Source organism: Catharus ustulatus, chromosome 9, assembly GCF_009819885.2.
Source record: "Catharus ustulatus isolate bCatUst1 chromosome 9, bCatUst1.pri.v2, whole genome shotgun sequence".
NCBI classification, from domain to species: Eukaryota; Metazoa; Chordata; class Aves; order Passeriformes; family Turdidae; genus Catharus; species Catharus ustulatus.
In genome coordinates this window covers 21,535,096-21,607,184 of record NC_046229.1, presented here as the reverse complement: position 1 = coordinate 21,607,184, position 72,089 = coordinate 21,535,096, and positions in this window count along the sequence as shown.

Sequence of the window (72,089 nt, the reverse complement as noted above, 5' to 3'; positions counted from 1 at the left end):
GAAACAAAATTAAAGGACATATTTGCTTTTAGATTAGCTACCGATTCAAAAAGAGCTGAAAATAAATAATTGGAGTCTCAACTTAGGAACAGGTGGTGTATTATAAGTGGGGAAAAAAGCTTTCCCATTGGAACAGTCACGTGGGAATTCAGGTGAGCAGCACTTGGTCAAATAATAATGATATATATAATCCTTATTATTCCCACTTTAGAATGAGTACTGTTATTGCCAGTGTCAACATCCAAATTTCCTGTGACTTCACTTTCAGTGTCAAGTTTCTAGAGTAAATCCACAGCTAAAAATTGCCAGCAGTAGATACAAACAATTTAACAAACATATCAAATGTCCTTCACAGTCTGAGCAAATTTTAAGAGCATGATGCTCAAATATTTGATTAGATAGCACTGTGGGATGTTCATGTGCTGAGCCTGCTGACTGAGATCCTTTTGACTGCTTACCCTTTGCTTTGTAAGGGAGGGGGACAGGGGAGCCCCCAAGGTGGGAGTAAATGGTTATTACAGCTTTTCATGGCATTTCCAAGTGAAATTGGAGTCAACTCTTGTGTGATTTTATGATCCATAGCTTCAAAATCTGCTAATTAACACCTCAAACAATGAGTAAAGTTACAGCTGAATGACATTTGATCAGATGTGGTGCATAGCCATAGGGCAGTCCTAATTATTGTGGTGTTTTCTGCAGTCTCCCATTATTTTTCAATGATGTTAGGACATGGCCATCTTTTCTTCCCTTCCCTCAGGCTTCCATCAGCCACTCCTTAAGTCCTCTAGCAGTTATGCAGGATGAATCTCTTTCATTGCCTGAAAGGCTTTATCATGTCTGCATATGATGTTGCGTGTCTGCAGATTGAGTTAATCCTCGCTTTGATTTTCTTCCCACACCCTGCAGTTTTCAAAATGCCTCAGTGGCACCGCATGCAGGTAACAAATCTTTTGTTATCAGGTCAGCTTTGCCTCAATTCCTAGGCTGGCAATGGTCTGGCTGCAGAGTTTTGGACAGTAAATCTCCAAAACAGTAAAACTCACAATGTTGCCTGTGAATTATGTGGAATGCACTGTAATTTTTAATGAACCGCTAAAGCCCGTCCAAGGCTCTCTTTTACAGAGAGGACTACACAGCCAGTGTACCCACACATACTCTACATCTCCTCTGGCTCAGTTTGGGGACACCTGAGCATAGATCATATGGCAAATGTCCATCTGAGTGGATGCTTGGAAAGATCTTTTAATGTCCCTTGGAAGAAAGCAGCAATGAAAATATCCCGAACTCCAGAAAACCTCAAACATCTCATAACCACCTTGCAGCCCCACAACGAGGCAGTAACAGAGAGTAGGATTTAGTCAGATGAATGGTTTCTCAGCCTGGATTCAGGATGATTAATGGCAGTCCTTCTTGCCTCACAAGAACAACTTACAAAGCACAGCTCAGTCCCCACTGAATCACCAAGCTGTCCCTTCTCAATTACTGTCTGGGTGTCACTCAATCCTACCTACTTATTTCCACTATAATTTTATTTTTGTCGTTGGTTGCTACAACACTCAGTGTGCGTGCACACACTGTTGCTAAGAGCTCTGCTATGTGACACTTGCCAGCATTCTGCAAGGAAGAAATTAAGGTGTTCATCAGAAAATATATATTTGGTAAGTCATTGACGTAGGCTGAAAACACAGAGCCCCAAACACAGCTTGTCTATTACAGTCAAATAAGGCATAACTGATGGTTTGGAGAACCTGTTATGAGTGGTGCACTGATGAAATGTGAAAATCTCTCAAGAAGTTAATTACATCACTCTCTGTGCCCTGATTTTGTAGCTACATGAATCTGGACTATTTGTGAACTTGTATGCACATTCTGGTCAGAATGACAACTTCTATTAATTCCCTCCAAGATTTTAAGTTGTTAGGTATGAAAATAATTTGCACATTATAACACACAAGAAACTCTTTAAAGAACTTTAATTAAATGTTCAACATAAAAGGGTCTTGCCTTCCCTGAATGTACAGGCTAAACTCTCATTAGTATTAATAGAACTTAATGTGTTCCATGAAGAGAAAATGGGACCACATTTTGTAGGGGAAAAACTTGAAAGAAAATAAAATTCTTAATTATAAATTAATAAATATTACAGATATGCCAAGAAAAAAACCTGAAGCCCACAGTTTGTGTAAGTAAGCAAATTATTTTAAATTAAGTACTTAGATAGTAGTAGCTTGTTTCTAATGTCTTGTTTTTCATATATTCAAGTATTTCATAGCACTCACAGACCTAGATGGACTCCTTGTTGTATTTAGTGCTGTATAAATATGTAATGAAATTACTTACCCAATAATATTGAAATATAAATTTTATTTATAGCCCAAGCCAATCCTATTGTCTACAACATTGAGTTCTTACATAAGTAAAATATTTGCTATTGATTACTTATAAGCTTCAGTGAAACATTAAATAAACTATAATTTTCCTTACGGGGTCTGGTTATATGAGTTAGCCACTAACATTTGTCCCTGTTTATTAATTAGTGTCTCTAATGTGCCCTTGGATAATCATGTATAGAGGAAACAGCATCTGTCACTTAGCTCAAGTCAAAGTTGACAGAGCAAATCTAGTTATTATAATTGTTAGGTAAATAAACATTTTATTCTTGCAATTTTTCAATTCTGTCCTACCAGAAAATAGGCATTTTTAAAAATCTAACTGAAAACTAGCTGAGCAGAACTAATTCACAACTGATTTCAAGAGTAAAGAAATTGTATAGTATATTTTCCAGGATGTAATAAAATTCTGGCCTGAATCAGGAATTTCTGTAATTTGAAAAGATTCTTCCATTATTGTTATCAATCATGTAATGATTGAGTATTTCTGTATATTCATGTAATGATGGAATATTTCTGAACAGTAAAGAATAATTTTCAATAGGGTTGATGAACAAAATGACAGTTTATTACTATAGTAAGGGATCCCTTTACTTTTTAACATCTTATAAAACAGCAATTCTTTAATGCTTCAAATGCAGTTTTATTGCTGCTATGGTTACTGTTGTCACTTTTGTATCTATGCTGATTAGTATAATCCATGAAAGGACAGCAATCCTGGATTTGTAATCTATATGAAATAATGTATCAGTTAGCCACAAAATTTACCACAATGGAAATAAGTGTGTGATTCCCCTTTGACTCTTGTATAAAAGAACTGTGGGATGGGGTGATTCCCTTGGTGTGGCTTATTGGTAATATCAAGTGTGTGAAATGCAAAAATGCCAAAAAAAGTGTGGATTTTTGAGCAGGGAGCTTTGACTCTCTAGACATCCTTAGGGGCACTGGAGCTCTTGGGGAGAACTTGGGGACAGCCTGTGTGCCAGACCAAAGGCTGTGTAGAGGCTGGGAGCAGCAGCAGCAAAGGGGAAGCTTTATCACTTTTTCTCCAGAAATGATGTCCTATTGCAAGGTTGAACTCACCTGCCTGACTGCTGGACTAGATCCAAAGGAAGAAGAAGCTTTCACAGGCCATATGTTCTGTTTTAAAAAATACCAGGTCAACAATTGCTAAGTTATTCCTGTTTGTGTCTCAGGGCCTTCTAAAGAGTTTGACATGTCTGGGTGACTCTTGCATGACTTCAGCTATCACATTTGATAAGCCAAGCAGAACCTCATAGTTAAAATTTCCCTTCCTACACTGCTGCTGTGTTGTGCTTTTTGTTGGAAATCTGTTGGGATGCCATTTCCTTTAAGCTCTTTTGTATCCCCTAAACCTGTCTGACAAGAGGGTTGCACTAGGGTGGTGCTGGTGGCACATACCATCTGTTGGATCCCTCCACTTATCCTTTACATCCTTCCCTGTTTCCACTTGATCCCTACAGCAAGAGGTTGTAAAAGTAGCAACAGAGGGACATTTTAGCAATTTTGCTCTGCCATGCAAGCCCTGCTAAACCAGCAATACGATATGCTTTAAACTCTCTTGCTTCTTTATGTATTACAGAGCTGGGACAGAACACCAGAACAACAGAAAGATGATTTCCTCACAGCCAGCCACCAGCTCAGTTGGTAGCTGAGATGTGTTTCACTTGATCATTGAAGCCAACAGTGACTGGGGTCCATTTCTGAACAGCTTTGTCCTGCATAAAACCCGTTTCTGGTTTTCAAAAGGTTTCAATATTAGACATGAAGAGATGGTAAGATAGAAAAATAAAGGAGTTCTCATTAAAAGTGTTCATAGAACTGAAGTTCTAAAGTATTTGTACTCATGCCCTGCCTGCTGCTGGTTGTTCTCGAGAATCAGGACAAGCTAATTTGCTCACTGTTTGCTGGGGACAGAAGGTAATAGAAGTAAAATTGGAAGTTCCAAAGCACATCTGTGGCTTACAACCAGTTCAGAGACTTTTTGCAATTTTTTTATGCTATTATTCCCAATTCCAGTTAATTGAACTGCATAATTCTTATTAATGCTGGTGTAACTAATGTTTTTCCTTCCAGGTGTGTGTCTGTTGGTGTTGTGAGCCTTGGCCATTACTTTTCTGGGTCTTATTTCTTTGGATGAGTTGCATGTTTATTTGACATCCTTTTGGATTTTTTTTCTCAAACTGAGTAAGTTTGGTTTAAACAGGTATGTAGATGGTGAAGTGCAAGTTAAAGTTATAGTTGCTGGCCTTTATTTTAATAAATTTTTCCTAAATACTTGGGATTTAAAGATTTCCTTTCAATACCATGTAGTTAATGAACCTATATAAATGTCAATATTCAGTATATCTATTGAAATCAAGCTGACTTGCTTGTAAAAGAGAAAATTTGAAGTAATGAATCAGAGGATGAACAAATAAGAAGAATTTTGAAGCATTTTTCTGGGAAATGGGTTCTTGAACAGAGAGAACTTTTATACTTTTACAAAAAACAGTATTAAAAGTATAGTTATAAGCAAAACAAGTTGAAATTAGAAAAAAATGAAAGAAAAAGGAATGGGGGGATCAGTTGAGATAAAGTATTATCTAATCCAGTTGATTTTCTAGGATAGCTGCTGTACAGGCAAGTGTGATTTTTACCCTCTTTGGTAAGCAGTGATTGCAGAGTTAATTAGTCTCCAGTGCTAGCAAGTGGGTGGCATTTACTTTTATAATAATAGGTCTGTCTCTAAAGTGGAGATAGCACAGGTCATGATAGTGTACCTTATCTTTTGAGGCAGGAACTGTAAAGACTCTGTAAATGGGTTTAAGCAGAAAGTTAACTAAAAGCATTTTGGTGTGTCCCAAGAATGTCCTTTGTTCTAATTATAGAATGGCAAATATCAAGTAGAAAGGATGCTGTACTGGGGTGGTGTTGGTGACTCAGTGCTCACTATTCACTGCAGAGCAGGCTGTCAGAAAGTGCTACTTTTCTGACTCACTGCATCTTGTAAATGAAGAAAGAATCATGAGCTATATTCATTTTATATTCATCAGTACCATGTTACTTAATTCCAACAGTGTTTGGAGGATTTGCTCAGCTACTGAGCCCTCTGAAGTGTTAGACCCCTGCTTAGTAGTAACAGTAGTAATGACTAACAGAGTTACTAGCATTTCAGATATAACTGTGGGCTTAAGTGCCATGCTTAAGCAATAGGAACAATAATGGCAAAGGTAGTGTCTTATTATAACAGACACGAAATCTCATTTTTGGCTCTGTTACATGAGTTCCAAACAAACAGAGATGCACATACACAAGGTTTAAAATGAGATTAATAGGGGATTTGCCATAAAAATAACTTTAATCTGACCCCATTCTGAATGCTTGGCTAATTAAACAAAAAAAAACCCAAACTAGCCACCCAGTGAAAAAAAGCAGTAAATGTTATTCTTCCTGAGGAATATTTTTTTCCCAAAGAAACATAGTTGTTATCTCATTTCCTTTGTGCATCAAAAAAGTCTTGTAATTCTGTAAAAGTAATTTTTATGTAATGTGAACTGTTAGCATGTATTTTAGGCTTTATATTAAAAAAATATTAAAATTGTGGATATTTCAGTGTTTGCTCCTATCTAGGGGATGTTGAGCAAAACAAGACTCATCACCGACCTGAAATAATGGATAATTCTGAACTTCTTCCAAGGGAGATCCGAGCCTTTTAAAATCAACTTCTGAACTGTTTTGCTGAGTCATGCCTATAGTAACGGAACTTTTCCCTCTGATTTCAGAAACTATGGATGATTTTACCATAAAATTATTATAGATAATGTGTGGAATTGAAATTAATTCTGCTTTTGAATACTGGCTAGTTTTTTTCCATTGGGGTTTTAAACAAAGCAGCTTTAACTGATTGTACATTATGTTGAAGAAGCAGTCCGTGGCTTAGTTGTTAGTGATCTATATTTCTTTAAAATTTTCCTTTGAAAACCCTATCAGCTCCTCTTAATTTTTTTTTCCTATGCAATGCTCTATTATTTTCATCTGAATTTTACAGTATTGTCCACAATAGCCAGTATGCTGAAAGACCTCTTTGCAAGAGGACTTTGGAACAAATCTGTAAGCAATTTATATCATTTTGAAAATGGAATGTATAGAGGGAAACTGCAGAACAGATGGAAGAAACGATGTTACAGATTTGCAAACAGTGCAATCAAAGACATAGCTAGTTAGTGCCTGGCAAGATTTTGGCTGTGTATTTTTGAAATTTGAGAGATCTCTTGCTAAGAATGGATGAAGCACTTTTAAAAGTGAGATTAGCACCAGCACATATAAATAAATTTTTTGTTTTGTTGTTTATTGTCCATTACATCCCACTGAAGTTGAGCGTATTGGTTTGGTAACAGCATTTTTAAAATACAGACAACTCAGTGAATGGAGCTATTCAGTGGACTCTGTTTGCCACTACTGAAGATGGAGCTATAAGTACCTTTGGTCTGGTTTCTCTTCACTTGATTATTCCTCTGGTTGCAAATTGGGCTCAACACTTGACATTTCAGAGGCTGATCTTGAGAGCCTTCCTTTCCAAACTATGGATGGTTGGATTTAAATGTGGGCAATGCAAATGTGTATATGCATATATCCATAGCTACTTATACTTACGAAATAAAGGGGAGAGCTGTATTTTAGGCTAAGACAAGACTAACATGCTGAAAAGAACTTGTAAGATACTATAACTTCATCTAAAATTTGTTTTGATCTCATTAAGATTAAATTCACATTTTTAAAAGTGCTGTTGAACTTTCAAAACTGACTCTGCTCAATTCCTAGTCAGTACCTAGTCAGTAACTTTCATATACAAGACTTAGTCTACAACTGAGGCATAGTTTTACTTTCTAGTCTCCAGGTTCTTTAGGACCACTTTAGAACAATAAATTTAGTTGCATTATTTTGTTTTTATTAATTATTATCTGTAATAATAATGTGCCTGTTTATCTGTGGAGCTACATTGTCTTATGGTTCCAGTCACCTTTTATCAGTCCATTCTCCTTAATGAAGAAACTCAGATGTAATTAACAGGGACTTAGGAAGAATAATTATACAGATCACGTATGCAGACACACACACACACAGAAGCTAACTCCCAGCAACACTGGTTCTACAGACACAAAGGCAATAATGCATAGCAACAATCAGCAATTTCAGGCTTACCAAGCAAATACGACACATAAGTTGATCCCAATTTCTAACAAACCCAGGGAAAGGTTAATAAGCATTTTGATGGTGTTGGATCAAAGCAGAGAGAAAATTCTCACTATGTGAGCAGTTAACTTCTGTGTATTTTGATTGTCAGTGATTCGGTCATGAATCATACAGTAATTTAATGTTTAGAAATAATGTACTGTGTGCTATCACCTTAACAAGCATAGCATTCCATGGTGCTCGGCAGTATTTTGTCGAAGATAAAGTTATGGTTTATTTGTTGGGTATTTTGATGTTGCAATGAAGTGTGGTTAACACTGAGGTTTGAGTGTATAATAGCATAAATAGGCTTTATTTTCCTTTTTAGCAGTAATTTCAGTTCCTTTTTCTCTGCTGTGCTTATGGTTATTCTGCTGAAAGGAATGACAAAATGGTGGCACCACAGTACGATTATAGACTGGAGGCTGCTAATGTAAGGTGTCTGAAGAGCTGCACTGGGTTGTGGTAGCCAAAAAATTTCAGAAATTCTCTGCTGGCCAAGGACATTTATGGATGTGCAACCTGTGAGTCTGATTTTTTCAAAATGAATTGTGACTATGGTGTAAGTTAAGTGAGTATGTACTTGTGGATGAAAACTGTTCCTACACAACTAGAAAAGAAAGGCTGAAATTCAGTTCATAGAAATTGATTATTATATATAGCTCCCAGACCACTGAGCCATGGAAATTTTGCACTGATTGTTAGCTACACTTCAATATACATAAGATGCAGAGTGATGTTTTTCTTCTGAACTCTGCTCTGAGCTCTTAACCATAGTCTGTAGGTTTACTGCAAACTTAAAACCTTTTCCAATTTGGAATGGAGTTTCTTCGTGTAGAAATGAAGAAGTTATGGCAAATTGAGAAAAAAATCCACATCTGGAGAATGGTTGTTCTTTTCAGTTTGCCTTTATGGGTTATTTTTACTATGTTAATAACTATAAATTGAATATGGGCTCAGAGCTAGTTCTAGATCTTATGCTATTGAAAAGTTTTTGTTTTGGTTATGCCCTTGTTCAGGATGGAGACTAACATTGCATTGATGTACTAGTAGGTTTATTTTCTCAGGAAAGAATTTTGATTCTGAGCTTGGCATTCCCTGCAGTGGATAGAGAAGGCGCTTAGAGCACCAGTGGTCAAGGAATTCAGGTAGGATAAAGTCTTCCTCTCACTTGAGGGTCTCTGTGCAGCTCTGTCTGCAGAGCTCTAACATGGACACACCTCTGTCCACCTTCAGTTTATCTTTCCACAAAACTGCAAAATCATTTTTGACTTGAACAGGAAGTAGCACTGTGCACTTAAGAGTTTCTCCATTGTTCACTCTTCCTAATCTCCAGTGTATATTTTAGTTACTTCTTGTTTCATGTCTAGTTTATGAAAGAGCTGCTCTGTTTATATGCTGTTCCAAAACACCAGAAATGCAGCATTATCTGTTATATGTAGCATAAATTATTATTTTTTTTAAATTGCAGTGCCTCAGGTGGTTCTTCTTAGAGACACATTCCCTTCTCATCTCATGTCCAATCCCCTCATAATAAAAACGTGCTAGCAAGAGCCTACTCCCTCAGAGAAGAGAAAATAGAAGCAGTTCTGTGGATTTACCTTTAGTTTTGGGGTTTGGCTGTTCTTGTCAGTGTTAAGATATGAGGATAACTGGATAAATCCCTAAAAGATGTTAAAATTATATGAAATTGATGGAAAAGTTTTGTACAACGTGTATTTCCAAAATGTCCCTCATATCAGCTTTTTCCCTTGTTCATGGTTTCCTTGCAGATGAGGCATGTTCCTGTCTCAGCTCTGTGCTGCTTAGCCAGGAGTGGCACTTAACCACGCTCACCCAGAGCCTGCCTGGGCTTCACCTCTGAGCAACTTCCCTCCCAAGGCAGCGGGGCCAGGGCCTGCCTCACCACCTCTCATAACTTTATTGCACATGGGGGCTTGGTGCCAACTCTCACCTGTTAAACTCAGGCTGAAGCAGTCCCTCGTGCCTAGAAAAACCTGCAAAACAATTTGCCCAAACAACGAGAGCTCTCCTCCTTCCTCCCCCTCCCTTTTTACATGGAAGAGAAACATTTACATAATAAGTATGCTTTTTAAAAACATTAGAAGTATAAATCACATGGATATGCTGACTGATTCTATTACCTCATTTTCAATACAAACCTCTTAAACAGAATCCCAGAGGATGCATATCTACTTTAATCTCGCAGTAATCAAGCAAAAATATGTATTTTACAAGCTTTCTCAGACAAATGCTTAGATTGAACTGTAATTTGCATATTAGTATCTGAATGTGTTGTTTCTGACTTAGATTTATACCATTATTCTAATTGTGTTTGGAATATTTTTATCAATCATTTTCCACCAATATCTTTATCAATATTTTTTATCAACATTATATTAAAATTGATAGGATCTTGCTGATACCTAGTACTTTGTCAATGGAACCTTTCCACTTTATGGTAATAACCATTGACCTGTGAATTCCTGAGAGTAAAAAAAATATAGACTTTACTAGACTTTTGTCAACAGTTCCTGTAAGAGTTTTGGGCTAGATCATCTTGTCTGACCATTATAACTCCACTGATTTTAACTGTGCTGCTTTGACCTGGACGGTCTGGGAATTTTTGATATTTTTAACCTGGATAAAAATACTGCAGTGATATCTTAAGCAGGTGGGTTTTGCTTACCCTTCTGGTGCTGCTAACAGCCTGCAGGAGGTGGCTGTCAGAGCAGTGGACTGCTCAGTTAGAGGTAGCAGAATTCACTTCCACAGCTGTTTGCAGCTAGCAGGGAGAAATAAATTATTTTAGCCAAAGGTAATGCAAGGCAGAAGGCTAATGGCTATCTATTCCTCACCACGAGTACTGAAGGTATTACTGAGCTGATTGCTAAAAAAAATTCCCTTGCTCAAGTAAAACAATGCAAATTTTTTGAATTAACTTCAGTGGAGTTTGGTTTATTGACCTATGGCTTTGGAAACTTTTTCTGCCTTTTCCGTCTTTTTAGAAATTCTCGGAGGAAAAGTCTATATCTGCAGCAGATATAATATAAATTTTAAATAACTATTACAACACAATTCTATGTAACTGCAGACATGAATTTTGATGCTGCTCTCTGAATATAATGAACTTTTGTCTGTTACTTTGCTCTCAGATTGATGCTTAGTTCCAGCATCCAGTAGGGCAGAAAAATAACTTATCAGCATTCATTAGATACATGAAACTCAGGGAATATTTCCTGTTGCCTATGAAAGTTGCTTTCTAAACTAGGAAAGGATGTATGAAAGTAGAGAAGGCAAAACAGAATTGAAATTGGATAAGGAGCCTTTCACATAGGGGCTATTAGTTATCAAAAGCTATTCTTACATGATGGCTCACTGCTCTTCTAAATTTAATACCATATGTGGGTGATCTCATTGCTTCTTACTTAATAATTTAACATCTCTTATTTTTGCTGCTGGGAGCTGGATTTCTTAGTTGTAGCAGGTTTTTGGGGTGCCTTTGTCCAATTTTTCACCAAAAATAGGAGACACTTTTTTGAGGACTATGTTTTCAGATTTAGACTGCTTTTCTTCACAAATCTTATCAGACAACCTGGTCTGCACAAGAAAAAAAGTGAACAAAGAGTCTTTCCTCTGCTCTTTGCCTCTTTGACATAATGGCACTGCCACATCCATTTCTGCTTTACTTCAGAGGTGTTCAACGTTACAGGTGAGCTGCCACCCCTCCTCTTGTTCTACAATTGAACTTCACTGTATTTTTTTTCACCTAGGGTGATTTTCTTGATCTGAGTCAGAATGGGTGTTTTTTTTGTCCTAGTGGCAGGAGCTCTATGCTTTTTTTCCCTGCATTTCCTCAAACCAACACCAAGGAAAATTAGTTTGAACAATTTCAGCTATGTAAAACTCATAATTGTTTAGCATCAAGAACAAATGAAAAACTAAAAATCAGATGCCAGAGTTGTGTGAGACTTGTGATTTCATTTTCAGACTTTAACCCATGATCCACATTTTCTGAAAGTCAAACCCAACAATTTTGTGTGCATTTCTAAGGGGTAGGGGGAGGATATGAAACACTAATCTTAAAGAAATTAGGATTTTAGTTAAAAGTTAAAAGTTAAAAGAAACTAGGCTTGAGATAGTTACCTGAAACTTAAATAATGGATTGCCTGTCAATTTATGTTTGCTTAGCTGTTCTTGCAATGGGAAAGGATGAAACTAGTAGTTAGGTCCAAAGAACATGAACAATTGCAACCAGAAACTCATTCTTTGCAAAACTGGAGTTGCCCAAAAGCCATTTCTATTGTTATCAATAGAAAAGGTCAGAGCAAGGAAGACTCGCCTTACTTCCTCCTTCTAAGACCCCTCCCCACAAAAACGACCCCAGACTTAATTCAAGAAGCCAACCATGCATGCTTAATAGCCATTACAGCTAGTTACCATGGGAAGCAGGGGATGGGAGGGGCTGGTATTATGAATATGTATTTGTTTGAACCTTTTGTCAATAAATAGACTCTGTGACCACCTGTAATTTCACAGTGTGTATTAGGGGGCTACCCCATGCTGCTGCCCAGCGCTGAATAAACATACCCTTTCTAACTTTAAATTGTTAGAGAGTCTTTTGTCCGTCACAGCTGAGTGTCAGTATTAGACCAATACTCATATTTTGGTAAATCTTCCAAAACTCTAATCAAGTAACATCTATGTTTTCTAAAAAAAATCTAAATTTTTTCCTTAACAACTAAATGCTAACATCCTGACCTCTAAGCATGGCAATGTCTGTCTTTGAAGAGCACAAGACTGGTGTATTGAAAGAGGAAAACATGGTATTATTTTGCAGAATACTGCTTCAGTAAAAGTTAAATAAAATTCTCTGTGTTGATCTGGACATGAAAACAAAACCAAGATGGCTTTGTTAACCTAATGTATGAATTTAGTGTGTGAATTCAATTAACAGAGTCATAAACAAGGGGGGAAAGATTAGCTCACCCTCATTTCTAGGTTATACATGTAAGAAGCAAAAAGACTTAAAAGGAATCTAATTTTTTCCCTTCCCATACTTAAGTCAAGGTAGAGGACTTATAAGCACACCATGAACTTTAAACAGTTCACTGTATGTGGACTTCTGAAATAATGTTATTTGTAAAGGATTTTAGAGTTCTGACTTTTTAAGGGACCTCTGAACCTCAGAAATTAACTTTGAAAATCTCCATATTCCTCCTTACTGTTAAAATTTCTAAACTCTGCTTGTATAAATTGAAAATTTCCACTTCTTAAGTGGAAAAAAGCCCCATATCATCAACTTCATCTATCAGCTATTAAATTGGTGTTGATTCCTCAGGTAAATTCTGTAATTTAAACCAATTATCTTCATTAGATTTTAAGTGTCAGGAATAAACTAGAAACTGCTTAATTGTTGTTGCATTTCACTTGAGAAATACTGTGAAATCATAGCTATGGTTTCAAAAATATGGTATAAGAATTATTTTGACTCCCTGGACTAAAACTCAGATTACAGGATGTGATGTGCTCTTACATTCAGTTTTAGAAAGGGACATGCAACTCTCTCCTTGTGATATTTCACATATATAAAGAAAATTTTAGGCAGTGAATACTGTGTTTAAAGGAAACTTCAGCTTAAAGTAGCCCAGGTCTAGCACTGTTCTACAGACCTTACTCTACATTAATTCCTGCTCATTAGTCTTCCAAAATATTTATTTCTAAAGAAATGTTTCACTAAATACATAAAAAACATACTTTTTTATCTAGATAAATTTTCTTTGCTGTTTTAAGGAATTTTTTTGCTGTATGCAAATTTTTTTATGCAACTGAGCAGAACAAAATGAAACTTCAGAATATTTTTGCTCTAAGGGTAAACAAATTTGATATTCTTATACAAATTTTCCATAAAAGCGAGTGAAATGAATGATCATACAACTGTTGCAGAAAGAAGGGGTTTTAGTCTTCTCTTAACCAATACAAACCTCTGTAGAGCAGCTCTGTTATGTTTCAATAGCTCCAGCACCTTGTATTTGGAGGGATTATTTCAGGGGAAAAATCCCATTTGAAAGGTTTTCTGATGCAAGGGATCATTGCCCAGTTAACTTGCTAGTGATGAATGCTTGTAGCACACCCAGGAATTCCATTCAAATCCAAGTAGAAGAATTAGAATTTTAGCCTTCAAAAAAAAGAAGAAATTTTAATACTGTTATAATTTTTAGTTGCTATGTTTGTGGGTGATTTTAGCAGAACAAAAATTTGGTCTAATGCAAAAGTCTTAATTACAAGGATCAGGTACCAGCTGCTGAGATGTATGTTTGGATATGGTAAATATACCTAAAACTAAAATAACTCTGAATATGAAAGACAATATAATTGGGTTTACATTATTTATTATTTTGAAGTGCAAATGATGAGGCTGAAGAATCTGTATTAGTAAGTCTGGGTCAAACCAGGTAACAAAATAAGGGAGAAAAAGATCTGAAAAAGGCATGTAAAGGAAGACAAAAAGTCCACATGTAACCAAGAGCTAACTACAACACTATTAAGTCTTTTTCAAATAATAACCTCTCTGTTGAGGAAAGTTTAAGCCTTCTTAGGATGCACAGTTTGTCTCCATTATCCATTCATGTCAGTGATATCTTGGTTTGCAGTAGTAACAGCAAAAGTGCAGTGTTTTAGGACACTGAAATGGTTGTTGATGTGGTTAAGACTGAGATTTACTCAACAGAGAGTCAAATGCTGTAGAAGTTCTTTGAGGTTTAGTTTCTTTTTCCTGTTTTACTTTTGGAGGCTCATTCTATTTTACTGATGTTTGAAGAGTTGCTTGAAAGTGACTTATGTTGTAAATTCACTCTTAAATCATTGGTTGTGTCCCTTCTTTGAGATGCACAATCCAAATGATATAATTCCTGTTTACATATTTGCCTGCATGTAAACTGCAGAAAGAAAAATTCCTCTAATTCCCTGGTGGTTCATGATGTTTCAAAATCTTACCTGAGATATTGATGACTGACAAAAATAAATAAGAGATTGGGAGCAAAGTATACACCACTTGGCCTTCTAAAGAAACCTCGAAGATATGGATTTGATTGACTAAATGTCATCAGCTTGAAGGAGCCTGATGTCTTTGTTTCCACTGCTGATGTCTTCCTACTTAATTGGCTCTTACTGTTTTTACCTGCCTAGGTGCAACATAGAAAAATATGTCCATTTTCTACCTGGTACCATACTTTTGAAATTTGGTTGCACATTGAATAGAGTTTTTCAATAAGTTATTGAGTACAGTTTTTCAATAAGTTATCCATAAAAACATTCAGCTTTCCTAAGTGATTACATCACACTTTGCTTGGGACATAGCAAAGTTTAAAGGTAAGTTACATTATTGCTTCCTAGATGAAATTATTGCTTTGCAGATGGGTTCTCTGGCATCTGTAAACTTCAGCCAGAACAATTATATGGTTTTTGACTCCTAGGTAGCATCTAGTTTATGATAAAATATTAGCTTTTATCTGAAGTTGAATCACAAAATAATCATTTGCTGCTATTACACTTTCAGCTCTGGAAACTGTAACAGTGTGGAGTTCAGAGAAAAGGGAAACAGCACAGATACTATTTTTCCTTAAACTATATTCTCAGTACTTTTGTTTCTTAATATCTCCTTACAAGAATGGAAGAAAAAAAAAACCTGCACAATTAGACCTAGATCCTCAACCAATACTGTCTGAATTGCTCCTTCCTTTTGAGCAGCAGGTTTGCACTGTTTTGCCATAAAGACCTTTATTTTTGTCTTATTTCCTTCTCATTGTATTATCCAGTTTCTGATTTCTCTGAAATGCTGACTCTTTTCAACTCTACTAAGTTTAATAAAGTGATGCTTAAAGAAAGGCTGCCATCAGACCATGCTGGTTATAAAGAGGATATCTCTATATCCCCTAAGATCCCCTACCATAGGGCAAAAGTGCAGCTGCTTTTGTCGAGCCATAGTCTGTGCCAGTCCACTCCCCTGCACTCAGAAAAAGCAGTGCAGCAATGACAATAGTCAACCCCCTCTTCAGAGCAGGTGATGGAGTCTGTGCATGTCTGGTCAGTGAACTGAAAATGTCTCTGAGGAGAATCTCAGCTCTGATCTTGTCTCTGGTTTTCTGCAGGCATCTAATCACTATTAGCTCAGATATCCACCTGAATCTAGCTGCCTATTGTACTGCTGCCATCAAACCCCCCAGTTTTCTGCAACAAATGCACAGAAGATGTGCAATCAGTAAACCCCTTCATTCCAGCTGGCTGAATTGCTATTTGCTCTTAGGCTGATAGGTTTTGGGCACAAATCTAAAGTCAGGTTGATTTTTGTGTTTCAAGATGCTTTCCTCCCTCCTTCTCCCTGATTCTCTGAAGCTTTCATGTACTTGAAACATGTACCTGGATATTTCACACAGCTTAGGCAGTTATTCTAAAAAAGCTTTCATTTAATGCCTAAACTTAGTGATTCTTAGTTTCCTCTATCTTTAAATAATTTTTATGTTGGCAATTAAAAATTCCTCTAACGATAAATGTACTACTTATTACTCCAGAGGAGTATTTTCTTTCCCCAGGACTTTCGGGATCAGGTTTGAAACAGAAGCACAGGGTAGGTAGCCACAATCATATGGTTGCAATAGCTCCGAGGCCACAGACAGTAGAGGAATTTTCAAACTGCCTCACCAGTTTTCTTCTCAGTTTGTCTGTATTTTGAAGTTGTTAACACTTTTCATTTTATCTCAGGGATTTCATTAGAACAAATCTTTTGTACTGCCTATGATGAGAATTCTAAATATTTTCTGCTTCTGATCCAATTCCTTTATCAAATACTGTGATACTTCAAAAGGATATTTTATGAAGTTCTTCTGTTGGTTATATGTTTTCAGTCAAATGGTATAAGGAAATACTGCCTATAGGGTCAGTTTGCTTGTGTCCATAACTGGAGGGGAAAAAAATCACAATGTTGATATCCCACTGTTCAGTTCATTATCAGGCAATCTTAATAATTCATTGTTGAATGCACTTTCATCTTCTAATCTTTGGACATTATTGTGTATGAGAGTCATACTCTACTTTCTGTTTTTTCATAAATGTCAGAGCATAACATTGGAAAAAAGTTGGAAAAAGAGGATTCTTTGGTCCTGCTAGGAGATTTCTCAAGTTTTTACTTTCTAAAGATTTGTGGTTAATTGACAGTCTTTGAAACTGAACCTCTGTAAATTGCAATCTAAAAGCTCGTGTTTCAAAAGTGTAAAGTAGAACTCAACAAGTTTTAGCAGAGTAAAAAGCTAGTGATTGAACCACCAATGTATCCTAGAATCTGTAAAAAATATGATGTCTTGGTAAAGAGGAGACTGACTTAATAATACATTTAAGATCCTTGAACTAAAATTCATTTAAGAATCAAGGAGCTGAAGTGAGCAGACTGATTCTGTTTTCATATTACCACCTGATAGTTTGTATGATTAATCTGAGAATCTTTGAAAAGTGAGACTTTCTGGTAGTATCTATTTAAGGTATTTAAGTGACTTGAAAACCACAAAATACTTTTGTAGAAGTATGTTGGAGTGTTTCATACTATTTAAAAACAGTTGTTAGAATAAACCAAACCCTGCACAGCACAGAAGGCAAACACAAAGGGTGCATGTATTAGAGCTGGGTTTTGTTGTAGACAGTCCTGCCTGTCTGTTGGTGTTGTATCTGTTGTTGACTCCTGGCTGACAGAGCAAGACTTCATCCAAAACCTGCTTATTGAGTTGTGTTGAGTTTCTCTTCTGACCTGCAGAATAGCCGAGCCACATGGCAGTGGTATTTAATGGGCTGCCTTCAGCCTATCCCATTAGGCTGAAGATTTGTGCTTAATCCAAACCTCACATAGTTGAGTGGATTTTGAAAAATATAACTCTACAGTCCTTATCTTTGCCTGGTTTTGTTCTTTACATTTTCCTTTGGATTCTGGTAATCATTCTTCCCACACTGTTTGCACCTTTCTCTGCTGCTGAGCAGTGAGGATTCGTTCTCCTGGAACCCACTGGACCAGCAGACACAGATGGACACTTTGCAGCTCTGCAAAAATGGAGAGTGAAATACTGTGCTCCTTCAAAAGAAAAAAAAAGGTAGAATTAAAACAAAAGAAAGTATGACGCTGGTACAGTAGAAACAGTGCTACAATTGTAAAGTTTCCAGAAATGGAGAACAAAACACCTTTTTTAAAGCTGACTTTTCCAGGGACTACATGAGTATTGATTTGTATGTGAGTGTGTATGTCTTATTCATAAATCTCTTATTCATAAATCTCCCAGGCCATCACAGAACTTCAGATCTACCTACTGTCCTACCCCATTTGTCCAAGCTTGGGAGAGTGAACAAGCCAGACCATAAAGATACTGCTGCTGCCCATCTGGCATCATGTTTGTAATCAAAAATCTTCGCAGTAAATGTGAAACTATCTCCTGTTTCCAGGACGTGTTATACATTAAATGTCGTATTTCCCTTCACGTTCCTAAGACAAATTATTATTTAGTGCGACCAACATCTTCCAGCTGTGATATTCTTTGCATCAATTCCTTTTTCAGAGATGCTCATGTGGCTACTTAATAATGGGCTAGGAGAGAAAATCTCAACTAGAGAGTACTAAAAAATTTCATTTCAGATATTCTATTTTAGTTTACCCTTCCACTAAACCACCCCTTTCTCCATCAAGCCATTGTGTAGGGGTGAAATTTAATATCTGGTATGAGAACAAGCATTGGTAATCTTATGACAGCACATGAGATTAGGAACAATGAAGAGATTAATTTGCTGAGTTTTGTTTATATCTTCTCTCTAAAACCTTTTCTGGGAAATTCTAAAGGTTTTTTTTGTAATCTCTGATTAAATTCCAGTATATCTCCCACTGGGTTCTTACCTAGTATTTTCTGTTTACTTAAATAACCTGTGTTTTACGTAGGAGCTGCATTTCCATTTTCCTTTAACGTAAAATATTTCTGTTGAGTTGTCACTGTAGAGTGAAAAGTTACTTGCATAAAATCAGCGCTACTTTCGCCAGCATAGACTGCTTTAAAATTTACCTTTAAAAATGTTTTACTTTATTATGGAGAAATTGTGAATGCTGTGCCTCTGAGTGCCAATGACCTTCCTGTATCTCTGCAGGCTGGAAGCAGGAGCTCAGCTGAGCTGTCCTGCTTGTGAGCTGCACATAATCTTTGGGTGTGCAGCTGTGGAAGTGTTTCCAGACTGCTCTGGAATCTCTCCCTTTCTGGATCACCCAACCACATCTTGCTTCCTGCTCAGCTGTGTGCAGAGATTGGTAGGCATCCACACCTTCTAAAATAAAGGTAAACGCCCTGTGAGGATACAGTGAGAAAAACAGGTAATCAAATAGGAGAAAATAAGATGATTTTTTTTTTCATTGATGAGTTATGTCTCAGAAAGATATTTGGGTGATCAGCGAAAAAAAGGAAAAGAATTTTGTGAAATTCCATTGCTCTTGAAGTTGATCAAATTTATGTAGGAAATAATTAATGATGAGAATTGCATCATATCTTAAGACAACCAATTAGCTATCTCTCTTGAAAGACCATATTTAGTTACAAAGAATTCTAAAAATATGTATCTGGTGGTATGTTAAATTTGATTTTTTTCACTTATTTCTTTGATGCAAAATAAGACAATAAAATAAAAAGAACCCCACAGTTGCTTTTGATTGCTGCTTTCAGTGAGAAAAAGCTGTGGCTGGTGACATGAAGTGAATGTTCCAAGTCCAGTGAAACAGGCAACAGGATGTGACATTAATTAAATTCATGAATTTTTAAAGAATGAGTTGATTCAAACATCAATTTGCAGAGTGACATAGCAAAAGAGTCCGAGAGCTCTTCCCTGAAGGGGAGCACAAACACTCGGTGGAGACTGTGCCCAGCAGAGGCAGGAGGAGGGGAGGGGAGGCTGGGGTAATGGATGCTAAATGAAGTGTGACTTTCCTGTGCTCCTGGCCTCTGCTCCTTCAGCCTCTGAATGCAAGACGGTTTTCTCCATGACAAATGTTAGAAAGTTGTTTATTGCCCAGGGTGTTTTAGGTGCCAAAGGCTTGCAAATGAAAGATGGCAAAACAAACATGAAAGAGAGCACGAAGCTATTAAAGGAATGTCAGTTGATAGATACAAGCACAGAAATAAAAATAAAATTATGTTAATACCTTCCTCATTATTTTCCCTGGAAGCAGACCCTTACTCATTTGTCCTTTCTTTAATATCCTTTAATTAAATGTGTTTAAATAAATCAAAAAGCCCTAAGCATATGTTATGACTAATGATATTACTCTAATGCATTTCTCCAATGGCAATCACAGCTGAATTGTTGGTACATTTTCAATGAGACCACAGTTCTCATTCACCAGTTCTTGTGAAAAGGGGCTGCACTGATTCATCATATTGATTAAATGATTTTACAGCAATTTCTAGCTTATAACAGTGTGGATGTCTTTGCTTGTGTGGAGGGTGAATACCCTTTGTTTAGTTAAAAAAAAGAAGGAAACAAGTATTTTGGAAAGTAATACTTTGTGTGACATTTTTCTAATATAGAAATGAATATAAATAAATATAAAGTGAAATGCTTAGCAGAGTTTTCAAGTATATCATGGTCAACGATAATATTGATATTTTAAATTATGTTGTCTTTCCTAAATTTTGTCTTTCTTGGCTTATGATTCTATAAAATAAGGTTGCTTAGCTTTAAGAAAAAAAAAATAGTGGAGTAGTCTGCCCATTGGGACAAAATGGACCCAATTTTATCTTTTTGCATCTGGCTTCATGATTCTGAAAAAAAAAATATTATGTACATGTAATATTTATTATATATGAGGAACAACATTTACTGCTTTATAAGTTCTCTACTTCCTATATTCAGATGCTGTACATTGCTCAGGGTGAAAAACTTTTGTACAAAAGTATAACAAAGGATATATTTGTATTATATGGGGAAAAAAAAGGGAGAAGGAGCTATTTGAACTACTTTGAATACTTATTGAAACTCTTGCAATTTTCCTGGGAGTCTATTAGCACTTGAACACTCCACAACAGGACATTTTATGTCTTTATTATAGATTCTCATTTATTGCAAAGCAGAGTCAGAATGCAGCTGGTTTGTTCCATATTTAGCAGTTTAACTATTTGTTGACTGTCACAGTTCTCACCCTGTCCAAGTATGTAACACTGAGAGCATTCAATAATACACTGAGAAATCTCCATTACTGAGCATAAGGATCATTAACAGCACAAGTTTAACTAATAAAGTTGAAAACAACTAATAAATCTACCTGGTTTTATTGTCAATTAAAATCTGCATACATCCTATGACATTCATTAAAAATTAAGTGGATAGATACAATCAGAGATAATCACACATGCCACTTATCCCCAAGAACATGACATGCTGTTTAATTCATAGGAACTGAAAGCCTAATTACTTCTAGCACTGTAATTGATGGGTTTTGTATGTACTGCTTCATCACAGAAATTAATATGAAACAAAATTTCCTCTAATTTATTGGCACTTCTGAAATAAAGGAATACTAGTTAAAGATGCAGAATTCTGCATACGTGTGCTGTTGGAAATTTCAGTATTAATTTCTGCAATCTTTCATAAGCCTTTTTCAGTATAGTGTTTAAATATATTTCATTACCTAATTGCTTAATATGTTATTAACCATGTAGTAAAATTAATTTTTTATTGGTGAATATGTTCACTGACTGTACATTCTGTGTTTGAGATATGGGGTATTAAATGGTGTTAAATCATCCTGTTGTGAGCTAAATACTTTATACAACACAAAGCCAAGGCTACATTAATATTCAAATGTTATTTTTTCTGCACCTATGATGTTATTGAAATCTCTTTACTACCTGCTGAGTACAGTAAAGGTAGGAATGCTCCATGTCTAACTTATTCATTTTCTCATATTCAGTAAATTCAGCAACATTGGCAAGTTAATCTGATGGCAGCGTGACTGAAAAGATTCTGTTTTCTTGATACTAAGGACATGCAATAGAATTCAGATTAAGTTGCTAAAGTGAGTGCACTCTAAAATTCTCAAAAATTATGTGGGTTTTTTGGTTTTTTTTTTTGTTTGTTTGTTTTTTTTTAATTCTCGTCTTACTGTAGATTTTTGAATGTATTTTTTACATATTGAACAAAATATTTTCCAGCTCTTCAAGGTTTTGCTTCTGGAATAAGTGGACAATGTTTTAGAGAAATCACCATCTTCCCTGGTAATATAAGGAGCAAAGAGTCTTGACATTGTGCAGTGTAGCAGGGATTGTGTGGGCATTTTGATATCTGTTGTAACAAAAACTTTAAATTGATGGTGGCATTTAAGCATTTGGACAAGACTGATCAGGCTTCTCTTCTGAATAACTTGGGAAGTGTTCCTCTTGTCCTTTCTCCTACTCTCTCTGCCCCACAGTGCTGTAATTCAGAAATGAGTGTCGATGTATTCAGGTTTTACAGTATTCTTGGAGATCCTATGCTTTACAGCTCACAAAACTGACAGTTGGAAATAAAACACCTTGTTAAAGTGAAAAAGCAAATAGGTTGATTTTATATTTGTAAAGTTTACTATTTGCCATATTCAAGCTAGGCCAGATGTCTCTGTGCTAGGATATACAGTGCGGACTGAATTAAGGCATGTGGTTTAGGATTGGGTCGGTTGTTGTACTGCATATTTTTGGACTTATAAAGATGTGCTTTTGATGGGATAGAGTTGCTTTTCTCCCCTTTCTAGTTGCACTATCTAATCTGCTTTCTATCTTTATTTACTATTCATGCATTCCAGAAAGCACAAAGTTAGCATTCACTTTTATAGTTTTATGGATTTTTCAGAGAGAAGGAACTGAATGTGTATGTACTTGCTGAATGTATGTAATTGCTGAATAACTGCTAAAGGTGGGTTGGCTGTTTTTATACAAATAAAGGACCCTGAAAATCAGTAGGGGTTTTTCAAAGACCTGTCACTCACATTTTGTAAGGGGTTGATAAGTCCCTGTAGTTGACTATTACAGGACAGTGGTGCAGGATCTTTGATACTCGGTGTCATTTTCCTGAGTCCTTTTAGAGCCATGAAAGCAGCTTAGAGTAGTGTTTACAGAAAAATGATTTACTCTTTCTACACCTAAAGTCATTTTTCTCCCAGAAGAGATAGAGCTGAGGGCAGAAGCTCATTCTCAGATACTGCAAAAACCAAACTGAGCATTAAAGGTGGAAAAAAAGATGTTTATAGTCTCAGGGGAGGGGCAGAGGTTTGATTTTTCTTTGCTTGTTATTTAACATTGTAAAAAAAACCTTCAGTTTGTATTACCAGAATAATTCACTAAAAAGGAAGTGCAGAAATGCAATCCCTTCCTGGTTTTATTTAAGTTGTAAAAATTAGTTGTGTTTATATCCCTCAGTAAACCTGAAAACTTGTCTAAGATTATGCTCTAATTTAGTTGACAGTTTCACACATAATTGAGTAGACAATAAAAAGAGAGATGTTTTCTCAGTCATATTTGAAAATTATCTATGATCTCTTACATTTTATCATTGGAACAAATAAGCAGGAAGATACTGCAGTGAGTAGAATTAACTTTATTCAGATTTAACAAATATTGATTTAAAATATAAAAGATCTGACATCACCCTCTAGAAAAATCATCAAAAGGATTTACACTAAAAGCTCCTAAACAGTTAGGATGGAAACATCTTTTAGAAGCAAAGTTGTAATTCTGGGAAGAAGAAGGATGAGATACCTGTGCAGAGACCTGCTGATGACTTGACTTTTTAAAATATTATATTACTTTAGAATTTGAGCAAAGATCTTATTCACTTTTGGCAGGGGTGGTGGGGCAAGAAAGAAACAAAATAGGCTGTTCTCATCTGGAAAAAAGTTTCCAGTATTCAGTATTTCACTTGCAAACGATTTATAGTAATATAGATTATGATCATGAGAAGATTTTGAGGAAAAAGATAGAAAAAAAGGTTTTATAAAGATATGTGCTGGTTTTGCATTAATTGATTTTTGGTGAGGAGTGAAGGAGCCAGCCACAGAAGTGTTTTTCTGAAAGAAACTGCTAAGAGCCTCCTCCGTGCCTTGCAAAACCAATTGCTGAGAATAGGCATGCTGATAAACCAGTTAAAGAGCTCAACACACCTCTGTGAGATTCACACTTTAAATTAACAAGCCCCGAAAAAAGGGGGAGGGGAGAAGAAGTGTTCTGAATGTTTACTAGGATTTTATTATTTTTCTTTTAATTCTGTTAGCAAAGTTTTCTTTATACTCTTCAAAGTTTGAGCCTGCTTTGCCTTCCTCCTAATCCTGTCTCACAGCAGGAATGAGTAAATAATTCTGGAGGGTGCATTGGCAATTTGGCCAGTGCTAGACCCACCACATCAAATTGGTGCGTTGGCCAGGAAGCTCAAATCAGCAAAACAAAACCACTGCACTTAAATTGGTCCTTCCGCCCGGTTTTGACCAAAGCCACCACAAGCTATTAGTGACTTACCTGTAGATTGGTGTTTATCCAGATTGCTTTATCAAAAATAAAGATATATGAAAATTTTCAAATTGAGAATTTGCGATAAACCAGATTTATTGTTAGGCAATAATAGCAGAGGATAGAACTATGGAATGAAAAGGAAAACCTGTTGTGATAGCTGGCAATTTATTTTTCCATCCAACTAATTTGAACAAATGCTGATGGCAAGAGATTTGAGTGGGAAGGATGGGTGCTCAGTAATGCAAAGGAAGGACTTGGATTTGTTTGCTGGATTTGCTTTTGACTCCCTCTCTAACCATGAGCAGGTAATTTCCCATGTCCCAATTTCCCTCCTTTTTTTTCCCGCATTTCCATGTTACCAAACCACAATTATTCTGTCTGCCTCTTCTGTTTTATTTAATTTTCTACATTATAAGATTCTATGGAGAGGGAATGTGCTCTATGAATGTGATAGGTTTAATGGAACTCGGGAGTTTGTAAAGGCTGTTCTGATACCAACAAATAGTTATAGTTTCAATGATCTTTGAAAAATACTTACCAAAGTTTGCTGCTTTAAATTTCACTATAATTAGTTTTACTCCAATGTTTCTGTTAAAGGAACCACATAATAAGTGATTAACTAAGACATTTAGCACCAAATTACTTTTTCATGACTCCTTGCTTTTATTAGAGAGAGAGAAAAAAAAAAAGTTATTTCTTTGGCTTGTGTTCTCTGGATTCAAAATGGAAAAACTGTATTGATAATTCTTCATAGTTTGTAGTGGTGGGTTATCACTGATTGCATGGTCATTAGCCATTGTGACTACAGTGGTAATGCTAAACTTAAGATCCTTCTGTTCTGTTCCTAGAATGCCTTTATTAGACAATCCAGTTTTAGAATAGACTTATTTTGTCCAAACAGTGAACATTTTAGCCAGAGAGCAGAAAGTTTTTTGAAATTATTATATCACTCCTTCACACTGCTTGAATGCTTCAGTAAGTCAGATTCAGGCTTCCTCTGTTGGCACTACATTCCATTTGCTGTTATCTCTGAAAAATAATGTTATTTATGAATAGAATTTCTTGGTGAAAGCAGACTCAGCACTTTCAGCTAAGACCACAATCTGACCAAAGAACATTTCACTTCCACCGTAGCTCAAACTAATTCCACACTGCAATGTTGGAAATGAGCATATCTCTAAAAATGAACATGTCTCTAAAAATACTATACATTTGTGTGAAAAATCTTTTAAATGGGATTTTCTAATCTTGCAGCCTCAATCAGAGATTTGACAGCAGTAAAACTCTTCCAGCTACTCCTAAAGATGCTAAATTGCAGGTAGATCCTGCAGCTATCATTAGATACACAAAAGTAATGACATTAACTTGATAAATATGTATTTTAACATAGAAAGTGAAAAAAACTTTCCTGGAGCCAAAACAAAAGCAAAATTTCTATGCTATTATGACTGAAAATCTGAAAAAACCTGTTGCTCTGAAGAGGAAAAGGTGCTCTTCACTTCCTGCATTAAGACCCTGGAACATTATTCTTTTTTGCCCTACATTCCAGGCTGGACCCAGAAGTTAAAAACCACACCATAAAGATCTCTTTCACCAATATCTCTGTCCCCTCATTATGGTAAGGTCTCTAGCTTTTTAGAAAAGAAAAAAAAAAAAAAGAAAACATATTATTCCTGTATGGCAAACTGCTGCATTTTCTCTTCTGCTGTCAAGCCTGTCCCAGGCTCTCCGAGTGTACCCTGGGACAAAATCTATTTAATCTTCATAGTCTCCAGTTTAATACAGCAGAGAGCCAAACATTCCCTCCTGTTTTCACACATCTCTTCTAACAGTTTGCTGTCCCAGAGCTCTGTGTGGAACTCGCTTCCTGAGATCCATACCTCTGTATGGAGCTGTGTGGAAAAGCTCTGGGTCTTCAAGTACTACCCAAGTAAGTTTGTTTACATTTGCTTTGAGTGTCACTCTCCCTAGACAGGAATACTAAGCAGGTTAAATGATTGTAAGTTTATGTACAAAGCCACTGACTATATGCTAATTTCTGTCCCTTTGCTGAAAATATCTGCAAAATTGAGATTGAAAAGGAAAAGATTCTCAACAAGTAATGAGAATTCTCTACCTCTTCCTGCAGTGCCCCCATTATTCCACATTATTTATCTTCTTTTTTTAATAGAATATTAATCCACACAACTAATAATTTTTTCCTATGTAAGCTTCTGAAAATGTTTTTAAGAATTTATAGTAGGCTTTAGACTGTAACCTACAAGATTTTATCTTCTCTTAATTGTCATTGATAATTGCATTTGTGTGGATCGGTATCAGGTCTAGCTACAGCTCTAGATGTATAAAGAGGTACAATTTAAAGGGAGATGTGTTATCAAGAACCATTTAACTGAGGATATGGTTTCTGAAATATATGTAGGGTGAAACTCATTTATGTGTCAGCATATTTTCATATGCATTCTTCTAATAATCATGAATTGGTAAATATCTTAACTCTCTGCCTCAAAAAGATCATGAAATTTTGATCTTGATCAAAAAGAGACCTAAAGTGCAATGAATGAGGAACAGAATCAGAAATAGATTTTTCACCTTGAAGGAATGATGGCATAAGCTTGAATCTGTATTAAGAAGCTGCACATACACTTGGCTGATTACCAGCAGCAGCATGGCTCTATCGTATGCAAATACAGGAGATTTTGCTTGATAAGGGTTTGACCTGATTAGGATGCAGGAAAACCCAGCAGCAATGCAGGAGTCATCAGTGCGAGTTACAGCTGGAATGAAAAATCAGGCTGGCATTGGAGAGGGCATCACACAAGGTTGTTCATCCCTGCCAAGGGCCTCTGCACTTGGATTGGTTATGGAGCAGTGCAAATTGTGGAGAATGCTGTGCATAGAGCCAGTCAGGAGACAAGCTCCACACTGATGGAGAGTTTTACAGCCTATTACTGCCTCGGGCTCAGTGGCATTGGGATTTGCCACCTGTTAGCTGGGGGCTGCTAAAACAAGGCTCTGTCTTTGGAACAATTGTCCAACGGAGCAAGGTGAAAATGCAGATTGATGTTAAAGAGTTCTTCAAGGAAAGTATTATAGAACTGAGATATTTGCTTAGATGAATTATTGACCTTAATTTTTATATTGGACCTTATCCAAAATTTCACTTCCATAACTTGTAAGACCTAAAACTCCATGAAGTCTATTCTAACCTTAATCCAACTGGGAAAAGCTGTGAGGCTAAACCCAAGGACTTTAAGTGATGTTGACACATGAAAACAAAAAGAAACCAAAACCCCCAAAAACAACAAAAAGCAAAGCCAAAACAAAGGAGAAAAAATCGCCTCAGAAACACAGTATTGGTCTGGCCTGAAACATCAAAGTTGTTGCACTTTGATTCAAGGAACACAAAAGAAGAATCCAGGAAAAGGATTCTATAATAAAAGTGTTGCATGTGGAATAGTGACTTGTAATTTGCAAGTAAGAACCTCAAGTTCAAATACGTTTTTATGTTCTACAGAAAATCAGAGATGAGAAAAGAATTTGCCCCATTGGGCAATATTGATGAGCTAGAAGGTTATTAAAAAGGTTAGGGAATTGATCCAAATCAAGTCTGGAGACAGGATTTATAATGTGTCTTGTCTTAATATTTCTTTAAAGTGTCTTTGTACTCTGATTTAAAATGTGAACAAGAATCTGTTTCAAGGTGCAAATCTCCTGAATGCTTGGTAGTGCCCACACAGAACAGGCAAGCCCATTCTCAGGTCACCATCATTTATTTTTTGCAAAGACATAGTGTGAAAATAATAAAAAATGAACCACCTAAAAGTCCTCAAAATATTAGCATTTACATCTGCCCTTGTAGCTGGAGTGGTCACACAAACATTGAGAGTCATGCATTTGCCTGAGTGGGGGTGAAGGAATGTCTATGAATAATGATATTTTTGCAATAAGAAGGGAAAATAAATAATTTGCAGACAATAAGAAGTCCATTATTAAAATAACTCCAGGAAAACAGGACTAATGTGGCTACTGAGAAGTACCAAGCTCTACAAACTTTACTCTTACTGTTCTCTGTTTCCAAAGAATACACAGGGCACTGAATTTTGGTAACATTTTGCTTTTTAATCTAATAACTACTGCTTCATTGCAATAAAAGTAAAAATAAAAAAGCAAAAACCCAAACAAACATAAAAAAATTCTTTCTTAGTTCCAATGCAAGATTGGAGTTTTTCGGGTAAATGACAGTATTTCAGGAAATGTTGATTTTTTTTCACATCATTATGAGATTTATCCTAGTTAAAATTCAAAATAATCTGTTAATTGCCCTTAATAATCCTGTTATTTTCCACCATAAATTAGCACAGAGCTTGAATTTAAAGGAAATGTTTCTGCAACAACTCAGCAGGAAGCAGTAACAGCCTACCTTAGAGTTCCAGGCTTGCAGAGAGTAAAGCACTGACTACACAGTCTGTTCCTGTTTCAAATGTGTTCTTGGGGAATTATTTGGCAAGTACATTCAATGTCCAATAATGAAAAAAAATTGCAACTCAAGTGCTCATATCATAGTTTGAAGCCACATTAAATTCTTGGGTTTCATTCTCTTTCCAAGGCAAAGCACTCTTGTATATTTACCAGTAAAACCAGAGTAACAGAGATTCTTTAGTATTTTTTGAAATTGTAGCCATTACAAACTATTGCTCTGGGATGTTGTATTAATTCTGCTGATATTTAGCCTGATATCAGGGCTCATCAGTGGGAATCATTACATCAGCTCAACTGGGACCAGGATAAAGCCCTGAGAGCGACTTTGAATCTAGCAAAACACAATGAAACATATACATGTACCTAAAGAGCCTCAGAAATGTTTCTGGAGCCCTTTTAATATGGGTCAGTCTCTTCAGTATTAATGATGAGCATAGAAAACCAGGAGAAGTTATTTTTTGTGCTGCATGCTTGTTTCCATTTGATTTTATATTAATGCCTGTGGTAGGAACCGAATAAGACATAGTGGAGGCAATCTGTGTTTTTCTTCAGTAAATTCTGTAATGGTGGCATGTTTTTCAGTGTCTTTAAATGAAACTGTTGTTTCAAAGTAATATTTTTGCCTGTAATAATGTTGCTTACAAGGTTAGAAAATAACCCAAAAAACCCCCAAAACCTCCAAACCAGCCAACCAAACAAAACCAGATAAAGAAAACCCTGGCAGTGGGGTTACAAAGAGATACCAAATCTATTACTTTTCTAACATACAAGTAGTGCAAATTATAAGTAGTGCAAATAGACTGATAACATAAAATGTTGCTCTCAGAAGTTCTTGTTAAGAGTGAGGAAATATGTTTTACTTACAGTGAACACATCTATAACATCTGCAAACTCGGGGTTAAGGCACAAGAATCATCTCACTATTTTGGTCCACTCACATTCTAATATTGAGGAGCTAATGAATAATCTGCACTCTCAGAGAGATTCAGACAAGTTTTGATGGGAGACTGCATTGGAAATATCTTCCTTGCTTATATTAAATAGGATCTAATTGATGATAACATTTTTATGTTGAATGTTAGTGTCAAAAGTGACAGCCTTTCCTTATTTCAAACCATCCAACAGTGGTGTCCCTCTGCTAGATAAAACAATATATATATTTGGAAATTGTATTACTTTTCATTCAGTTTTAAATTGAACCAATTTTAAGTTTTGTTCTCCTACTCTTGGATGTTTGTAAGTACCTAGTCTGTTGGTACTACAAGAGTGGGAAATACAACACAAAGGGCTTTTTTGTTGTGCTGGCTTCTGCTTTTCCAGCAGTCTGCTTTTTGCATGAAAATGGCTCCAGTTTCCTTGGTAATATTCTTTACAGAATATTTCCTTTCCCTCAGGAACAGGAGAGCGTTGAAACACATTTTTAGCCAACTCACATTTTGCAGATGGGACATTTACCTACAATAAATAAGGTCAGGAGTTGGCCTGCAGGGGAGAAGAGAAAAAGGGCTGTGTAGCTGGATGGGTTCTGCAGAGGGGTTGCTCTGTTTCTGGAAATATTTCGTATATAGCTATGCCTTGCAAAGCCTTGCAGCACTGTGAGGTGCCTCTGGGGAAGCACGAGTCCCTCCTTCCCTCCTTCTGGAGCAGGTGAGGAGAGGCCCGTGGCAGATGTTCCCACTCCCACGCCTGTCCTGGCTGGGGCTGCTGTGGACATGCCTTGTTGAGCAAAGATGAAGGTCCTGCTTCTTCCCAGTGATCCCGAATGGACACAGCGAGAAATTCTGTGCAGTTTCTGGCCAGTTCAAAGGTGACAATGCCAGCGCTGCAGTTTGAAGCACGTTGTAAAAGGAACAATTGCTTCAAAATGAGTGGAAGCGACTGCACAACTGATTTATCACACTTCCTTCACTTGTAGCCTATAGTGGGCAAAATGTACTTTAATTTTAAGGATGACGTGCAGCCTTAATACAGAATCAGAGTGCTGGGAAGTATTTTTGGTAAGTGCTGCACCGTTTCAGTTTCACACATGCACATGCTTTGTTGCAGTGTTCACAGAATAGATCTGGATCTCGCTTGGGATAATCAATCTGTTTAACTCTTCATCAGCTATGGTTGTTAAATTATGGGTTAGTGGTAATTTTATATGCCTATTGTCTCATAATATTTACAGATTTGACACCAACATGTGTGCTGGATGGTTGGACTTTGAGGCATCAAAAGAATTTAATGTAATAGTAATTTTGGGCTTTGGACGAGGAATTACTTTCTAAAATTGTGCATTAAACATTAATCATGGTGCTATTCTTTCTTATAACCAAGACACCTGATCTCTTTCCTCAAGCCTGCAGTAATTGCATGTTAAATATACTTAAAAATTAGTAATAAAGAGTTTGGCAAACTAATTCTCTTCAATAAAATTAAGATAGGTCCAATTTTATCATTTATGCAGAAAGCAAAAACCATATGGCAGTAGAATAAAATTCCAGGATATAAAACCAAATGGAATATGTTTACTGTATTTAATTATCCAGTGATTCAGCAATGGTTTGCATTGGCTTTGGTCTAGGCCTGACAGGGAAAAACATTACATATTGAAATAGAAAGTGTAATTATTACCATGATAGATATTGATCTATTTTCGGGTCTTGTAGATAGTGAATCATATTTGACTTTTTTGACAGTAGATAAATGTACTATTCATATGTTAATATAATTTTCATTAAATTTTTTAATACAGGTTTAGTCCATGACAATGCGAAGGAAATTCTGAGTATCAAAACATTGGTTAAGGAAAGAAAAAAACTCAGAAAAGATAAAATTAAGATGTTGGGGGTTTTTTTTGACTGAGACAATTGTTATTTTATTTACTATTGTTTATTAGTTATGACTGGGTCAGTTGGGGTTATTATGCCTTTGGTCAGTTGATTTTAGGAGCTCTGTATCATTTGAATTACAATTACATGGTTATAATAATTGGAAGTATAATTAGCTGTGGGGACTACATACATTTAGAGAAAGAAAACAAAAGTAACTTTACACGATGCAGATGAGAGAAGTTCTCTAAATTTCTTATGCATTTTTTCCCCCTTTCCTCTAACAGTGCAGAAAAAAAAAATAAGGTGTAGTAGAGAACAAAGTATGGTTATTTGCTGGATCATATGTCAGAAAACATACAAATATGCTTTCTAATTTTTGGTCAGATTTTTGTAGCACTTAAGCCAAAATGATTGTTCCCATTTTCTTCAGTGGAAACTAGAACAAGCCAGGAATTTTAGGTTTATTAAACACTTTCAGGGGAAAAAAAAGTATTGAGGATGAGGCATCAGGTACCATCTGTGCTATTGAGCACAGAGAAGTAATATAAGATAAAGATCCAGGGATGAGAACATTTTAATCTATGTAGTTAGTATAAACGCTATTGGAAACATGCAGTCAAGTACTTCACAGCTTGAAAATGGCAAAACAAAAGCTGCAACATTAAAATTCCCCCATTTTTCTGCCTGTTTTGTGTGCCTCCATAGTAATGGCATCCCTTTTTATGTGATTACTTAGAATTTCCCCCAACAAGACACCTAATGTGATCAGTATTCCATAATATGACTAAGATATAAAGATAGATGAGAGATCTGAGGTTGCACCAGGACCTCAGAGATCCTGACAGACTTGCATTTTAACAGAAAAGATGGATTTTAATCTCCAAATCTTAATTATGAAACAATATTTAATATTAGTAACTGCCTTATTTTTCAAAACTACATATAAAAAAGTTGTTTCAAAGTTAAAAATACGATTATTTTCAGTAGAGTTTACATATTTGTGAGCTGTTAGATGTTGCAGAATTTTCTTTGATGGACTGGATTATTTTCCACAGTATTTATTCTTACTATACACATGATTCTAGTATTTACATAGTCATAATATATTCTTGTGCCAATGTTAATATCTTTATTTGAGTGACAGACAAAAGCATCCAAGATAAAAAACCTGGATGTTTTTGGTGTCATACAAAAATTTAAAAATTAAGTCCTTGAAGTTGATGAATAAAATCACACCCCCTGAAAGCTCAGCTGTCATTCCCAAATACATACTTTTCATTTAAAGGAAAATAAGAAAAAGAAACTACCTTTACAACAAATTAATTCACTTCAATATTATATTCTCATATGGAAAGAATTTGATACAAAATGTCTATTAATAAGGGATTGTTTTGGTGCGAATGATGTTTTAGATTTTCAAACATCATTATGAACTGGTTTTTGAAACTAGAACTGCAAATTAGCACAGTCTCTAAGTAATCAGCATTTTCTTGCTTGGAAATGAATGTTGAATCACAAGTCCAGTACAGTGAGCTTCTGACTTCTGTGACTTGAATTGCTTTTGACACTTTTCTTAGGGAACAAGTTTCCCCATTTTATTATTTAAAAGAATTATAAATGGTTTTCTTGGAAAAAAAAAAGTCACTCGCTTGTTTTGGTATTATTTGTGACTAAGAATTTATCTGAAAGCAGAGAAGTGTTTTGTCCTAAACATATCTTGGCAAAGAACTAATTTTCAAGATTTTTGATAGTTTATGGAAGAGATCTCTTAAATAGATGTTCATTTTCATAGTATAATATGACAGTAATTTCACGATTATAAGCCGCACCATTTTGACTAAAATTTTGGTCCGAACCCAGAAGTGCAGCTTATAATCAGGCGCGGTTTATATATGGACAAAGAATGAAAAGTTGCTGCTTTAGTTTGGAGGACAGGTGTCTGCTGAGAAAGGCAGGAGCTTCTCTTTGAAATGGAGAATGTAAACCCCCTCTCTCCAAATTATTATAATTTGGAAATCAAGGGGCTTTCTGGCAAAAATATGGAAATTAGGAATAACAGTTCTTTTCTAGGGAAATCAAAATAGAAATACAGTAGTACAAAGAAACAAACCCCAAACCCTGATAAAGTCAGAGTACAACCTGACACCCCGTCAGGCAGGGTGTTGGTAGCAGTCCCATTCCATGGTGGCTGCATCCTCCTGCAGTGACAGATGTGGCTCAGTTGGAGCAGTGCTCCTGTACAAGGTGCAGTTTCCCTCTGGAGGTCCAGTGGTGATGTGGAGAAATCCAGTTTTCCTCTGGAGTGCAGTGGAGAAAGGGGCTCTCTTAGTGTCCCAAAACCTCTATTTTTATCTTGGTAAGAAATGTTGGGCTCTTTCCCCTGGCTGGAGCAACTTCCAATGGGATGCAGTAATTTTATCAGTCACACAGTGGGACTCAATGGGCCATTAGCAGAAAATGACTGGCTGGAGGAAGGATGGGGTGTGAAAAGATAAAGAACAATGCCCTGCCTGGTTTCAATGGATGGCCCATTAGCAGAATATCTGCCGTTGAGATAAGGATCACTGCCCCCACCCTCAACAGATGGTGATAGAACAGGTACCTTTTATCACACTCTATATTGTAATCCAAGACAGTTGCCGACACCCAGACATGCGGCTTATAATCGTGAAATTACTGTAATTAAAAAGCACACCACACCACTGAGGTTACTATGTTAGCTAAAGCAGTAGTCATATAGAAACATTCCTTTGAGATGGCTGTGTGATATGGAAGGTCTATTTGTTGGTCAGTGCACATAACCAGCCACAACAACAATTGGTGCTATTTTTATTGACTGTTTTATGACAGCAACGTGAAAATATCCACAGAGGTACTTGTGAGGTAATTAATGGTAGGAATAGCTTTACCATGGAAATTGCATTGTAGCATAGCTAAGTAGAAGAAAGATTGATTATTTTGTGACTCGATTTGATAGTCTATTCCTGATCTTATTTAAGTTTGTTTATTTAATCCATTTTCTCTGAGACAGTTATCAAAGAGAGAAAATTGGACTCTGCCAAATTTCAGATGAAAAGCTCACTACAACTTATGCTTCTTTTGAACATCTTCTTATAATAAGAGGTAGTTCTTGGAAACTATTAGATCAGTTCTGAAACTTTATCATGACAACTTGGAGCATTATCTAAACCTTGATCTATAGCAAATTTTTTTCCCTTCCCTTGTCTCCCTGTTTTTACACTGAGATTATAGCTGCAAGGTCAATTTGAAAAGATCCATCAGTGTGAAACCTGCACATCCTTCTTAGCTGGTTCAACCAAGTACAAGTTCTAGACTGTTACTGTAGAACAGACCGTAAGGAGGTTTTTAATGATGAAATTACTTCCATATACAGTAATTTTTATCAGTGTGCGATTTTTAGGACAAAGAGATAAAAAAGGAATAATAATAAATTGGAGACATTTCATTGAATGCTCACACTTGCATCACACAATAAAATCATTCCATCTTATTTAGTTTGCTTGGAAGATTAGGAAGCTAAAACAACTTTTAAAATTAGCCTACTAATAAAATTAAGATTTCAGATTTTACTACTGAAAAAGAGCCAGTTCAGGTGAGCTATGAAGATTGAAGTACCTTGGAATATGTAGAGTAGGAAGCCAGAACTGGAAGGTCAACTGCGAAAGAAAAAGTCCATACAAAGGTGCCAGTGAAGTAAAGGTAGAAAGTCATTGTCCATTGATTGATCTTCAGCCTGTTCCCCAGAATCAGTCAGTGGAATAACTCATTTGATCAACTACCACAGTTCACATGGTGATTAAAATGGCCCCTATGCTCTCTTCTGAGAAGATATGCTGTCTGACAAGGCATTTGGGCAAAAAGGTCCTAGGATCTCTAAGAGATGGTATTTTCATTGGTGACACCTTGTGCTGTGAAGAAACAGGAGCAGGGAAGATCCAGGCCAAATTTATTCAGTTTAGGTCACTATCAGTGTCTGTGATTTAAATAATCTTATTATAGAATATAACAATTTTATAATACAGATGGCCCTCCACTACTGCAAATACTTAGATCCCTGATAAGAAGCAGGGCTATAATACATAGATTCTTTCTTTGGGACTTTTAATTCCATAGAGGTTTAATTTTATTTTACCTGATTTCCTATCTGAGCTACTTCAATATTTTAAGTTGTCTGGGTAAAGTTCCAGAACTGATCTGTTAGCCTCTAAGAACTATCTTCTATTGTGAAAAGGTATTCCGGGTAAGAATGATCCAATTAATTTTTCGTCTGAAGTTTGGCAGTCTCCAATTCTTACAGGATATTCTCCAGATTTTGCAGTATCCTAGCTAATAACAAGGCAAAGGAAGTTGTGCTGGTTAGGATACAAGACTCTTCCAATACTGACATAAATATTTGGTGAATGTCTATAGAATATAGAAGTTTTGAGTAATCTGCTCAGAATAAGTAATTGTAATCTGAGGACAGCACTCTGGCAATTGATAAAAACATTGCATTTGATATTTATGAGTAAACATAGAAACCCCTTTTGATTGCCCTCCTTCTCTAAGATTTCCTGCTTCTGGCTGCTGGTGAGAAGGAACAGATCCATTGCTTCTTGTGGAGGGTGGGTCCATTTGTCTGTGGTATTGCAACCTTTACTTTTTCTTCCCATGGCAAAACCACTGTGAAAGCAAAGCGAAAAAGTTTTCCTTGCAATGAACTACACAGCTTTTATTTTGTTAGCAAGTTGTCCACTACTCAGTGAAACACTATAATAATTTAAAACTATATTCTACAGCTCTTTCAGTGAATTGTTTTGATATGCCACATTAAGATTTAATTTATGGAAGGATATATAGGTATATAGGCCTGTTTTCTTCAGTTTGTGTCTGGAAAAAAAGATAACAGAAAGATGGTTGGAAGTAGGAAAAAACAATACTCACGTGTGCTGGACTTTTATTCTTATCGACGTCTGCACCCCACATTTAGTAGTACAGCAATCCCAAATTCTTTGTACAAGCCTATTGAAATGTCCCTTTCCTCTCTTTCATGTTTATAGGTAGGCTTATATGTATACATGAAAAATAATATAATCACAGAAAAACACGAACTAATTTTCCAAACTTTCAGCTTTTTACAGCACAGGGAACTATTGACTTCCCTCAATCGTTACTTTTCTCTTAAATTTCTTGTATTTAAATATCTTTTGCTGCACTTACTTTCCTTTCAGTTGCATACTTCATGCTTTTAGGGTGGTTTTTTAACAGCCTCTTCATCCAATTAGTATATGCCTTGCCTACCCTTTAAAAGCAGAATGACAAAATGTAACAGTTTTATTCCCATCTATTTTTTCACAGCTCTGTTTGGAGACACTGGCCCCAATTTACTACAGTGTGTAGGCTCTTATGCCTATTCAGCTAAAAGTTTGGGAATTTACATAGGCATTAAATAATGTCTGTGTTTTGTATCTGGCTGGGTGTAGGCAGCAGAAAGGTGAACAGTTCCTGTTTGTGTAGTGCTTTTTGTATTTGCATAATAGTAATATAAAAATGACAGTAATAGCAAAACCTGTTGGTTTATGAAAAAAAACAACTCTAAATATTCCAAAAATATAGTATGCCAAGGCACAACCTACCATCTATAGGCTTTTTTAGTCTAGCTGCTAGTCTAGTCTGAGCTCTGCAGAGCTGGGTTGCATTGACATCCATGGCTTGAGAACAGCTTCTTTGTGGATTTTGTCTTTCAGAGTTAGGGTGACTATCAATTGATTACACCTTGCTTGCTCAATACTGAGCACTGTGCTCAGGAATAAATAATTCATGCAAATACTACCATCAGGAGCAACCAATACTATAATTGTTTTACCTGCAGGAATGAATTATTTTGAAAGTTTTGAAAGTGTGTATTTGTACACAAATGTTTACACATTGAAAGGCACAGTGAGAAACATCTTTCTGTACAGGAAAGCCACTACCAAAATGAATGAAATTCAGTCTTGACATTTCTGACAGTCAGAGCAGGATTCAATTCTATCACATTTTTGTCCCATAATGACCTGCCATCATTGTTCTTCCAAGACTGACAACAAAAATGATCCCCTTCTAAAAAATGGCTTGAATATGTGAAGTCCCTATTTAGACATTCCATGCGCCCCTGAGGCATTTGAAATTTGTGATTTCTTGTCATAGATGTTTTAAAGGTAGCAAACTCTCCACTGCAGTGTGTTGACTCTGCCAACAGCACCATGGCAAAGAAATATTGAGTTTTTTAATGATGCTGTAGGGTTTATTTGTGTAATTGGCATGTGAAATCTGCGGTGATGGGTGAAGCAAGGAGGGAGATGAATGATTTTCTCATGATACCCATGCTTCAATCTACTGCTACTACAGAATTTCAGTAAAATTATTTGACAATAAAGAAGGTTAATGAATGTTCTAGAATCTACATAGCTAAAATTAATATTATGTCAGGTACTTCCTAGGACTTGGATTACTAATAACCTTCTAAGTGACAGTAACTTTCTAAAAAACTTTTTGTTCTCAAGGTCACTCAGAACTCATTTTTATAATATTTTTTTTTAATAAGACAGAAAATTCAGTTAATGAAATCTAAGCTAAGAGATGAAGAAATGTCATAATTATCTTTGTCTCTGATGCCAACTACTTCTAACACAACATGGTACTTATTTGATTTCACCCTTTTTTAGAAGCTTTGTGTTTCTCCTCCAGTTGTTTCTGAAAGTGCTGTAAGTCACAATAGATGTACATCTATGTTTCCTTCCTCCTAAATATTTTGTATTAAATATTTTAACGGGAAAATTTGTAATTTATTGTACGTTGATCACTTAAATCCTGTCAAAGGAAACTATTTTTAACCTCCTAAGCAAGAAAGTCAAATCTCTTGGGTCATTAAGGGATGATTCAGTAATGCTGAATGTACCACAGTTAGTTTCTTCTTCCCTGCATCCCCCTCTGGGTGCTGATACATTTCACCTGTGTCAAATATGGTGCAGACCAATTATTTTTTTGTTTATTAAACAAAAAATAATATTTGTAATAATAATAATAATTTCAAATATATATATTGTTTACTTATGGTGAATGTTTAGGTTTCAAAGAACAGCATCCCCAAGGCTGCCTGCTCAAGCTGTGGTTTATGACAATTAAACTAATAATTATTTAACCTAATCAATCTTCTCTTTGTTCTAAAAGATTTGTTTAAGGCCATTGTTTCTGATGGGATATTAAGATCAGTGTTCATGAATCTAGTTTGCTGTAAGAATTTCTTTGCACCAATTTTCCTATCTGTTCCATGGGAGCTCGTAACTTTGATGCCTTTGAGAACCTGATCCCTCAAGGTGCAGGTATCAGAGTGATTTGTAAAGTGGAACAGACAAATTAATACATTTCAACCTTGACAGATATTGAATTTGTACCAACATCCTGTTCTTGGCATATGTCCACTCCAACCATTCTATTAATCCATTTCCAGGAATTATTCTTGTTTCCAAACTAAAATCCATTTTCAGTACATTACTATACTTACTCTGGCTCTCTTATGAGAGAAAAAAAATGTCATATTCATGTACCAGTATCTGAACTTTAAAATAGAAAATAAAAATTGAACACAATAAAGCTAGCAATATTCCATAGGTCTCATTGAAATGAAACCTTACTTGAAAAAAAAATAATAATATTCATATTGTGTCTTCTACCATTGTGACAGGAAATCTCAGTGAGATTTGACTGCCAAAAAAGAGTTTTTTTTCCGTATAAACTCTACTGATATACTGGGGGCCCTTTTTTCAATGTTAGTTTTATAGAATGTATACAATTTGGAAATGTCATGCTATAGCTACATGGTGCCATATCCTGAGATGTGGTCTGACAACGTGCTGTCCTCAGGTTGGCATGTAACAGGCTATGACAAAGCCTCTCAATATCCTGGAATTTCCTGGCTGGAATATTCTCTGTAGTGAAATCTGCCTTGTTACATCTGAGCATATATACCTTTCCCCTTATATTCACTTATGCTGTCTCACCCTGCATCATTGACTCCAAGAGACATTAGCAATAACTTTTCATACTGCTCATTTTAGTTAAGTATGCTTTTTTTGGGGCCTCCTCTGGGAAAGGGCATAATGATTTATTTTAGATTAATTGGTAGCTTTTGTCTGATGGCATTCCTGACTCTAGTTTAAAAGTAAAACAATATTATTTACAACCTCATTAATACAAGATTTTAAATTATTTCCTGTCTAGAGATTAGACATCCTTTACTGTAGCATTCTAGGATTTATTTACTCATCTGACCCAGGGAACATTGTATGCTGATGTATATGATGTATGCTTATGTTCTATGAGGAACTCGTAACAAGAGTAATCTGAAAAGCATACTAACATCCAAAAAATGTGTTTTCAGTAATCTTTTATGACCTTCAGCAAACAGTTTTTTATTCTGTTGGTCTGTGCGTTTTGGATGCATATGGGTGGATTACTGTGTGAAGGGTATCACTTACTAGAGCTAATAAGAAACCCTGATCTCTATCATAGGAGGATGAAGCCACCTCATAACAAGGAGTTGCATCACTCTATATTTTTCTATAATATGTATTTTAAGTAAAGATTACCTGTTGTTTCTTCTTCTGCATGTCTTTTGTATTCCTAAGATTTTATAGTTCAATGTTTTGCTTTGTAGAATAGGTGCTTTTAACTATAGTTCTCCCTGGTTTTCACATTTTGAACAGTTAGTTGCTTCCATTACAACTGGAACAGGTTCATTCCCCTTTTACCACTCAGTGTATTTGTGATGTATTTTGTTGCTTTCTGACTGGTTTAGGCAAAGAGATTTGTAAATAAATGTTTGTCCTTAGTATATTAACACAAGAACAGCGATGTTTGTGATATTTGAGTGTGATTAGCTTTTGAAAAATTCATCAAATGTATTGAGATCTGCATCACTTTTTAAAAATTCATAAAAAATTTTGAAGAGTGAAAATGGTTTGACAAGTAGGCAGGCCACAAAGAATCTGACACATCAAGGGAGGAAGATCAAACAGGAATAGAGCAGCATATTCATACTGGAGGCTGAGAGCCTGGCTGCACTCCAAGGAGGTTGAAAGAACAAGTAGACATGAAATATAGAGAAAGAATAGACACAGGAATCTCAAGGTGGGGAAATGAAAGACCATTTGACATTCAAAAAGGATTTTTTAAACATCTTTGACATGCAGTCAATAAATTCACCTCTGCTTTGCTTATTTAACTAGATGCAAAAGTTTTCTTATAATGGAAATGTACACTGCATGAAAATTGCTGGAAATTATCTCCTATTTAGGAAAGAAATACTCAAGGGGTTTGGAAAGGGTGTCAAAATAATCATTGTAGCTTTGATGTGGGGTTGTGAGTCAAACAAGATCTGCAGTGAAGTCACCCCTGTTACCTGGTTGCTGCAATTTAGCCTTAAACCTTAATGATTTATGCCTACTACACCAAACATGAACTGTGTCTTTCAAACACTGCCTATTAAAAGATCCCATTATTTTTTTGTAAGAATTTTATTGAAGGTGCTGTCACATTTATATAGAGAAAGTCTATTGGTTATGTGTGCATGAAAATTCCTATATTTGAAATGACTGGGAAATGAGAAGAAAATGTTTCATTAGTTGCATTATATTTATTTCTTTTGTATTAAGCAAACATTTAGCACCGTGCCATAAAAGAGCTATCTATGTAAGTGTCAATCTGAAATATGTTTAGTGATGTTTAACAATGCTCTAGTCAATGGCTGTATCTTCCATCCTACAGGGACACTCATCCATTCATAACATTTGCACAAACATGGCATGTGAATAGGACAGAAAATGGGTCTTTAGCCTTCCACACTTTGCCACATATCTGTTATGCGATTGATGCCATCCATCAAGGAATTTCAAAGGGCAATTGGAAAAAGAAAACATAAGACATTCATCTCAAGAGGCCTGATTCTGTTTTATTAGATTCTCCCTAGGTTTTTCCCATGCTTTGAAGTGGAGGTAGCAGCAAGGGATCAAGCAGTAAAAGCCTTTTAAAACTTCAACCTCCTCTCCAGCTGGGTTTTGAATCAATTTTTTTTTCACTGGGCCAGCAGTAGTGCTGTATGAGGGTAGAGCACTGCAATATTAAAACCTTGATAAAACTTAGCTTGTCCTTTCTTATTCCAGGGAAATTTTATGCGAAAACACACCAGAAGACAAAGCACCAGTGAGGCTACAAATGCCAGAATATCTGGTTTGTTTTGGTTTGAAGAATTTAAGGTGAGAATGTGGAAGAATATTCAAGTATTTTACTCTTGAAGGTGAATTTCCCCCATGTTCTTTGAGATTCTCATACATTAGTGACTGTGTACATCTGCACTGGGCAATTCTCAATGTGTACACTAGGATGGGGATCAATAATTTTATCCACTCAATAAGTCTGAGAATCCTGTTATGAAATGTTTTTGCAGTTCATTTCTATGGAAGATTTAAATGAGACAAATTTTACAAGACCCTCACAAATTTGGAATGAGGCATTATAATTTTTTCTTCTTTCTCTTGCAAATCTCTCAGGTACTGCTAGAGAAAACAAGGCAGCCTGCAGTCCCAGAAGCTATTTGCAGAAGGAATCTACTCTGTGGTTCTCACATCAAAACAACAAAGCCATATATCTCAAAATAGTTTAAGAAATTTGCTTTTGTGTATTGTGTCTAAGATGGAATCTTTCCAGTGTGCTTTGTAACTGTTGGGGTGTTTGTTTTCCGAGGTGGCTGCCCGGCCCCTGGAGGTGCAGGTGCTTCAAGTCCGTGCCTCAGGTGTGCTCAGGTGCATTCATGACCCAGTTAATTGCCTGGTTAATTGTCCCCACAGCCGAGGGGTGTAGGAGTTGGGGTTGCTCCTCCGGCTCTGCAGTTCTTCACACACACAGGTACGTTTGTTTTGTTTTATTGTTTTGTTGGCCACAGGGGAGGTGCTCGGTTTCAGTCCTAGAACAATTCTCCATTGCTGTTGGCTTGGCCACTCCGACTCCAGGTGATCCCATCACAGCTGCACCTCTGCCTGCACTGACTTCTCTCGCCTCTCTGGAGCTGCTGGCTGTTCTCAGTGTCCTGATTTTTATGGTTCATGTATATATGTGTGTGTGTGTACATATGTATGTACAAAAATATAAATACACTAAGAATAAATACACTGAGAAAAAAAATATTTATATTCACACACATATATAGATCCTCAGGATTTTAGGAAGGTAGTGCCAATTTTCCTATTTAGTCTCACAATAGCTGTTGTGCCTGACCATCATATCCCTGATCCTTACAATTCCCATCTCTTCTTTTATCCTAAATAGGTTTTCCCGGCAAATCACCTCTTCTGCTGAAGTGTCCCTGGGAGAGCCAGTCCCGGAGGTGAGCAGCACCCTTGTGAGTCTTTTCCCTTCAATTAACTCAGCTGTGTGCCTGGTTTCCATTAGAACACGATAATTGGTAAGCTGAGGTATTGCAGGGTGCTGCAGTATTTTCCTGGTTTCTGATGTATTTTTCCCTGGAGGGGTGGTCCTGTTGTGTGGGTCATTTCTGGCTGGAATGACAGAGAAGCTGTGCTGCAGTGAGGTGATTTACCACACTACAACCATGTGTGTAATGTACTTCAGCCTCTTTGTCACATATGCTACGCGTCATGAAATATTATTGTTGAATGCTTAATATACCAGCACACAGCAGGAGATAATATCAGATTAATGGCACTGGGGGTGTATATCAGTCATGCCTTTGAAGCTGTGGTTGCTCAAGTTCATATGCTGCTTTATTCTCTGCTTTTAAGGGTATCAGGTGAGCTGCTGCCTGCACTGCTCAGGACAGTTGCTTTCCATAAAGTTCAAGTATTTGCATATCCCAACTCTAGTAAGGCTTCCCATCCTTTGGATAAAAAAAAAAAAAAAAAAGTATGAACTTGTTGTAGAAAAATATATTGTTAGGCTACTGCAAAGCTGAAAACAAGACAATTCAAATGCAGATATGGAAGTTCACACATTGGGGTGACTCTGAAGTGTGTGATGATGTTCTCCTCAGTGCACAGCCCTCTGCTGCTGCAGTTAAAAGGCTTTTTGTTCTAGTTGCTTTCTTCATAGTCTGCATCTCATCTACGCTTCAGATTCTTGATGAACACTCTGTGTTCAGCTCTCCTTTTGCAATAGCAGCTTCTGGTTGTTAGAATCTGTTTTTCCTACCAAAGGTGTTGAGATAAGTATCTACCATGCAATTCCTTAGGTTCCTTTTTATTCTCCCATTCCATAAGACTTTGAACAGTAATGGGTGCCTGTAAGCTGTGAGCTTCAAAATACCTTTATATCCCTTCCTCCCTCCCTTTTTTTACCCCTCCAAGAATTATATATATTCCAAACTTTCTAGTACTCCTTTGATACTGAGCTTAGACTACTAAAAAGGGACAGATAATGGGATTTAGGTCTTAGCTATAGTGTGTGCTTAAAAATCAGTATGGAACTTTTTCCTGGAGAAGGAGGAACGTTTTGGATGTGAGAGGGAAGTCAGTCCCTTTGCTTATTACATTTGTTAGCTGGTCTCAGGGATGTGCTAGAATTTGATACACACGTCAGTTTGCTTAACAGCACTTCTGTTTTGTTACCAACCACACAAGACTAACTAGATAAGATATTTAGAAGCTAGACAAGATATTTAGAAGAATTTGCATGTATAACATGCATTTCACATTAGATGCAGGGAGTGCATGGCGCTCTACTCACAGCTTCCTCTTGCTAACAGATTTTAATGTGTTTTCATGTGAGCTGTTGCACTGGCTCCTTTATCACCCAAACAGAAAATTTCAGAAAATCCATACCTAACCCTTGTACTTAGCCTTGTGAATAGCAAACACTTACAGGTCAGTGTTTGGTTAAATACACTCACAATGTGTATTTTACAGTACATGTAAACTTTCAGGAAAACCTTTGTGTGAAAAGAAGGGGTGAAAGCTTCACACTTTGCAGCAGGCAAGATTTTGGCCATTCTGTGGTCTGCATGTTTGTGCTTAACCTTCCCTTCATCTGTTTGCCACTCATGTTTATCCTCATAAGTTTTTTGTTTTGTTCTAATTTTTTTTTATTATTTTACTTTTTCTTTTTTGTCTTTCCCAAAAACACATTTATGACACTTTTAAAATTAAAATGTGACCAAAACATGACCTGCTCTGGTCTGAAGCTTATCAGAGGCTCCTTTACAAGAATATTTAAAAAATAATAACAGCCTGGATGTATTATGAGAATTTTCTCTTGTACCTCTCTGTTGAAGTCCATATGACCAAGGCCCTTAATGCCAGAACTATTTTTCTTTTTCAGATTTTCTAGGATCACATCTGAATTTTGCTAAATCAAGTTTGCTTCTCTGAGAAATTTTTGTGCCATAATTCCCTAGAATTTAGATGGTATGAGCCATCAGACTCGGTGAAGATTTTTTTTTTGTTGTTGAGTTCATAAAACAATGTGTCATCATATTGAGGACAGTGAAGCCATTTATGCAATCAATAACAATGACATAATATATCCAGGGGAAACTTGAAAGTCCAAGGACATCACCAGTCAAGAGGAAGAGTAGGACGGGAGCTGACTCCCCACTACATGTAGTTGGAGCTTCTCCCTAAGTGTTTACTTGTAAACTCTACCAGTTTCTATGAATTTAAACTCTTTTAGCACACTGAAATAGAAGCTTCACAAATGTCAAAACGGAGCATCTTTGTAGGAGATAGTTCTTTGTTCTTGAACAAATAAAAGGCTAAAACAAATGTTATAATGATTGCTCAGCATGGTTTGATTCAGACTCAGGGCTGTGATTTCTTTTGGTTGGTTTACAGTGATTTTTTACAGCACGTTCAAAGAAAAGCTGTCACATTCCCTCTTGGAATGATTGGCAGTTAGAAAATACTGGGAATACTTTAAGGGCTCTGTGGGGATCCTTCAGGTGTACATTTAATTTTCCATTGTTACCTGTGGATTTCTTAATGACTCCTGTGAAACTCCTCCCTGAGAGGGACACTGAGCAGTGGGTTTATGGCACAGTCTGATTCAAGCTGACTTGTCTGCAGCCTGGGTGACTCCATACAAAACAGGCTATGCATAACTACTATATTAGCAAGGATAAGTTTTGCAGAGTCTTTTGTGGCATTTCACGTGAACAGAACAGATGACAGCAGAACAGCTTGTTCTCTTCTTTATTCAATTTTTATTCAATTCTTTATTGTTGAAGTTTTATACTCTTTAAAAAAACTTCAAGAAAAAATGGCATTAGAGGTTTTGAAAGTTAGAACTGGCTGTGATGTTTCAGATCTGAGTACATGTAAGATGCATTCTAATGTTTATTCCTATTTGTGGTGAGCTAATCCTGGCTCTCCAGTATGAGGATTTGTTGGTGTTTTGTGCTTAGGATATTTGATGTTGTAAATGCTTACATTTGTCCTTAACTTCTGTAACCCTACATATCAACACGCCAGTGTGAGAGTCCCTTGCGTACTGGAACTTACCTCGCTGCTTTGATAATTATTTTTATGTAAAACTAGTTTAACTTTTCTGTAAAATGGGATTTTTTTGGTTTTTTTACCCCACCCCATACTTAGGAAAAAATACCTTGATGAGAATGTAAAACTATTGCTTTGTGAAAGACTGCTATATTATTAATTATAAAATAAACATTATTTCTTGCTGGTATAAACTACAATTTAACTTTCCAATTCCAAATGAACTGGGTGCCTTGAAGCCTTTTGTTCTGGAAATTACTTTAATTTGGGCTCAAATTAGTTATTTTTGACAGAATGGTGTTTCGTACTTTTGTGCAAATCTGTGTTTAACTACTTTGTTTTGGATTTTTCAAGATACAGCCCCTCTCTTGTTTGTTGTGACCTTTTCTGTTTCATTGAGTTTGCTTGCTTCCCAATTTCCACTCCTCAGGTGAAAATGTCTGTTTTCCACTGCTGATGCTTCATTCAGCATCACTGATTACTGAAGTTATTTCATCTGCCAATATACTCCATTTCTGTTATATCCCTCAGACTGGGACTGACACTTCTGATTTTTTTTTTTTTTTTGTCCTGTTGCTGATTACTTGGTCTTTGTAATGATGTTGCTTGATTTACTATTGTTAGCTTTTATTCAGGCTTCAAACTCTATTTCAAATCTGTCTTCTTTGAGCTCAATAAATGTCTGTTTAGGGGAGTTTGTGTCTTTTTACAGGATAGGCTGTAAAATTAATTTGCCTAACCTGTAATCAGTGCAGTGAACTGAGTTTTTTGGGTTTAGTGTTTTTAGACTTTTTAAAATGTCATTTTTCTGAACATAAATGTTGCTGTAGTGTGCTAACAATTCAGACTTATGTGCAAAGAGTCAATCCAGGATGGTTTTGTGTGTCTAACTGTGAATGTCCATGCATGGAGAGAAAGGCCAGGTTCTTTTCTCATCAAAATGTAGTAGTTGATATTGCACTGTTAATAAGTAGGTGCCACTAAACCGTGCCAGCAGCAACAAAAAGATGAATAGTAAATTCTTGGGTGGAGCAAGCAGAACTGACTTGAATTGACTCTACTATGTGTGTGCTCTTAGCAGAAGGCAAGCACTTTCTGAGGATAGCTGATGATAACTGCAGATGTGGAACTGTTGAGCAATAAACTTTCTTCAAGGATGGAAGAGCAAAAGTAGAATTCCTGGAGGTGAAATATTCCTCCTCAGACAGTCTATCTGATGTGTTCAGAAAGCATTGTTTACCCATTCAAGTTCCTTTAGCTTAGCATTGGAGGTGGCTTTATTTTCTTAATACTACTCTTGAGATTAAACAAATACTTTTTTTAGAGAGTGCTTTTTTTTTTTTATACCTGAATAGGGCTGCATCAGAAGTATTGCCTGTGCACTTAAATGATGCAAAAACAAAGTTACCCTCATGCTTTACTTCTCCCTAAATTATTCTGTCTGCTTGAATTCTGTTAAAAAATGTGCAAACAGGGCATGTCTAGGATTTTTTGATGATAAGAATGTCATGGAAGCAAGTCTGTTATTTAAGTGATAAAAATTATGATTCATTCATAATTTGCTTAATATTTGAAAGAAAAGCCTTTGTGCTAGTGTGGAATTTAGCAAAATCTGTTATCTCAATTTGAGAGCTGATGTCTTTTTTTGTGACGAGAGTACTTTAAATATTCATGTGGTGCTTTAAAAACTTCAGCTTTCTTGGCCTATAAACTGCATGCTGTTGCTCTAAATCCCCCAATACACATACCCATAGAATCATAGAATGGCTTGGGTTGGAAGGGACCTTGAGGTCACCTAATTCCAACCTGCCCTGTGATGGGCAGGGACACCTCCCACTACATCAGGCTGCTCTGGGTCCCATCCAGCCTGGACTGGAAAACTTCAGGGGTGGAACATTCCCATCCACAGCTTCTCTGGGCAACCTGTGCCAGGGCCTCACCTCCCTCACAGTAAAGAATTTCTTCCTAAAGTCTCATCTAGACCTTCCTCCTCTCAGTTTAAGGTTATTGTCCTATCACTGCATAAAAACCCCTTTCCAGGTCTCTTGTCAGTTCCCTTTAGTTATTGAAAGGTGCTCTAAGCTTCTCCTAGGAGTCCTTTTTCACTCCAGACTGAACAGCCCCATTTCTCAGCCTGTCACCTTGGGAGAGCTGCTCCAGCCCTCTGAGCATCTCCATGGCCTCTGCTGGCCCCAGGGCTGGACACAGCACCCAACTGGAGTCTCCTCATGGCCTTAGAGGTTTTTTCCAGCCATGATGATTCTGAGGTTCTCCTCTTCAGTGTGAGGAAGAAGAAAAACATCACTGCTGGGAAGACAAAGGCTCTGGAAAGGGAGGATGTGTTTAAAATGAATACAAATACTCCTGGACCAGGAGTCTTAGCTCTTCTGTGTTTGGGAGGCATTTCTAAGACATGAGAATGAAGTAACTTTGCCACAGGGTCATTGTTGGAATTGGGATGCGAAGGTTGAAAATAATTTTGAGATCTTAAAATTACTTCCTACACTAATTTTAATGCTTATATCTGGCATATTTAAAAGAAATTAGACTGCGTAAGAAATTAAAATCAAGAACTTCTAAAAGGCAAGAGCAGGGCTGAGAGCTGCAAGAAGTTTGGAGGGAGTCACATCCTAGGAATGTCCTGATGGCACTTTCTGGGATGGAAGTAGAGGTGAAAATGGTTGTTTAGGGACAGGTGACAGAACTGGTCCAGGACAGAAGGATCAGACAGAATTACTTAAGAATGTAAAATTTCTAATTGCCAGGGGAAGCAGCACTGTTTGTCTGAGTAATTACTCTTTGGTCACTGAGCAGAATTACCAATTATCCTGTACCAGAGGGTATGCAGATTACTGTTTTTTGTCTGCCTTTGGAATTAGTGAAGTTACTAACAGCAGAGAAAACCTTACTTTTGGAAACAATGATACTCTTTCCTCATGACCTTCATTCCTCAGTGCTTCACACATCCCTCACACATTGTTATAGCTATAGCTTTTTCATCAGCTTTTCATAATTTGTGCTACAGCGGATAATCAGCAACTCGAGTTCCCATCCATAAGACAAAGTTAGATCACTTCATGAGCAGAAGTTGCTTGCTCAGCATTTCAATTTAGAAGTGTCATTGGCATCAAGATACTTGAAAAACTCAAGGTCTTGTGTATTATTTAGTTTTCCTTATCCCTCAAAGTGTTAGACTTTTACAGGGACAAAGTACTAGATAAGGTTCCACTTGTCTAAACAAATGTTCTGTGCTTTCAACATGATGTGAAAAAGATGATTGGCCAAACTCATTTACCTTTTAAGTTAAGGACTAGTTTGGGAATGAAAGATGTGTTTTTCACTGTCAATATTTACTGGTTTTTAAATGCACTGGGGGTGATTATTCTTCTCTCAGTGGATATTAAGTGAGAAAAAGTGGCAAGTAAGACAAAGTAAAATGTTTGTGTGGAACCAAGCCAAAAGTGTGTGTCTATTTATAATCTTTAGCCTTCTGCTCTGCAAGGCTAACTGTTCTTGTCTTTTCTGCAGAGACTAAACCTGTGTCACTTTAGGGCTCTGTCTGAGGCTCTTGCAGGAGAATTCTTATGGCTGGGTTTCTTTTTTCAATTGCTGTAGCTTCTCAGTTCTGCAGTCACAAAAGAAACACCATATTGTATACTGGGAAAGCATACCGTGTTTATAAAAGTATAATGTTATAACTTCAAAGTTATCTTTCAGTGTCCTTGGAATGTTATCATATTTTCTTATTCTTTGTGCTGGAAATTCTACAGTATCTCTTCAAAGACATTTTACATCATAATAATCTTCTGTTAAGAGATATATTTGGGCTCATTTATAGTTAGGTGACAATCAGCAGTCAGTGAACATGGTAACGTCACTAACCCAATGTCACTACAGACATAATCCTTGTGGACTCTTATGGGAGGCAGGTTGAGCCTTTAGAAGTGTTTTACAAAGAATGAGTTGTTTATGGTATAAATAAATGGGTAAAACCAGTTGAGAGTGTAATAAATAATGGAGAAATCACTGTCTCAGTTCTGTATAATCTGGTAATATTTTGCTGCTGTTATGTGCTGTATTATTGGCATTTTTTCAGTTTTGAGGGTTTATTATTTTAGGTCAAAGATCATGTCACTCTGTCTCAGTCAGTGGTTAGCCAGTCAATTTTTTACAGCAAAAAAAGATCACCCACACCAGAGGTCAATAGTACAGAAGTATTATAGATCATGTTGCCCTGTCCTAATCAATTGAACTATATTAGATCATTCAAGGTTGTAATAATACTTAAGGATGTAAATAAAATAGAATTTTGGGCTGAAGCTACATAACTGGGATGGATTATTCTGTGTTTTATTCAGGAGTATCAAGAATGTCTAAGCAGACTGCAACACTGTCCTGCTGTGGACTGTAATTGCACAAAGGTATTGGCCAAAGACTGATAGTCCTGCCAATACATCAGTTTGTCACCACTGCCTGCACTGAAACTGCTACTAATCTGCACTGGCAGCAGTCAAGGGGAGCTTGACCCGTGCTTCTTGCTTGTTTAAGGACTCTCTTACTTAAATGCACTTGGCTACTCTGATGCTGATGCACAGCAATAAGAAATCCTGTTATATTTTGTTCTAATATTCCTTGAAATATTGTATGAATATTGATTGTTTCCATTGTCCTGATCTTTAGGAACCAGGTTTCAATTGGTTTCAAAGAGCTCTCTAAATTTTCTCTTCTCCTTACGTGGACGAGCTTTGTAGCACTTTGTTACTTTTGTGCATAAGAGTCTTTTAAAGAATACAAAAGGAGAGATTTCATTTTTAAGGATAGTCACTTTTTTCAAGATCCTTTGTTTCACAGTTTTAGTACAGTCTATGCAGCACTGTTTGTCTCTTGCAACTGGCTCTTACGGATAGCTTGCTGCAGACGTGTAGATTATCTAAGCTTTTCCCTACTAGCATTTCCATACAGCTTTTTATGTCTCTGCAAAGTCTTGCATTCAAATCTAGTAATTACCAGAGTCAGGAAAGTCATCAGCTGACTGTCAGTTTTACATATACGTTTGCTGAGGCCCACTTTCAAAATGAAAGTCACATTCTTTCCCAGATATCCTGCTTGATAGTAATTTGCAGAGAACTGGAAATAGATGCCCTGTTTAGAAATTAAGTAGCTCCAGTGTCTGTCTTGGCTTTACAGACAACATGCACATGAAGAGGCTTTAGGCAGACAGAAAAATTTGGGTACATGTCACTTCTTTTAAATGGGTATTTTTTAAAAAATCTAATCAATTATAACCATATATGTTTATATTTTCTTGAAATACTTGTTATTTCCATCTTAAACAGAAAATGGTTCCAATCCCTTTCCCAGTGTGCTGTTACCCAGTGATTCACTAAATCCGTTGCTTTGTCAGGTGTTTTCTCCCATTTTGTACTTTAAATCAAACCTATAGCATGTACTCTTGCTTATATCTATAGTATCTTTGCTGACAATATTTGAGATGTTTATTTTATCCTCTTCTTTCCCCTGAAAGAAGACACCTATGAAAATTAAAGGTGATACCAACTCTGGCTTTTCACAGGTTACCTGGGATGTTGGAAGTGTGCAAAGGGAGGTGACAAACCAAATGGCCAAGCTGCCATTTACCCTGTTTTCGTTGCCAACTGTGTCTCTGGGTTTCAGTATCCACCAGGAAAAGGGGGGGTCTCCTTAACCACATTCACCTTCTTCACGTGCAAGCAGTGGATAAGTTTGCAGACGTGAGTTTCCTGTGGTAGGCATGTATCTTAAAATATAATTTTGAATTGTATGAGAAATATATTAAAGGGGAATAATTACTTGTGGAATCAGCCACAGTGTTAAACCTAAATCCACCATAATGAAGAAGAGCCCAGTTTTCTTGGTTTGAGTTTACTTTGACACGGTCTGCAGGTAAAGTGATAATTGTGAATCCATCTATTATTATTATTTGTATTTTCTTGAAAAGATGTAACTTTCTTCTGTAACTCTAATTATATTATAAGCAGATATTATTTCTGTCTATCATTTGCTCTCCTTTCTCCTGTGAATTCAGCATGTGAAAGAATCTCAATCTACCTGAAAATATCCTAATGTAGATTAGACTTTTAATCCTTGTTATGATATTCAGCCATTGTTCTTTATTTTGTTGGTTATGGTGGGTTATTTTTTTTTTGGTACTGTGAAAGATTGCAGCATACCTTCAGGCCACTAGTGAAATTGGATAACTAACTTAATTAGCAATGAGTGCTTTTGGTCACTTGGATTATTCAAATCCTTTGCTTACTGTACAAACGTAAATATAAAAGCTTTTAAACCTGATATTCCTACCAAAAATTGTCTGATTTGAGTAATATTTTCAAGAATTGTAGATGATTCTTTTCTGTTCTGGCTTTTTTTTTTTTTTTTTTTTTTTTGAAAGAGTTAAGATGTAATCATGCAGGCAAACGCAGAGTATGCTGGCATGTACCCATTTACTGAGTCACTGTCATTTTAACAGCAGGGATCTTGACTCCCTGAGGTGTTTCTAAAGCATTTCAGCCTCACTGAGTCAGGACTAAATAACACCCAGCTGGGTAAGAACAAATACCTGTCAGATAATCCAGCTAATAGCTGGTTTAGTTATCAGTGCCCTTCTCTACCAGCTTCCTTCTTCCTGCCTTTCTAAATGTATGATGCATTTCCTACAACATCATGTTTAAAAGCTTCAATAACCCCATAATGGCAGCTGATGGAGACCTTTTATATGTTGATTCCTTTTTAGCTTGGTTTTGGAAAGATGGCAAAAAGTTTGCATGACGACATCTTGATTAGAATGTCACTTTTTGTGTTCAGGTATATTTCAGCTGGGTTTTCCCCTCTTTGGAAGTGTTTGTCAGTAATTGCTTCTGGAATCCATGTCATCTTTTTCCTCAGTGAGAATACAACTCTGCAAACTGGGTTTTTCTGTATGTGGGCTGGTTTCCCAAATCCAGCTTTATGTTGTTACCTTTGAGGTCAGTGATCCAAAGGCTGGCAAGTGAAAGCTGCACAGCATGAGCATCCCCAGCTTCTGAGCCTGCATTTGTGATTCTACTGACTCTGTATCCTTGCCCTGGAAACTGGCCTAGCAGTTTATTATCAACTTCTTTTTACAGTTGTTCCAAGTATGTTTCCTTGTTTTCTAGATATACAGGCAGCTCTAATTCTGGTACTTGCTAAGTCTTGAGTTAATTTGTAATCTTCCTAACTATTCCTAGAATAGTTCTGTATAATGCGTATTTCTATTTTGATTCACTATAGCTTACATCCTGCCATATCTGGGTGCAACATGGTACTGTCAGCTTTGACAGTTTGATCTTCAGTGTTGCTGCAGAGCTCATCATTCTTAGCTAAGCCTCTTGCTTAATTAGCTGAATATTATTAACCTCATAAATTCACATAGAGGTTTCTCAGTTGCAAACTGTCCAGTGTAAATGTACTTTGGAAAACCAGCTTAACTATTTTCAGTCTTTCTTATCAAAACTTCATCAAGGCTGAAAATCTGTTGAGGTTCAGTTTGAGTCAAATGAACAGAGTTAATGCTTAGGCTTGACTGTTCCTGTGCTCTATTGTGCTAACATGTGGCATGCAGCCCTTGAATTTGGTGTCTGGTTTACAGTGCAGGAAATGGCTTTGAGAAAACCACAGCAGATGCACACAGGCATTGAAGAGAAGGAACACCTTGCTGTCATCCCCTAGAAATACTCTGGGAAATGAGAAGGTGGCATTAATGGGTTCCAAGAGAATGATCAAACCATATTGCTGTGCTGGCAGAAGGGAGGTGGCAGTAGGGAGAGCTGACAGTGGGTGTAAGTTAAAAGGCATCACATGACACTTGACAGAGTGGCAGACATATGCTGTAGCTGATGGAAGCAGGGAGAGGAAAAAGCAGTCAGGAATCCATTGTGTGCACATCACACACTGTGATGCTGCCCCTGAAGTGCCTCAAACACCTCTGTAGCTTTTCTGTTGTAGCTTCTATTCATTTCCCATCACAAGTGGTGCTTTTCCTTCCTTGGTGCCTTGCAGTCCTTCAGTCCCAACAAGTGTTCTGTGACCTGGACCCTTCACAGCTGAGTCCAATCTGGAGTTCTGATAGTCCTGTTCTTCTCTAATGCTTGTTGGTAGTGTTTCAGCTCCTCAGAGGGTTTTAGGTGGGTTCTGTAGCTGGGATCACTCCCATATTTCTTCCTTTAAATGCATGTCAGTAAATTTTCTTTACAGTAGTGTTTTGCTTATTGAAATATCTTTGAATTTAAATTTTCCTGAGAGACATACTCTGTAACAGAAATAATGCAGTAGAGAATAAATATGTCTCTGGCAAACCGAAATTTGATAGGCAGTCCTATGGGAAAATGTCTTATTAGTGCTTTTGGAATATAATTTTCCTTTACTGTGACAGAACTGTGAACTTGGAATTGGAAACAGAAACAGAGTTTGTAGGAGCTGGAAATTTCATTTCTTAAATCATACTGAAAAGGAAGTAGGACTGGGTTTTCTGGGGGGCAGTGTTGTGAGCAGCTGCAAGCTGTTATTATTAAAAGGTCCTAAAATAATTAATAAAAAAGCCTGCTGGAATAAAGCTGATAGGGTAAGTGACTTCAATTTCCAGGATCGTGGAGAGTCTAAGTGGGTTGTTCGGGCAAATCAGGCCAATAGTTATGCCTATGATCATCTGTATGCAATCTGCAGATACTGTGATGCTTTGGAGTTTGAATCTTGTCCTTGGCTGGTATTAAAGAAAAAAGATTAATCTTGTAGGGGGAGGTCCAGGATGGCTGATTAGATGTAACAGGATGCTGTGCCTCACTCTGCTCCAAGTCACATTCTAACAATATCAGCATATTAGGAGCTGTGAGCTTCAGTATCCTGGAATCTGGAGGAAATATCTCTGACAATCTGACAGACAAGGTGACAGCTAATAAACACCTAATGCCAGGACAAGTCACCTGGCATCTGCTGAGGCTGGCTGGGTCTGCATGTAAACATTGACTCACATGCTAAGACTTCCTACTGATGCAAACATTGTATTGCTGTTGATATGAAAATAAGAGCTCCTGTTGCAGAAGACAGTTTGTATTACCTTGAACTCTCCTCAGTGGTACAAACTGAAGATATCTTCACTCCTGGAAAGCTACTAGTTAAAGAAATTACGCACAAAGCGAGACATGAACTGGATCAAGGCTCTGGGCTCATGTATTCACTGTGCCTGGTGTGATGCAATTTTAAATATTTTTTAACCATTTTCTGATCTATTCTCTGAACACATCCTCACTGATTTGTCATTTGCCACCTTCAGGATTTAAATATACCTAGTGGATCCTAGGAAAAGATTGTTGGAAGATGTCACTTAGATCAAGTTTGATATTTCAGCAGTTAGTAATGCTCTACCTCAATTCCATTTCCAAATAAGAGGCTGGTGCATTGGCTGCAGGCCATGGCTCATTTGGGGTTGTGGCTGTGCTTTTGGTCATGTCTAAGTTGATCCAGTTATTGAACTCCAGAAACAAAGAGCAAGATTTGGAACAGGTGCACAGCTCTTACACAGTAAACCTGGAGAAAACCTGGAGAGCACAATCAGGGTTTGTGCAACAGAGAGGTTTTTGCTTCCCCAGTGCAGGGCCAGAAGGTGTCTTGTAGCGAAATGTAATTGTGCTGTGCTGTGCCTCGGGGGTGGTCAGAAGAAACAGAGACATTTCCCTGCTGATACAGCTGCTTTACACAAGAGTTTGATATAGTGGAGGTGTCCTGTCTGTTCCAGGGTGATGTTGCATCATTATGCCCTCTTTGACTTTTGCTATGTAGTAACATAATTTTTCCTTTGTTTGGTGTTCTGGAGATGGATTTTCTTGTTTTACCACAAAGGGTTGTGTGGATTTATGATATGTTGGGGGGGAGGGAAAGTAAGATGAATAATTTAAATTTTTTATTCCTTTATCACTAAGAGTATGAGTTTGCATTTGTTAAGTGTGACTGTTGAAGGAAATAATGAGTCAGTAGTGCCTGGTCTGCAGTGGGGTAGAAACCCATGTACGTGGCTCTCATTTCACCCCCTATTACTATTAACCACTGAACAATTTTGAAAGGTTCAACATATTGTACTTTTCATAATCTTCCATCAAAGTCTACTTCCAGCTGTGCTAAGTAATACTTTTTTTTTATTCAGATATGAATCAGGTTTATTCATTGCCCTTATTCTCTAGTCTTTCTTGACCTCTTTCAATTTTAGTCAGTAGCAGAATTATTTCTACATGCTCATAATGCTGTTATCATTTTGCCATTGACTTTTTATTATTTCTAGCAGAAAACACAAATACAATCCTTTGTACTACTTTTCATTTTAAAGCCTTGAAGCATTCCTGCAGTTCTTTGCAGATAACTTGTAAAATGTTTATCTTGCAGAATAACTGCTTGCAAAACCCAAACTAAGGGCTGGGTTTGGGGGTCAGCTGCTGCATGGAAACACAAGTGGGCTCACAGGAGTTCCCCCCAGCACTGTTAAAGCTCTTCTGGGAGCACCAGGATGCCGTGGTTTGCAAGGTTGTGCAGGGTTTTTCAGGACCACAAAAGAAGTGTAAGTGCCCAGATAGCACTGGTGAACTGACTGTGCCCTGTGTGCCTTTGATGAAGCTGGCTGAGTTGTTGGCAGGTGTCTTAGAAACTCATTCCAGTGTAAGTGAACCTAAGTCATCCCAGATCGTCCCTGTACTCTGCAGTGTCCATTCAGGGGCTGAAATTAGCTCCAGTTCCTGGCCTGGATTCCCTGCAGATCTTTATAATTGTTAGGCTTTCTCATTTCAAAGCACTGCTAAATTAGACTTTTATGCCATATAACCTTTTTGTATACAGTGGACGCTGGACTTGGATCATTGTTTTTGATTTTTTTTTTTTTTTTCATCTTTGCAATGGAAGGGCACTAGGTGTTGCTGCTGATGAGCTTTAAGAAGCAGCCAAGAATAACAAATTTGGAGAAACCGCTTGCCAGCTCTCCACCTGAGACTGCAGACGCTGCCAGGCAGTGTGTGTATGGTCCGTGAAACATTTGGGTGTTTTTGAGAGTTTTCCCACTTCTTTGCAACCCTTTAGTCTTTTGGCACAACAACCAGTGGTTTAACGGCAGTATTGCATCTGATTAATGACCTAATAATTTTCTAGTTTCTGAAGGATGGTTCTTCCATGTTACTATATTTTTACTTTTATTTTGTGAAATAAGCTTGTTGTAGTTTAAATTTTCTCAAATATCTTGTATTAAAAACTAATAGTTATCAGAATTTATCCGTTCTACATTGTCCTTTCAGGCTTTATTGTGGCATATATTTGTGCAACACTAAACACTCATCATTTATTAAAAGTTTTAATAATTATATACATGTTTTTTAATTTTTTTTAATTTTATGTACAATCATGAAGGCATAGATTTGGGGGAGGAATTTTAGCATTTTGAACTAAATCTGTCTTAACCCCAAACCCCAAATGAGTTCTTGAAGGATTAAAAGATTTGGATTATCAGAATACAAAAGGATGAAAGACAGGGTGACAAATACTAAGGATAATAACCAAGTGCCATTTTAGCTTTTTAATTCATATCTGTTTTTAGGTACTTTTTGCATGCTGCTGTGAAACCAATACTGCTTATTATATAATAATAAGCACATTTAAACAAAGACTCAAATATTCTTTTCCTATCTATTGAAATATTTAAAGGTGTGCACATTTTTAGCTATTGGCATGAGAATTTTAAGTGAGCTGCTGTGCTAGAAAATGTAAAATAAACAATACTCAAAGCTCTGCTGTTGTATTCCTTCTGAGATACTCAACACCTATTTGCAAATTCAGCTTGGCCAGAGCTCTGTCTTGGTGGAAAAATGTGGCCCTATGTGGGGCTACTGCAGTGGGAAACTCTTGTTCAGTTCATGTATGAGTAAATTATGCAAACCAGTTCTGTGAAGACAAGATTTCTGTGCTGGGCTTGTCATCTGAAAACAAATGAGCAGAAAACAAACAAGTGTTTTCTGATTAACTGTCTGCACTTCAGTATATGCTCCATATTCCTTTGATTTGCAAAGGTTAAAGCTTTGCAGTGACTGTGTTGCTGCTCCCCAGTGAGTGGCAGACCTACTGGTGTTTATGTGTTTGTTATTGTTTATATTTTCTTTCTATTTTAATTTGGGCAGTGCATGTCATTCTTTCTTCATTAGTGATTCCACGGCTTTCTCTAAGAATGAGAATCAGCATCTAAAGAAAAGGGAGAGTGAGATTGAGTACCTCGTGTGTGTGCTCATGCAGGCTGGGGAAATGGGCTGACAGGAGCCTGGTAGAAAAGTGCAGAGTGCTGGAGCTGGGCAGGAGCAATGCCCTGCCCCAATCCATGCTGGGAGCTGTGACACTGGAGCTCTGCTTGGCACTAAAGGACCCGGTGGTCCCAAAGGCACGAGGCTGGACGTGAGTCTGTGGCATGTCCTGGCTGCAGGGGTGGGCAGTCCCTGGCTACAGCGTGCTAGGGATTGCCAGCAGGCCAGGAAAGGAGTCCTTGTCCTCCCTCCAGCACTGGGGAGGCCACACTGGAGCACCGTGTCCAGTTCTGGGCTTTTCAGTACAGGAGAGACCCTGGGCATGGTGGAGAGTCCAGTGGAGGGTCAGGAAGGTGATGAAGGGACTGGAGCAGCTCCTGTGTGAGGAGGGCTGATAAGAGATGGCACTACTGACCCTGAAGGGGAGAGACTCAGGGGGATCTTTTCAGTCTGTATAAAATACCTGACAGGAGGGAGCAAATACCAAGTGGTGCCTGGTAACAGGATTGGAAATGGGCACAAAATGAAACATCTGGTTCCATCTCAAAATCTGGAAACATTTTTTTTCACTAAGGGTGACTGAACATTTGAGCAGGCTGCCCAGCAGCATGTGCACAGTCTCCATCCATGCAGATACTCCAAAGCCCCCTGGGCAGCCTGCTCTAGGTGGCTCTGGTCAGGGTGATTTGACCAGATGACCTCCAGAGGGTCCCTTCCAACCTCATGGGGCCATGAGATTACGATATGTCAATCTGATATCAAGACTGTTGCAGAATAAATGGTAGGCAGTTTTCTCCTCTTATTTAATTTCTGGAAATAGGTAAGTTTTGCTAAGTGTTCTAATCAAATGTTATTTGGCATTCAAATTAAAAGTTGATGATAAATTTCTGTAAGGGTTATTAATGCTCAGCATGTGTATCATATTATGCTTCCAACTGTATAACATATTTTAGATTTTAAACGTGCTCTGTGCTGCAGAAACATGACTTTCTTAGATGAGTTTGCTGGTGTCTGAGCCTCCAGATGATAGCAATGATTCCAAGTCCCTCAGGGGCAGTAATGCAAGTCTTATTAGCCTTGAGCAGTAATAAATACTCTTCATGCATGCAACCAGCTGGAATCCTGAAAAAAATCATTCAGGGTATTCCTGCCTAAAGCTGATAAGAGTGATTGCAATTCCTTTATATATGTGCCAGATTTAGTTTAAATAAATTGATCATATGTTAGTCACAGCACTGGGAGTTCTCCACAGAATGCAGGAACCCTTAAAAAATATTTGGGCTCCTACCCTGTGGTGGAAGCTGTTGTGATTACACTGCTGTCAGGTGCAGCTGGCAGGAGGAGTTAACATGAGCTCTAACAGAGGATATTTGCTGCTGCAGCACCTTCTCTGGGCTGTGCATGTTGTGTTTCCAGTCACCTTGAATTCCAGGATGTGCTCTCTGACAGCTTAACTTGAAACAACTCAGAATTAGTCTAGTGGAGCTTAGAAACTGCAAAAGACAAAGTTTGTAAACAAACTACAGGAAAGAGCTTTAGGAGCCACGCTCTGTAGTGAGCGTGGATGCACGAGGGAATCCCTGCGTTGTTTCCTGTTCCAGTTGTCCTGTGTTTGTCAAGAACTACAGCTGAGTCTTTCTTAATTTACATATATTTCTTAGACAAGAAGTTGTAAAGGGGAAAATATGGTAGTAGTTTCAAGGCTCATCTCCTTTCCAGCTGCTCTGAAGAGTCATGGAAGTCATTTGCAGAAGTATGTGGAGCAGGGAGTAGTAGGTTTGAAGTTAGCTGCAAGTGTCTTCAGTTTTAATAATACAAAGCAAACCTGGAAGTCCCCTTTAATTGCTATTTTTGGTTCAATGTGCTCACCCTCAGGATGCCTTCAATCAAGGTAAAATTGTAGAACACTGAGCAAAATTATAGCACTTGGGTATTAATTTTCTCAGAGGTTTCTGCTGGTCTTAACTTAAATTTTGGCGGTAAAGAGTGCATTATTAGAGCTTCACGTTATATCTAATTAAATATTTATGTTAGAGTTTATGTGCCTGCATAAAAGTAGGAATTGAGAACAGTCTTTTTCTGGCTTAGTAAATACCTACCAAGGGAGCACCCATGGGGGAGAAGGGAAGTTGCAGTTCCATCCTCTACACAGGATTTTTTCCTTTATCACTTGATGATAGGACTAAAAGGGGTAAAGGACAGGACTCGTGTCATTAGTGTAGGCTTGTATCATCCTGAGCAGGAGGCAGAGAGGAATAAGAAAATGTGTAAAGTTCCCACATGGGAGATGTTGCCCCAGCTCTGCTTAGGGACAGCTGAGACTGTCAAACCTTTAACCCTGGATGATGTGGGAAAGCAGAGCACAGCATCAGAGGATTAGCTGATGCTAGGAAGTTTTTTGAATAATTTATCGTATTAGTACTGAGACTTTTAAATATGCATATTGGCAAGGAGGTTGCTTCAAGTCCTTTAATGAGACAGCAGCTTGGAATATTTGACTGAAAAAAAAACATTGAAGTACCAGCATGTTCCTGGATCTATTTAAAGGATGCATTTTCTGTTGCAAGGTTCTGAGTAACGAAGTGCAAAAGACATATGACAACATACTGAGGAAAGTTATTCCTGACCTGCACTGACTGAAGCTTAGTAGTTATGACTAACTCTTGCAGTGTTTCCAAAGGTACGGGGAATAGCTAGTCCATACTTGAAAGGTCATCCTTCCCTGCCTTCATATGTATTTTTAAATTTTTATAGTTATTTTCCCTTCAGATTGGAAAATAAAAGCTGTTATGCCATTTGTTTTTAATAATTGTAAAAATGAAAAAAATACTGTGAGCAATTTCTAAGGAAAGTCATTTACAGCAGTTGACACATTTTGTGTCAATGAGTACTTTTAATGTTATTAGAACTGGTTAGTTTGTCTTGACAGTGGCAACGTACTCAGTAGGAATATGTAACACTGCCAAGTAACAAATGCATTGCTTTGCCATGTTGCCAGCTTTTAATTTCAAGCTTTCAGTGGGAACTAATCCCCCCTTTCCCAGCAGTGTGACCAAAGAAAAGCTATGAACATCTGTGTGAGAAATCGAATGTGAGGATGCTCAGGTTCTGATGCAGTATGACACCAAAATATGTGCCTGTAAGACTGCACAGCAACAATCACTTTGTGAAATTATGCTAATGTGATGCATTAAACTTTCATAAATTGGTGTTTAGCTAAACACATAGCACTATTAAAAAAGACTTGGAAACTGAGCAGTCAAATACTGCATTAGCATCGGCTGGACAACTTGCAAGCTCCCTCTTCTACTAATAGATTGTTGAGAGAGACTTGGAAAGTTTGTAAAGCTCGTTATTACAAAAATGAATTGAAATTCTGTCAATCCTTATTTCCTCTCCCTGTTGTCATCAGAGCAGCACCTTCCAGTCATGGCTTCCAGTGTAGTTTGCAACTGACAGCAGAACAGCAGCAGCAATCTCTTAAACTGCTTTAACCTTTACTGCAGTGTGTTTGTTTGGAGAAGGCAACCATTCCATTTCTCTGTTGCTCACAGAACATTAAGGTTGCAGACAGAGGAAACAAAAGGAATGGCCAAGAACTAGAATTTGAAAATTTTGAAAAGGTCAATATAGAATGGTTTAGGACTGTCTGTATGCTTTCTTCTCAGCAGGTGACAACTGACCAAATACCAATAAGCCATAAACTATATATACATTTTTAAATATCAATATAAAAACGTTTCTCAGCAGTCAGCTTAAGCGGCACTGTTTGTTAGGTTTTCAGTTGTTGATGCCCAGAAGTTATTAAATTTAATAAAGTAATTTTGATTTCTTTACTGCTGTAGGGTTCACTGCCCCTTCATTCTCTTTGCACATGCATGTTTTTATATGGCAAATGTGGTATTGTAGCAAACCCTTTTGGGGATTTCTTTTAAGTTTATGGATGAAGTTTCATTCAACATAGACTTACACCTTCTGTTTCACAAAGCATTGATTCTCAACAGCAAATCACCAGCAGGCTGCTTGTCATCCAAATACTGGGCTTCAGTTAGACAGGTTGACCCATGTGAAATAAGCACTCAGTGTACACATTCAAATGAGAAATATTTTAGAGGTGAAGAAATCAAACAAATGATCACAAAATTGATGGATACTGAAACTGCTCTGAAGATACCCCTCTGCAGCAAGTGTCAATTTTATCTGGTGGATACCTAATGCCTCACAGGCTGTGGAGGCTTTAGTCTCTCCAGAAAATGTGCCTGGCTACTGACCTGTTTAAGATCACAATGCTTTTGCTTTGTTATCCAAACTAAGTCTCTTGCAACAGTGAAATATTTCCTTTTCTGTGCGTGGTGCTCTGTGAAAACAATTTACTTCCTTCATTGTGGCAGTTATCTTTCTTTTTGCTTAGACATGATGGTCTTTCCTCCAGGTGAAAACCATCCTCCAACTATAGGTGTTTATTTCCTAACGATTAAAGTGTGATCCGACCAAAGTTTAACATTTGAAATGTTGAAGTCTAATGTTAAATTTTGTCTTCCAGCCTTGTCTTTTCATCAGACAGAAAAGGATATGTTCAGATGTGTTCAGGAGGCAGTTTGTTGCATTTCCCTGGGGTTGCTGTGTCCCTTCACTGGCATGGAGGTGGCACTAAACCAGGAGCAGTGCACTTCTTGGACCTTTTGGGGTGATTATAATCGTATGAGAGTAGTTTCTGTAACGTGACAGAATAGGAAAGAAAGGAAGATGGTGTTGTGGACATCTTAAAGCTAGTAGACACAGAACATGTTTGTAAACCTTTAATATTTTTGCTCTAGATTCTTTTAAACATAGTAGCCTGAAACAATTGTTAATTAGTGAATGTTGCTCCTTTAGATGTCCCATCACTGAGAGAACAGGAAGCACTTTATGCTGTGATTAGTTCCATGTCACTTAATCAGTTTACAGCAGAGCATAGCGTGGGAAAGAGTTTATTGCTCCCTTCCAGTTAGCAAAGCAGTCCTCTGACAGTGTGAAGGTCTCTGATGCATAAAAAATGAATACATTCTTCCCAATGAACTGTATCCAACCCTGCTAAACTGCTGACTTTATTTCGGATAAATGACCTTTTACCTTCTTCAGCGTCTGCTCACTTCTGTGTTGTGATGAAAGGAGAACAAAGCCCTAATAAGAGAAGGTCATTAAATGCAGATGGTCTTCTATTTAAATACAAACATCTGAGGCAATAACCCAGCTCCTACCAGGAAGGTCCTGTTGTCAGGGAAGAGGTTACCTTGGCAACAAGGTCACCCTTCATGTGGAGTGATGGGGCAGCACGCGATGGCAGAGCCTCAGAGATGATGAAAGAGCAGCAGGTCAATCCCTCACACTTCTCACTGCCTTCCCTCAGTGCAGGGTGAGCTACTCCAGGAGCTTCATAAACCTGGCTTTCTGAATACAGATAGTTTGTGTGAACTGTCAAGGGCACAGAGGACTTTACACACCAGAAATTATTTTCAAAGGGTTTTTTTGTTGTTTTGTGTTTTTTTGTTTTTTGTTATTTTCTTTTTTTTTTTGTTCTTTTGTCCTTAAGAGGGAAGGACTATTTTTGAAGCTCATTGGTGGCTACTTGCTCATAGCACTGTACTTGCTTATAGCACTGAACTCTGTGGTCCCTGAGAAGGATCCCAGACTTCAGGTGTGGACAAGGGCAATGCAGGACAGCTGGACTGACAGTGGGCTCCGGTTCATGGCTGTTGGTGCTGGACAGGTGTCCTTTGGGATTGTGTCCCGCAACCTTAGGATGAGTTGGAACATCAGCATTTGACAGTGAGCTTGTGACAGGCCAGTGTGCTCAATCAATTTATCCCATTTCTGCAGAAGCTTAGGAAACCAGAGGAAACCTTGAAGGCTCTTCAGGTTGTGTTGGTGCTCTGTGTTCTGGGTGGGTTCTAAGGCAAAGAAATGCCCAGGCTGTGGAGAAGTTGCCAAGCACAGTTGGCAGACTGAGTGATTCTACATCCTTACAGGATGAGTAAAAGAGAGGGAGATACAAGATACTGAGACCAGGGTGGGGTGTTTAAAGCTGCATGGGCAAAAAAAAAAAAAAAATTAAAAGGATAGTTTCTATCTCAAGAACAAAGGAGTGGTTTGTAAACAATAATTTGCATTCTTCCAGCTTGCTTCTTTTTTTCATACTGTGGGAAAAATTAGATAGGGATACTAATAAGCAATGTACTTAAGCAAATAAATCAATTCGGCACTGTAATTAACAGGTGGATCTTAATCACTCCTTATGGTTTTCTTTTAACTGTTTTTATTTTCTTTACCAAGCCATTAGTTTTGTCTATTGTTGTTTGATTGCTGGGCCCTGTAAGAAATCCACTGCCATCCTTAAGGCGCTTTTCTCGTGGTGCGGGATATTCAGAGAGGTAGACTCATTGTGTTGTCTCTTTGTAATTAGCATGCCTGCTAACCATGTCTGCAGTCTAAACTGCTCAGTTGGAAGCTAATGAGGCAGTGTAGTGGTGTTATTCTGTATTCAGTGCTCAAGTCTGGGTCTGTTTTTCAGTCAAAAGATTGCCAGCTTTTTCCATTTTGAAGGCAACATTCTGCAGAAGTGTAAATGACACCACCTCCTCTCTTGCATCGTGCAAGACTGCATGTCTAACTGCAGAGAGGAGAGAATCGAACTTGTGACTTTGTTAGTGAGGAAATGATGTTCTTGATACTTTTCTCAGTCCTCTTCACCCATCACCTCAGGCAAAACTAACCTCCTCCTCCACAATCCTGTTGTTAAATGAAGGTATAGCAGAGCAACACGGTGCTGATAACAGAAAAAGCAAACACTCTTTAGGTGCTGCTAAATTATTCTGTGCTGCTCTTAATTTTTAAGGTCTATTTCCTTTTTGTGCTGGAATTAGTGGTGTAGCTAAAAAAAAAATCGCCTCCTGAGATCTACTTATTCTTAACTAGTGTAATGAGTATTTATTTTTCAAGGATGTTGGAAGGGAATGGTCATGATTCCAAAGACTTCAAATGTGTTTGAAACTGTCTATTTTCACCCCTGTTTTTACTTTTGCTACATTTTTGGGAACAAATTATTTATATCACAATTAATTATATCACAATGTTGGTTACTGTTCACTGAGGAGCGTTTTAACCATTCATGCCACAAATGTATGTATTTTCTTATTTCCTTCACGTTTATTTGCTGGAAAAAAATACCTGAATAGTCAACTGCACTTGCTATGTGTGCAAAGTGGAGAGAAGCTCAAGTTACTGTATGTGAGTATTGGTTGTTAGGGAAAGTAGAAACCATGGAGGAAAACTGTGAAAGTCACAAAGGAAAAGTGAATCTGAACACTGACAGCTCAAGAAGGGAGATGATTACTAAGGAGGTCGGAGATTAGGCTCAAGTGGTTACAGTTTTTCTCCTGAGTTTGCTCCCCACCTTTCCATCTCAGGTGTTTGTGCTTGCTAATCAAGGCATAGGGCGTAATCCAAGCTCTGAGACACACCTGTCCTGTCATTTGTTCATCCTGAGAACTCAAGGAACACTGGTAAGCAAAGCAGCAGCCAGAACTATCCAAATGTGACAGCTGATTTTGTCTAGGTAGTGTCTGCAGCCTCAGTGTGTGTGGAGGAAAGGCTCGAGAATTTAAAAACTCAGTCTGAAAATGGGTAAGTTGTGACTGCAGTTGCAGCAGCAGGTGTGCTACAGTTAAAGATAAGACTGGCTCTTAAATGTGGGTGTAGAAATAGTCTGCTCTTTCTCCAAATGAGCTGCCACTGCTATCCTGGTTATAAAGATGGTAGTTTCTTAAATGGCATTTAACAAAACTACTAAAGCAAGATAATAAGATAACAATTTATTGCTAAAATACTAATTGATGTTTTGTAAAGCTGTAACTTCCCTGCATAAGCACATTTGTCAGATTCTAATTAAATACATAGACATTCTCTTGCAAATTTAATTTAATAACTTAACAGCATCTATTGCTTCCCTAGTTTTCAGTAATTGCCTGTGTTCTCCAATATACTATTCATCCAGAGTACATAACTTTCTGATAATTGGTTGCTGAAGCTATAGTGAAGGTATGTTCATGTCTGTATGAACAAATAGCATGAGGGAGGGCTAAGAGAACAGCAAAATGAAGAAAACAGCAAATATAGGGTTTTTTTAAGGTAATGCTATCAAACAATGTGCAAACAATAATTTAAGTAAAATTTATAATGACTAATTAAATGTTCACATTTATAAGGTGTCAGGATTTCTGCACATTTGCTAATTTTAAAATTAAAAATTATGGCCTTATATAGTAAAATAAGAATCTTTTAAAGAAGTGGATCAAAAACTTATAATAATGATTATGTAAGCTGAAGAGGAATTTTGAGGAGTTGTTGGTTTTTTTTTTTGCCAGTTATAGAATATTTAGGTAACATAGGAAATCAAAATATGGTGCTTTGAAATGTCATGCTTTCACCATATTTATAATATTTTTTATTCTGTGGGAACTTGGGTTGATGGCACTAACATGAATATAAATGGTAGCTGTTGACAGGTGTACATTGAAGTTTTGTAATCACATTTTCACAATATTTTTAGTCTCTCTTCTTTAGTAAAGGTGACTTTTGATGTTATACAAGACTACTAATAACTTGTTTTTGAGGCTGCATGCTAAACACAACAGTAGAATGCCTTTGTAAGCATATTTGCAAGGAAAAGTGGCTCTAAAAAAAAGTGACTTTTTCTTATTGCATAATTACTGACAACATTGGGAAGCTTCAAATATGAGTTGGGTGACTGTGCAGATTGAGACAGACTAGATTGATTAGGCCCTTGAGAGAGAAAATATTGCTTTTAGGTATCTGTGTAATATTCCTTTCATCTGCTGTTAGCTGTGCTTTTACTCCTTGTTCTGTGTTGTTAACATTCCCATTTTCATAACTGCAGCTGTGGCTGCTCCTCCAGGAGCCTCCCAGGCTGGGAGGAATCTCTTGCCTGTGACAATGAATTACTGTTCTGTCACCTGTGAGTGCTCTTTTCTCTGCTGTGAGCTGGTGCAGCACCTTCCTTTTCCATGTACACCATTAATCTTTTCCTGGTGAGAAGAGCCTTGTGGCTGTTAAGGATCTCCTGCACCTTTCCAAGGTTTCTGGAGCACTCTAAATTCCCAGGCTGGGGCTGCAGTGCCCCTGCTCAAGTCTGTCACTTGGCTTACAGGCTCCCTGTTTAGACTCTGACCACGTGCTGGGTGGAAGACCTTTTCAGGATTATGGAGGTAATTTTAGGAAGAGTGATATTTAGAATAAAGTCAAATTACTAGATATTCAGTATCCATGCAATGAATTAGGCATTCCCTCCTGATTTGGGGTGATGATCTAGGGTATGGTTTCTGGAGCTGTATCTAACTCGAACTTGAGCTGATGGTGCATGAAGCAGCAGCTGCTGGGGGAAGGGGTTCAGGCAATCCATGTTTTGGTTTCTTCTGGGGGTTGCTTGGCTTTCTCCATCTGCATTATCCAGCCTGGGGTAACTTCCTGCTTAGACACCTTAGACAACAAACACTTAGGTCTTTTGGGCCAAACAAATTTTTTTATATCAAGTCTGAAGCAAAAATGCCTTAAACATCTATCTGTGCTTTGTGAATGGCCATGATTATTTTGTTTTGATTCAGCTAATTACATTTCCAGCTTAAATAACTAAAGGTTACTGCATTCTTCTGACTGAATGTTAACTGCCTCATACATTTTCATTTTTTGTGCTATTAATTGATTGCTGGCTTTTCCTGTAATTCACTGATAGGGAAATTGAAAGCAATTATTTTTCAAGCCAAACTTCAAAATATATTTAACTACTTTGCAGCAAGTTCTAATTGTTTCAAAAGCACTAAGTGATAGTGTCAAAATTCAAGTGTCTTATCACTAACAGTTTTTGAAGAATCAGTTCACACTTCTGAAAGTAAGATCATTTGAAAGCCTTTAAAAGCATCAAAGTTGTCCGCTTGAGGATTCATAGGATTCAAAAACTTACAGGAAAAACTCTACATTGTCTTCTCTGCTGGAATGGAGCTGTTTAGGGGCAGTAGAAGATTCACCATCCCTGAATAAAAACCTCATCAACCAAATTGTTTTTCTTTTAATTTTTTCTGGATTTCTGTGAGATGTCTTAGTGTCTTTAAAACTTTTTAAAGAGCAGACACAGTGACAGTGTCCTGAATTCATGCAAATCAGCTGCAGGATATTTTGGATAGTCAAAATTGCAAATTATTTGTTAAAGAAGTTAAAGAAAATGTGCAAAATGTTTAAAATGAGAAAAATGCTCAGGACACTGCATTTTCACTGCTTCTTAGATATGGGCTTTATGGCAGTTCACCTTGAATTTGGCAGTTCTGGAAGAAACCTGTGCTTCTGTGTATGCTTCTTTTAATGGCACCTTACCAGAGAAGTTGTGTTGGGCTTGAGTCAGAAAACCCACTGGCTGTGTTGTTAAAGGACCAATTTCAGCACCCTTTCTGGCACTCTGATATGCAGGTACACAAAGCAACTCAGCTGCCTTGAAAGCAAAGTCTTGGTGCTTAAAGCAGTATGGGTACTGCAGTTATAAATCTCAACTAACTAAAGCACCTATAAAATTCTGTCTTTAGCCTTCGTGAGATTAACTGTAGGGCAAGCTATTCTTAGTTCTCTAGCATGTTTCTAGAATGCTTTAACAAACCTCTTGTTGCTTATGTCAATTTTCTATTCATTTTGTGGAAGGATCATACTGTGTTCAGAAGTTTTTCTCCGCTTTAGAAATACAGAAGAAAGAAAAAGATAATAGCTTTTTACACTAAATTAAGTCTTGAAGGGGCCTTTTTTTTTTGCTTCAGACACTAAAACATGTAATTTCAAGCAAAGCTGAGAGATTAAGTCCCCTGTCAGTTGAAGAATAATTCATGCTTTATTTATGAGAAAATGCAAATATGCTAACTAGAAGAGATTGTTCATCTGGAGATGAATATTTGATCTCTGATGTACCTTAGGACAAAGCTTTTCATCTAGAGGAAATGCACTGAAGTCATGACCAGAAGTTCTAAATTTAGTTATTCCCAAATGTATAAATGAAACATTTGTAAATTTGTTTAATTTATGTCCATAAATAGCATTTTTTTTAGTTGTCCCACAGGTTGTATTTGAACAACTCTAGAAAACAATAGCTTTTTTTGTTTTGTTAGAGATTTATGCTTCAGAATACAGCTTTTAGGTGAAGGGCAAGTGGTTGCCTTCACCTAAAATTAAGCAAAAGAACCTTTGCTAGGTGAGTACAGAATATGCAAAATGCAACTCTGTGATGGATGCTCCTTTCCAGAGGCTGAGCAATCAACGAAAGTGTATCTTGTACAGCTTCTCTTGTGCTCATTGGTACATTTGGTTAGGATTTCTTTGGGCCAGAAGAGATTAATTTTGGCTGTGAGCATGTTCTGCTGGGCTCACAGCTGCGTGCAGGCTGGTTGTGCCAGCACTGAAAACAAGAACTCATGTCTCAGTTCAAGGGCTACTCTTGCAGGGATTATTCAAATAATAGTTTGGTTTCCTAAAACATGTCATAGGACTTGTTTCCATGAAGTGTTTTACAATTCCCCTGGTTTGAGAGCTCTGACACAGGCTCTGGAACAGAAAAATTTTGGTTTCTCTGCTCAGTTTTACATTTCTCTGGAATTGTAGCTGTTTGTGAACTGCTATTCAAAGGATTCAGTTTTTGTTTCTCCCTTCGTGGCCTCGTGTCTGAATATCAAAGGGGTTTGATAATCCACACAGAGATGGTGTGGATTTCATGTGCTGAGTATGAATGACAACTCTTCTGTACCTTTCTGCTGTGTGTGAAAGGTCAAAAGCTCACGTATCTTAAAGAAAGAAATAGAAGCTGATACGTTCAAGATAAATATATGTTCATATGTGTTAGTAAACTGCCACTGGCTGACATTTGAATCCAAGCTGTGGATTCAATCCAATCCATGTTGTGCTTATGAGAAGTTAAATAGTTAAGAGAGTACTTTATAGTGAATAATCTGCATGATTAATTTGTCCTCTTTTCCTCTTAAGAAATCTTCTATGAAAGCACAGTGTATCTTCTGAGATGTACTCATTGTTTTAATTGATCTTTGTCATTCATTCTGGTGGTGGCTTTCAAGACATGGATTGCTCAGAGACTGTTGATGTTGGAAATGCATTGATGCACCTGGATTGAGCTTTGACTTTGTTATATAGGAGGACAATTTTTTATGTCCAGGTGGAGATGAAATTAATTTTTGGTGTGACCCTGCATTTATAAAATCAGTTTTAGTGGTTTATGTTTTCAGTGTGGGAGAAACAGAAATATACACAAAACATTTGGAACCACTCTAATTCATGGCAGAAACATTAAATATGCAGCACCTTTCTGCTTCACCTACTTGTTGTTAATTGTTTCTAGTTCTTTCCTTAAAATAAGTGTTGAAGGTTACTGGAGCAAAAGATTACTGTACGTTTCTGCATTGCTTGGTATTTTTGGGGATTTCATTTGACAAAAGCCCATTGCTTTTTCCAGGAAATAATCTGACACCTGAGAGATACAAAATAAACAGAACAAGAAATCTACTGTTTAGAAAATAATATCAAGAGACTCCTGTGAATTTTCTTTTGCTTTTGGCAACACTCTTGAAAAATTTCTGTAAGGGAGAAAGTTCCTATCCTTCAATTGAAAGCCCTTCATGGATTCAAAAGTTGATTCAGTTCTAATGTTCTCAAGTATCCATTACACACAGGAAAATCCCTGGGGAGGGCAGGAAGGGGAGGGGGAAGGAAATGAGAGCAGGAGTGTATTGATTGCCTCTGTGTAAACAAAACAAAAACCCCATCTAATAAACAGCAATAACAAACCCCCATACCCAAAAAATACCAAGAAAATATTTTAAGTTGGAAAGATACACTTAATGGAGGAGCAGCCCTTCCACATTGCCCTTAGAATGCTGAGGTGAAGGATGAAGTGAGTATATAGTGCCAGAGAAAAATAATTCACATGCTGAAGTTAGTTTTATGGGCTGCTGTAGTTCCTCCCCTATTCCCCTCTGCCTCCCCTGCTCACATGTAAAGGTGCACAGTCTGCAGATCTTCAGAGCCCACAAAGTTCATCTATTCCCCTTTATGCTGAAAATGCTGACCAGAAATCAAAGGGGAATAGAGAGTTCAGGCAGGGAAGCTCCATCTGTGTCTCACTGTTTTTCACCATGTAAAGCACAAACTATCATCCCAAATTTGAAGCCTGCATCCATAGTGAGGAGTAACAGATGAAATGTGCAGAGATCTGCATCCAAATACCTGAACTTGCTTGCTGTTAGATATTTTTGTTTCTTTAAAGGAAGTGTTTGTGAAGCAGTTGTTTTGTTTTTAGGGAAAAATATTATGTCAACAGAGGAAAAAGTGATTGCAGTTGGTTTTGCAATTTGTTAAGCTAATGGGATTTCTTTTGGTGGTATTCTTCACGTGTATTCTCAGCATATCCCATTATAAAGTCCCATGGAACCATTTTAGTGTGTGCTGCAAATGTTTATTGCCAATATGATGAATTGTTTAACAATGCTCAGACAATCATAACAGATTTACTGAACAAGTTTAAATCTCTTATTTTAACAAAAGCCCTCCTGGAACTTCCAGAAGAAGTAAACAACCTTAGAACCATTACAGGCACATTAAAAAAAAAAAACAGCACTTAGTGTGACTGATATTTTGCACTTTTTCCCATGATAAAACTTGGAAATCATGC